We start from the raw sequence: 72,089 nt of genomic DNA, 5'->3' as shown, positions 1-72,089 counted from the left end.
CTTACAACCATTTGTTTATCAACCATCTGAAGTTGCAATAGCACTAAAAAAAAGTGACTTACGACTGGTCCTCACATTTATGACTGTTGCAGCATCCCTATGCTCATGTGATCAAAATTTGTGTACTTGGCAACTGACATGAAACTTATGAAAATTTCAGCATTCCAGGTAATGTGATCTCCATTTGCGATGTTCCCAGCTGGCTGCTGACCAACAAAGTCAATGGGGGAAGCTGAATTAATGACTTAATGACTATGTGATACACTTAACAACCATAGTGATTTGCTTAACAACTGTGGCAAAAAGATCATAAAAGTGGATACTACTCACTTCACAATCACCTTGCTTAGCAATGGAAATTCATTTCCAAATTGTGGTCATAAGTCTAGACTCTAGGATTACCGGTTTCTGTTTATTTTCTTGTGTTTTGCAACTATATTATTACATTTCCACCTTTTCTGAAACATTATTTGTATTATTTATGTGGGAAAACAAGCCTTGCAGCAGCAGGCCATCCAGCACTAATTATGTTTAAAGATTTCTTCTCAGATGTTTTGCTACTTAAATAATTGAAGCAAGAATGCAACTACTTCTGGAAACTCTAGTGGCTGTTAGAGTGGGGAACTGAAATATAATTTACTTTGTTATTTGCAATACTCTTGATTTTAGAAATATTTTCACTAAATAATTCTTAATAGTAACCCTCCCAAAGAGATGTAGCAATCAGGAACATTAAAAATGTGACACATGAGAGAGTGAGTTAAGCCCGATTCAAAACAATTATTTCTTCCTATCCTCAAATACAAGCATGCCTATTTATATACTTTCTTAAAAATAAATTTGGAGATACTATTCCTCAGAGGAAGTCCCTTTTGCAGAAAACACACCTTTACAAGTTTGATTCTATTTCATAAAATACACCTAGAAAAATATACTGTTTAAGCCTTCTGTCCTATATACTCAATGTATTCTTCATATAACCTACCCCAGAGGCACGGATTAGAAAAAATACCAAAATGTAAAATAAGTTGATAAGTCCATATTAGTTTTGCTTTTCCTTGTCCCCAAAAATAATAAACTAGCAGCTCTATATGCTACTAAATGTCAACCATCCCACTCAGTAATCTAGCAAAGAAAGACTCCTGGCCATTTGTTTTGCCAAAAGTATACTTTTTAGTGAAACTTAAATGGTTACAGAAGTAGCATAAGCTGAATCTTAGGTTTTCCCATGCAAACAACACAAAGGAAAGTTCCCTCTTCCCAACCCACCCCCTCAGCCATCCCTTGGTTATCTGCAAATGTCCAATCAGGTGCTTGTATATTGTTTAGAAAACAGGTGCTCAGTTCCCAGCTCTGCGTATGGTTACTTGACCTTGGCTGGCTGTAGCTTCTCACATGGCTCAATTGGGCTTCCATTCCCCCCCACACCCCCACCCCCACCCCCGTCTTCCTTACATTCCAATCTTTCCCTCCCCCTCTCCCCATGCTAATGTCAGGCTATCAGCTCATGATAGGTGAGATGCAGTCATGACACTAATATTTTCATTAACGTGTCCTGTAATTGGTGCCTTAAATGGGCTAAATTAGAGAATATGTCCATAATCCAGGATTCATGGCCCCTATGGGATTGAAATTTTACAAATTTATAGTTTTACAAATTTGTAGTTGCACTACCACCCAGAAATTCAATAGAGTGTTTCTGCCTAGACTGGTCCCTCTTTCAATAGACCAGTCCTGCCCTAGCATGTCAGCTGCTACTGAAATTGACATTTTTGTGAATAGATTTATTTCATCTAAAATTTAATCAGTGAACATAACTGATAAAATAATCTCTTTAAAGAAACTCTTAGTTGTCTTTCTTATATCATCATCAGCAGCATTTTAGCCATTGTCTATCCACTGCAGGATGTAGGCCTCTTCTGCTTGTTTCCAACCGCTACTGTCCTGAGCTTTCTTTTGCCAATGGGGCCTGCAAAACTTGCAGATGTCATCAATCCATCTCATTTTGGGTCTCTTTCATGGACACTTTTTATCAAGTGGGATCCATTCTGTGACTGCCTTGGTCCACCTGCCATCAGTCCTTCTTGCTATGTGACCAGCCTATTTCCGTTTCAATTCTTTACTCTCTTGACGATATTGTATACTTTCATTTGTTCTCTAATCCATGTGCAGGTCTTTCTATCTTGTCTTGTAATGCTGAGCATGTATCTTTCCATGGCTCTTTGCGTCACTCGTAGCTTTTGTGTCCATTGTGAGGTTAGTGTCCATGTTTCACTGGGATATGTTAGAGAAGGTAGCGCACACTGATTGAAAGGGATAGGGGGAGGTTGTTCTTGAAAACTATGCTAAGCTTGCTGAATGCCTGCCAACCACATTTAACATGCCATTCAATTTCCTTTAGTGTATCACCTTTGATTAAGATCCATTGGCCAAGATATATGTAGTGGTCTACTACGTCTAGTTCTTCTCCATATATATATATAATTTTTCTTTCTTTGGTGAATTTATTAAACATAATCTGGCTCTTTTTCAAGTTTACTTTTAAGCCAAATGGTTTTCCTGCTTTGTGCAGCTCTTGTATGTGTTTCTGCAGATTTCCTGGGTCTTATGAGAAGAGAACATCATTTGCAAATCTTAAGTGATTTAAACAAGTGCCATTGATTTTTATTACATCTTTTGTCCAGTCTAGTTTGCGAAATACTTCTTCAAGGTAGGCTGAGAAAAGGATAGGTGACATTGTATCACCTTGTTGTATGCCTCGTTCTACGTTGATTTCCACTTTAAGATCATTGAGGCAAATTGTTGCCATTGTTTTTCATATAATCTTTTTATATAATTTTTATATATTTTTATATAATCTTTCTCATATGTATATGATTTTCATTGATACTTCAATTATAAGGAAAAATAAAATATGAATTTTCTATTTGCCTGGACGCTCAAACACACAATGTGAACATTATGGGAGAGACTAATGCTTCTCTTTGCTGGAATTAGTATGACCACAAAATATGCAGTCATCAGCTGAACATGCCTGCAAAATGAATGCTAAAAATGAATGCAGTTAGAGTCTTGGATGTGCATTGCATACGTTAGCATGATTTGGGGCAAATTATCTGAGACAGTTCACATGATTCCTTGAAACTGTTGTGGACATGTGGAAAATGTTTGATTTGAAGATAGTTTGCTAGAGGTCATATGAAGACCTTCAGGTTAGAAAAAGTCCTGTTTATTTGAAAGATCCAATAGAAAAAGATCCTTCCAACATTGTCCTTTGAATACAAATTTAATGAATGGAACATTATTTTTTTAGTATTAACAGGAGAGACAGGTATAATGGTTTAGGTGCTAGCCCAGAAAGCAGGAGATGGTGAGTTCTGTCCAACCTGAGGCATGAAAGCAAGCTGAATGACTTTAGGCTAGTCACACTCTCTCAGCCCATCCAAACTCACAAGGTTGTTGTTGTGGGAAAAATAAGGGGAAGGAGTTTTAGATATGTTAGCTGCCTTGAGTTACTTGTTGTTGTTGTTGTTAGTTGCGAAGTTGTGTCCGACTCATCGCGACCCTATGGACAATGTTCCTCCAGGCCTTACTGTCCTCTACCATCTTCTGGAGTCCATTTAAGCTCACGCCTACTGCTTCAGTGACTCCATCCAGCCACCTCATTCTCTGTCGTCCCCTTCTTCTATTGCCCTCAATCTTTCCCAGCATTAGGCTCTTCTCCAGTGAGTCCTTCCTTCTCATTAGATGGCCAAAGTATTTGAGTTTTAGCTTCAGGATCTGGCCTTCTAAAGAGCAGTCAGGGTTGATCTCCTCTAGGATTGACCGGTTTGATTGCCTTGCAGTCCAAGGGACTCGCAGGAGTCTTCTCCAGCACCATAGTTCAAAGGCTTCAATTCTTTGGTGCTCAGCCTTTCTTATGGTCCAACTTTCACTGCCATACATTGCAACTGGGAAGACCATAGCCTTGACTATACGCACTTTTGTTGACAGGGTGATGTCTCTGCTTTTTAGTGTGCTGTCTAGATTTGCCATGGCTTTCCTCCCCAGGAGCAAGCGTCTTTTAATTTCTTGGCTACAGTCCCCATCTACAGTGATCTTGGAGCCCAGGAAAATAAAATCTGTCACTACCTCCATTTCTTCCCCATCTACAGGTATTTGCCAGGAATTGAGAGGGCCAGATGCCATGATCTTGGTTTTCTTAATGTTTAGTTTCAACCCAAGCTTTGCACTCTCCTTCTTCACTCGCAACAAGAGGCTCTTTAGTTCCTCTTCACTTTCTGCCATTAGAGTGGTATCATCTGCATATCTTAGGTTGTTGATGTTTCTTCCGGCAATCTTAATTCCAACTTTTGATTCATCTAGCCCTGCCTTTCTCATGATGTGCTCTGCATATAAGTTAAATAGGCAGGGCCACAGTATACAGCCTTGCCGGACTCCTTTCCCAATTTTGAACCAATCAGTGGTTCCGTGTCCAGTTCTCACTGTTGCTTCTTGGCCTGCATATAGGTTTCTCAAGAGACAAATAAGATGGTCTGGTATGCCCATCTCTTTAAGGACTTGCCAGAGTTTGTTATGATCCACACAATCAAAGGCTTTAGCATAGTCAATGAAGCAGAAGTAGATGTTTTTCTGGAACTCTCTAGCTTTCTCCATGATCCAGCGTATGTTAGCAATTTGATCTCTAGTTCCTCTGCCTCTTCGAAATCCTGCCTGTACTTCTGGTAGTTCTCGATCCACATACTGCTGGAGTCTAGCTTGTAGAATTTTAAGCATAACTTTACTAGCATGAGAAATGAGTGCAATGGTGCGATAGTTTGAACATTCTTTGGCACTGCCTTTCTTTGGAATTGGAATGTAAACTGATCTTTTCCAATCCTGTGGCCACTGTTGAGTTTTCCAAATTTGCTGGCAAATTGAGTGTAGCACTTTTACTGCATCGTCTTTTAAGATTTTGAATAGCTCAGCTGGAATACTGTCACCTCCACTAGCTTTGTTGTTGCTCAGCTTTTCTAAGGCCCACTTCACTTCACATTCTAGGATGTCTGGCTCGAGCTCAGTGACCACCTCATTGTGATTATCAGGGATGTGAAGCTCATTCTTGTATAGTTCTTCTGTGTAATTTTGCCACCTCTTCTTAATCTCTTTTGCCTCTGTTAGGTCCCTGCCATTTTGGTCCTTTATCATGCCCATTTTTGCATGAAACGTTCCCTTCATCTTTCCAATTTTCTTGAAAAGATCTCTGGTCCTCCCTATTCTATTGTTTTTTTCTATTTCTTTGCATTGTTCATTTAAGAAGGCATTCTTATCTCTTCTAGCTATTCTTTGGAATTCTGCATTTAATTGGGCATATCTTTCTTTTTCCCCCTTGCCTTTCGCTTCCCTCCTTTCCTCAGCTATTTGCAAAGCTTTCTCAGACAGCCATTTTGTTTTCTTGCATTTCTTTTTCTTTGGGATGGTTTTGGTTGCTACCTGTTGTACAATGTTGCGAACCTCTGTCCATAGTTCTTCAGGCATTCTGTCTATCATATCTAATTCCTTAAATCTATTTGTCACCTCTATTGTATATTCAACAGGGATATGATTTAATTCATACCTGAGTGGCCTAGTGCTTTTCCCTACTTTCTTCAGTTTAAGCCTCAACTTTGCAACAAGAAGCTCCTGGTCTTGTTTTTACTGACTGTATAGAGCTTCTCCATCTTTGGCTGCAGAGCATATAGTCAATCTGATTTCTGTGTTGACTGTCTGGTGATGTCCATGTGTAAAGCCGTCTCTTGGGTTGTTGGAAAAGAGTGTTTGCTATGACCATCGTATTCTCTTGACAAAATTCTATCAGCCTGTGCCCTGCTTCATTTTGTACTCCAAGGCCAAACTTGCCTGTTATTCCAGTTATCTTTTGGCTTCCTACTTTAGCATTCCAATCTCCCATGATGATAAGGACATCATTTTTTGGTGTTAGTTCTATAAGGTGCTGTAGGGCTTCATAGAACTGGTCAATTTCATCCTCTTCAGCACTGGTGGTTGGGGCATAGACTTGGACTACTGTGAGTTAGTCTACTGTTGAGTTACTTATAAAGTAATAAAGGTGGGATAAAAACCTAATGAATAAATTAGTAAAGGGGCTTGGGCATCTCTCTAGAGCATAATAAGCTGTTTCGCTGTGTAGGCAAATGACGGAAGAGTGATTAGTGAATGTGATCATTGGAAGAAGAAGTAGCAAGCCATTCAAGTATTCTTCCAGGAATGTAAACTGGTGTTCACAACCAGGAGAATGTCACCCTGACCCCAAAAGGTGACTGGGAGACAGAAGAACACAAGTTCATGTTGCCAATATGTTGGAAATAGTTTGAGAAAGGTGAGAAACAAAAGAGGCAGAAAAATTGTCCTGTTAAATGTTGATCTGAATAAGAATGATAAAGGAGTGCTGCAGCTTGCTATTTGCATCAAGAGAGTTTTAATTGTGTTAAAATGCTAATTGTGAACCACTCTCTGTTTTGCATGTGAATAAGAAATGTCTGAAGGAAAAAATGGGGTTCTGAGCACCAAAAGATGTCAACATACCCAGTGAGTCAACTAATTCTATGATCAGTAGAAATAAAACAGGCAGGATAATACACAACAGCTGAAATTAAGTTAAATGAAATGCAATCCTTTTGATTAGGCACTAATATGTGATTGAGGATGAACACAGATGCATACACAGCATTAGCATGGTGACAATAAAAATACTCTGATTGCCTTTTCATTCTTTTCACAATTCATGCTTCAAGGCAAACACTGCAAGATGCATTTGTACTAATCAGCTATGAAGAACTCTGACGCTGTTTGCATACTGCCTGTCATCACACTCCATCATGCTACAGGGTTGGCTTTCATCTTTACAAGCCATTGTTGGCCCCGAATTTTAAGAGGCAATTTCTCAATAGCTTTTTGCAACCCATTTAGTGAAATATAAAGGTAAGAACATTGGAAATAATACCCTCTGCAAGCAAGATTTTCAAGTAGTCTGTTTTGGAAAAATGGATGGATCAATGAGCTTTCTTCTGGACAGTTCTCTTTTTGAAAAGCTGCAGAAAATAAAAAATGAACATGTACAGGTAGTCCTCGACTTATGACCACAATTGAGCCCAAAATTTATGTTGTTAAGTGAGACAATTGTTAAGTGAGTTTTGCCCCATTTTATGACCTTTCTTGCCACAGTTGTTAAGTGAATCACTGCAGTTGTTAAGTTAGTTGCCAGAAAGAAGAGGGGGTCAGCCTATTCTCCAACGCATCAGAGGGCAGGACAAGAAGCAATGGATGGAAACTACTCAAGGAGAGAACTAACGTAGAACTAAGGAGAAATTTCCTAAAAGTTGTAACAATTAATCAGTGGAACAATTTGCCTTCAGAGGTTGTGGGTGCTCCAACACCAGAGGTTTTGAAGAAGAGATTAGACAACATTTGTCTGAAATAGTATAGGGTTTCCTGCCTGAACAGGGGGTTGGACTAGAAGACCTCCAAGGTCCCTTCCAACTCTGTTATTCTCTTATTCTGTTCTGTTATTCTGTTATTTTGATAGTAACATGGTTGTTAAGTGAATCTGGTTTCCTCATTGATTTTGCTTGTCAGCAGCTCACAAAAGCTATTCAATGACCCAGGGACATTGCAACCATCATAAATATGAGACAGTTGCCAAGCATCCAAATTTTGATCATGTGACTATGGGGATGCTGCAAATGTCATAAGTGTGAAAAATGGTCATAAATCCCTTTTTTCAATGCCACTGTAACTTTGAATGCTCATTAAATGAATTGTTACTCAAGGACTAATTGTATAAGACAGGCATGTCAAACTGCCAGCTCATGGGCCGGATGCATCATACTAAAACTGCGCCCACCCCATTGCCGGCAATGGGGAAAAAGTCATGATACGTCATGCGATGTCATGTGACGTCACGAGTTTGACATGCCTGGTATAAGATGTGCAGTCAGGAGAGGGAATCAGGAAGAAAAATTCTGGAGCAGACAGCACATAAAGAAACACAAGGCACCTCAGTGATATTCTCTTCAATATTAGCAACAATACAGTACTAACTTTAAAAAGTATTATTTATGAATTACTATAATCATTTCCCGTTCTGGAAAGCCTGCGTACAGAGGCATCTATTCTCAGATGTCCATGTTAACTGATGAATGAGTGGACTAGAGTAAGCTGCACATCCTAGAAAAAACGTATTCCCTTCACATGTTAGATCAGCTTTAGTACTGATTATACCATATTCATTTGTATTTTGCATTGGCAAAAAAAGATATTTGTATTAACTGAAGGGCGGAGGTACCAGTGTAAATTCCAAATTACAGCTACTATCCAAAATATCTGGATTTGGACTCCTGGGAGATGGAAACGTTATCCCACCTTTATGCCAGGACACCAGTCCACAGGAGGTTGATGGGAGCAAGAACATTTTTGGGTAACATGTTTGGGTAACATTTTCAATAACAAAGAGGCCTTTGATTAATGTTTCCAGTTTCTTTGAAGTAAGAAACAGATTTTTCATGTGGAATGTAGAGTTCTGATAAGAGCTAGTTTAGGACAGAATTGTGAACTCTAGTAATTCAAAAACTCATTATTAATGTAAAAACCATAATTTAATATTGAAGACGTGTAAAAACTATACTTCATGAATATTCAATTAGTCATAAACAAGATCATGTTAAGATTAGTTACTGAGCATGCCCACTAGATGCTTAACAATTCAAATTATGCTAGCCAATGAGAGAACACATTCCAAACCCAATGTGTTTGAACTGTATATAAGGGAGACTTATCACCTTTACTTATGCATAAATACAAGATATTAATCTACCTTTCTAGCTCTGATGCTATTTTAGCCAGGGACACACCGAGCTAAGAACCTTACCATGATTTACAGCTATCAAGGTTAACTAAACTGGTCAATCAAAACCTGACCTTTGCAGAAAATATAATTTACTCTATAGTGTGCTCCCCAAAATAAAACTCCTAATTGAGTAATGCATATGATCTGTGCAGATTGGAACACAATTGATTCTGAAAAATTCCAAATAAGTTTTCTGATGCAACATACTGTAGAATATTAGATTTCCAAAACCATTTCACATTTGTTTTTGCAAAGAAGATAACCAAAATAAGACATTGTAATAACTGAAGAATTTGTTGCCAGATATTGAGAAATATATAGACAATTCAGGGTGAATACACTGTATATCTCAGCTCCTTATGTTTTGTTTCCTTCATAAATAGTAATGACTAATGCTAAAAAAAACTACAAATGACAGATACAGACATCTCCTAAGGCCTACAGTTCAACATCCTTCTGAGAATGAGCAATGACTTCTAGCATGCCTTCTGGCTAGTTTGGTGGACTTTTTGCCCGAGCTGGAGTCAAGATAAAGTTGAAAAATGAGAAATGCTTTCAATTTCTCTTCACAACACCACTACTCTGATCTGTGGCTTCCCAACTCTGCCTGAAGGCACTCTTTTTGTCAGTTCCCCAAAGGCTGTCAAAACTCTTTCTCTTTCCATAAATGTGACACACCATCCAGACTCTGCACAAAGCCAGCTTTTGAGGAATGTTTCTGTTTTACTTTATTCTTAATAAGCAAAGCTATATTACCAAGACACTGAAGCCAGCATTTATCTGAAATGAAACAGAAGCTAAATCAAATACCTCTTGAAATACAGATATTCCTTCTAATCACCTGTAAACAAAATTGTCTCAGCTATAACAGTACCCAACATTTTGCCTTCCAAGGTTTTATTTTGGTGTATAGTAAAAAGTCAGTTTGACTAATTAGGTACCATTATTTCCACTGAGTTCACAGTTCCTGTAACACTTGGAAGATATGTGTTTTTTCATAATGGCAACTGATATTAGTTAATAGGGCTGTGAAAAATCATTCAGTAAGACACTTTCTGGATCTCCTTCACAGCTGTGAAGCAGTTGCAACTACTTTATAGCTTAGCACAGTTGTCTGGAGACCTCCATAAAATCTTCTGAGCAAGTGACTGTTTGCCAGCTTTGAAGAGTGGATCCTTCACTGACTGATTGACCAAGCCCTAATTAGCCAATAGCACAGTAATGTCCAGTTAATTTTAGAATAGAGATTAAATGGAAGATGCATCAAAACTTGAGTAGCTAGAAATTGCTATGGATTTCAATATAATTACCTTAATAGTGGTCTTTCTATATATCTCTGGTTTGGAATTTCAATATAAATTCTTGGCCTGCAGCTGGAATAACTTCCACCCTATATTCTGAAAAATAATAATGCATTTTTTCCTTCTTCAAAAATTGTCTTATTGATATTCTTGGATGCTGAAAAAGCTTTTGATCAGTTGAATTGGCAATCTTTATTGAAAGTTGTGGATAAGGTGAATTTTGGGGGTAAATTTTTGCAATCTATTAAGGCCATATATCAACAACAATCGGCGCAAATTATAATTAATGGGGGTTTAACAGATGCATTTAAAATTGAAAAGGGTACAAGACAGGGGTGTCCCCTGTCACCATTATTGTTTGTTTTAACATTGGAGATCTTATTGATTAAAATTCGGGAATCAACTAAAATAAAGGGAATAAAAATAAAGCAGAATGATTATAGGTTAAGAGCATTTGCGGATGACTTGGTTGTTACATTATGTCAACCGATTCAATCGGTTATAGATTTGATGGAAATCATAACACAATATGGGAAAGTTTCGGGTTTTAAGGTAAATAATAATAAGACTAAAATATTATCTAAAAATATGACTATGAATGAAAAGGATATGTTAGTAAAACTGACAGGTTATGAAATTGTGAAAAAGGTTAAATATTTGGGGGTATATATTACAGCTTCTAATGTGAAATTATATAAGAACAATTATGAGATGTTATGGCTAATGTACAAAAGGATTTAAATAATTGGAAAAAATTACAATTATCTTTGTTGGGAAAAATTGCAGCTGTTAAAATGAATGTTTTACCAAAGTTTCTCTTTTTGTTTCAAATGATACCTATTTTGAAAAAAGACACTAATTTGGATGAATGGCAGAAGGGTATTAACAAATTTATTTGGGCGGGGAAAAAACCAAGAGTTAAACTTAAGATTTTACAAAATGCTCGGGAAGGAGGAGGACTTAAGGTGCCTAACTTGAAATTATATTATGATGCAGTGGTTTTAACACTGGTTAGTGATTGGCTTAATTTAACTAATAAAAGTATACTTTATCTTGAGGGATGGGATTTATTATATGGGTGGCATGCATATTTGATTTATGATAAAAATTTGATAAGGCTTTTAAATCTCTTATTTTAAGAAGTGCTTTATTGCGTGTTTGGAGAAAGTATTATTATAAGCTGAATTATAAAATACCAATTTGGGAGATTCCTGGACACGCAATAGAGGGGGTATCTATGGGTGTGAATTTGGATATGATTTCTTATAAGCAATTACTTAGATTGGTAGGGAACGATTGGCAACTAAGGTCGGTAGCTGAGTTAAAGCAAGAAAATATCGTACAGTCTTGGTTTCAGTATACTCAATTGCAAGCTAGGTGGAAGTTAGATCAGAAGGTTGGTTTGACACTGATGGATGAAAATTTGGTAAAACAGATCAAAGATCAAACTCGAGGGCATATAAACAGAATTTATAATGCTTTAGTAGAATTGGACTCGGAAACGGAATTGGTAAAAGATTGCATGGTAAAGTGGGCTCAAAATATTCAAGAACCGATTCCATTGGATGTGTGGGAGGTAATTTGGGTTAGAAATGTAAAATTTACTCAAGCCCAAAATTTAAGAGAAAATTTTTATAAAATGTTTTATAGGTGGCATTTGGATCCTAAAAAGCTGTCTTGTGTGTATTCCAATTTACAGCCCAAATGTTGGAGATGCCGTAGTTTGGATGCTACTTATTTTCATATTTGGTGGACTTGTAGAAATATAAAAGCTTTTTGGATTAAAATTTGGTGGAACATTCAAAAGATTTTTAAGAGAAAGATAAAGTTTACTCCACAATTATTTTTATTGGGTGTTATTACAGATTGTGATACTAAAGAAATTAACTTGATGTTGAATTTGATAACAGCTGTGAGGTTATTGGTAGGGCAATATTGGAAGAAGGACTGTCTGCCTACTATAGAGGAGTGGACGCTTAAAGTGTCAAATTTAGCAGAAATGGCTAAGATTTCTGCTTACTTGAAGGATCATTCACAAGAAAGATACATTTCGGTTTAGAGAAGATGGATAGATTATATTCAGAAAAAATATGGGATTAAAAAGTTCCATTTAGCTTATGAGTAAATTTTAGATTGTTATTGTTATAATTTAAATTTTTCTAGAATTTGGGTATTTTAGAGTGTTGGTAATTATGTTAAAGGCGGGTTAAAGTGTATTATGTATTTGGTTTTTTATATAGTTGATTAATGTTAGTTAGATTATGATTATTATATATTTGTAACCCTGTAATCAGCTTTGGGAAGTGGGGGAGGGGGGGTTAGGGGGGGTTTGGGAATGGGATAATATTGTAACCTTTTATAAAACTTTTCAATAAAAAAAACAAAAAACAAAAACAAAATTGGAAGGCTGGCGGTCGATCCTGACCGTCCACGCCGCTGAAGCACCACCCAGAAGTCCCAATTGCTCAAAATCTTAATTGAAGATTTTTTATATTTTTAGAGAGTTTGTAATTATGTTATAGGCGGGTTAAAGTGTATTATGCATTTGGTTATTTACATAGTTGATTAATGTTAGTTAGATTATGATTACTATATGTTTGTAACCCTGTAACCAGCTTTGGAAAGTGGGGGAGGGGGAGGGGGGGTTGGGGGGGTTGGGGTTGGGATAATATTGTAACTTTTATAAAACTTTTCAATAAAAAAATGTCTTAGTAGCTTAGTAACTTATTAAATTCATCTTGTCCAGAACAAAAAGACAATGGAAAAGATTTTTAAAAATCTATGGAGTCTAACATAAATTCCCAATCCAGCTGTTATTTTAATTTAATATAAATATATCCCAACTTGCTAATGCGATTGAAACAGAATTTTGGTTAAAATTAGTTTTGCATCAGGTTTCAGCTTGCTTCAAATCAAGACCTATCTTAAGCAATGACATAAAAGTTCTGAAGTTTCATTTGATAGTGTGACAAAATAATACAAAATTACAACCTTTTGACAGGTTCTGTTAGTTCCTCTCCACTTGTCAAATAATAATAATAAACACCCCAAAACAAAATCCCAAGTAAATCCTGAGTTTGCTACAAAACGATTGCCTTTGATACAAATGGGACCTTAATTTCTGTTTGTGTCACATATGATAATTTAAAGTTACTTTGGTTCTTAAACCATTTTTAATTGCACAATATACCCTACTGAAAATTATTTCCATTAGCCCCAATTTCATGTTTTCTTTGACAGAAGCAAATATTGGAACAGTAGATAATTTCAATTCACATCTGAAGTTTGACTTGCCACATAATTCGAGAAGGAGAACATTAGAAACCATAAAGACTGAGCAGAAAGGGTGCAATAATACATTTGCTGATTTCCTGACATTTTTTTGAACATATATTTTCAAGGAAAGCTGTTCAACATCCATTTATATTAACAGGACTAATGATGGTGACACAGATATAATTCAGGTCCTGCAGCTCAAAAAACATTGAATCCTTGTCCACTTTAATTGTTTTGGTTTTTTTATTCAAGTGTTATGGGTTTTTCAGTATTTACATATACATATATTTGTGAAGCAATATGGTGGTTGGGTAATGAAAAGTAACAAATAACAAGTTGTTTGTAAATAGCTCAGGTTGCATCAATAAAGATTCCCTCTCTGATTCCCTTAGTTTTCACATAGTCAAAGTGATCAAGTTAGTACATTTCTAGATATGACCTAATCAATTAAGAAAGTTTTCAATGTAATTAGACTAATACATATAAAAATCCTGTATTTAAGTTTTACCTAATTGCAATAAAATACTCTAAAGTGGCCTATAATATACAGAAGAAAGCTTACTTTTTGGGTAACCTACAATTCCCTATTTCAGTAAAGAATAATTCTCTTGTCTACAAAACTTACATTGTTCATTACAAATCATTCTTATGATTTAACAGTAAATTCTAGTTTTCATCTTAACAAATCACCAATTGTTAGAAAAGATTTTTTGTCTTAAGCATTCAACACTTATTAAAATACTATCTTATAAGATTCTAAATTCTATAGTATAATTCAAAGTTTTATTCTAAAAGCTTAATTTTGTTTTCCTTTAAAAATCTAAAACCTAAATATGAAATCAGTTTATTTTTTTAAGATTCCCCTTAGTCCATCAAAAAAGATGTTTTAAGTTCTGTCCTTACAAATCCCCCCAAAAAGACAAGTCTAAATCTTTAAATCTAATTCTCGCCTTCCTTTTGTACCAATCAGGCTTCCATCTTAGTGTCTTTAAATTCTCAAATGTGTCTCCCTTTCTTCCTCCACCTCTTATTTGAATCCACGGAGACCATCCAAATGACAGTTTTGCCAAGCTGATGTCCCCTTTATAATCATTGAAATATTGCTTTAATAGCTCAGTTTTTGATGTTTGATGTAATTCTTGTTCCATTTCCATCTGGGTTAGGTAGAACATAGTAGCTAATGTTGTTATCGTTTGATTAGCTGAATCCCCAACATACTGTATTTGAAGGCCTTTGATATCTTCGCTCTTAATGTTGCTTTTTTCGGGTGTTGTTTTTTTGAACTGTAAGTTTTGTAGTTAAAGTTGGAGTTTGGACTTCAAAGTTCTCTGTAGGCTGCGTTTGTTGCTCTTTGAAGTCTCCTATTTTAGTGTTAATTTCCAGTTCTTCTATTTATTATTTATTATTTGGATTTATATACCACCCCTCTCCCAAGGGACGCGGGGCGGTGTACAGGGCAATTAAACACTATAAACAACACATAATATACAAAAATTAAAATGAAATTAAACCAATAGCCCTAAACAATAAAACACATTATAAAATTTAAAATTTTTAAAATTTAAGATCTAAAATCCCAGTCCCTCAGTCCAGGCCGGCAAGTTCAAATAGCCAAGTCTTTGTTTTTGGGTTGTCAGTTCTTCATTTAAGGTCACAGTTTGGTCTGGTGGCTTTGAGTTGTCAGGTTTATCATGCAATTTGGCTTTAATTTGCTCAGTTATAGCCAAGATTGTGTCCAATATCAATTTGTAGTTAAGTGGTGGGATATAGTCATCCATTTTGTTAGTGTTTACAGCTAAGTCTTCCATGGAGGCTATTTTAATAGAAGTCAGGAATTTTCCACCTCCAATGCTCCTAAAAGTTGTTTTCAGTGCCAGGTGTTCCCACACTTATCTTTGAAGATAATATCAAGGACAACTCTGTTATTCAGTCAGCTGTCAGAATAAGTAAAAGGTTTCCTTGCAATTCCAAGTTTAGCCACAGGATGTCATCAGTAGCATATAGAATAAGTTGTAAAATTCTCCCCCCCCCCAAATTAATATAAAGCTTTTATATAATTAGTCCATTCTTTTTTCCTTAGTTCACATCTTAAGCAGAAAATAGGGTAGTAGGTCCCCACAAAAACATGAGCTTTTTAATAGGTAGGAATGAGATTGCTTAGTTTCTTTCCTTAATCAGATGGTGTGTTTTTTTTTCTTCGCTTTAAGGCTTAAAATGTTATTCCCCAAGTATACAAAAGCTGTTTTTCCAAAAAAGGGGGGGAAATTTTTTTCCAGAAAGGCAGTCAGTTAGGGGGATAAGAAAGGAAAGGTCTCACCCAAGTCCTCCAGATTACTTCGTTGTGCTAGATGGTGCTTTTGGCTTTCGGCAGGGAACGGCTTAATGATCAGCCATGTTGATAGCTGGTCTCTTCTTCGGGCCAATAGGAGCTGCTCCGGATTCAAGAGGAGGGCTGCTGCCCTTCCATGATCACAGGAGGGCCTCCTTATGGTGGTCGCCCCTCCAGGGTGACTTTTGACCCTTTTCAGGGTCCTCCAATGAAGAAAGATCGGATGGCAGGGAGGGAGCTCTCTCTGCGCATCCGAAAGCACCGTGCGTGCAAACCGGAAGCCCACTTTAAATTGTTGATGGAGTTTACATGATTAACTCTCTGGCCATTAAAAGCTAGATGTCTGTCTCATTTGATAAGAATGCTTTTGAAAAGTTTGCTAAATATATTACCATGCAAATGGATGTTGATGTAAACTGTTGTATGAATATGGCAAAACAAGCTACAAATGTTGTGATATGCATGCTAATTAACGTTTTGTTCTAAGGTACAGACAGACAAAATATATCCTACTGGTTGAGATTGATTCTGTTATTCAAATAAAATAGTAGTTGTGTCAAGTAGTTGTGCCTATATTTTCTATAGATTAAGTGAATTAGGGATTGCTGGGAGGGTACCATTTTAATTCTTTTCCTCATCCATTAACCATTCATTCAATTAGTTTCTTAAACTAAAGGTTATGATGAGAATTTAGGGCAATTCCCAGAACTTTACATGGAAGTATAAGAAAGTCAAAGAGTGGATAAAGAAAATAATTAGCTATTCTTTCTTTCCCAATTTTCTTTTACTTTGGAAAATATGGTCAAATTTACAGTAGCAATTTCTGAAATGTTTCAAAATTCTGCTACCTGGAAATAGACTGGTTTAAGTCAGTCATTTAATTAGATTAAGCTAAAATCTCATGAAAATATTGTGAAATTTTTCATATTGTTGTCCCAAATTTGAGTCTGAGCCTGGTGCTGAAGCCAATGAAGAGGTGCAGGTTTTGTTTCCTTTTATTGAAAGGCTTCAGCAAAAAGGGCCACAGCCAGCAAAATGCCAGGACCCAGAACAAAGGATTAAGAAAGCTTTATACAATTTCACTAAAGCAAAGGCAGGACAAGGCAAGATATATAAGAAATATCTTCTAATAAACATTTTAGTAATGATCTAACAATTTGTCCTATTGGTCTCTAGACATCTCTATTCCTAAGCCTAATGAAAGCCCCAAGAGTTATCTAATACACATTCTGTTTGCTCCACGCCATCTCTATTCTTAACTTCTAGCAGAGCTATGCAGAATTTCTAACTCTTTGTTACCAGCTCTGTAACCATCTAGAACCACCTAGATGTAAACACTTTGTTCTTGGCAGACAGACTCCACAATTACAGGGATCCCAGTTTTCTCTCAAGTGTGTGTCATAGGCTTGCTTTTTTTAGCAGACAGCCCATCAGTATTATGTGGCCTTTTGAAATGGATATCCATAGTGCACCATGAATTCTTCTGTATTAGGAGATAACAATACTGAACTCAAAAGCTACATTCTCCCTGAGATACGAAGTGATCATATTGGAACTTCAAATTAGAAGCTGATTTTATTTATTTATTTATTTATTTATTTATTTATTAGTTTTTATAAACCGCCCTTCTCCCGAGGGACTCGGGGCGGTGTACAGAGGAAGGAAGGTATACAGATGAACAATAAAAAGTAATAAAAACAATAGTGAAAACAAACTGGGACCCCAATTAACGCTATCATGCCAGGCCGGACTGCTGGAACAGGAAAGTTTTTAAGTCGCGACGGAAGGTACGGAGGTCGGGGGCCATCCGGATTTCGGTTGGTAAACTGTTCCAGAGGGCCGGCGCACCCACTGAGAATGCCCTCCCCCTGGGGGCCACCAGCCGACATTCCTTGAGCGGTGGCACCCTGAGGAGGCCCTCTCTGTGGGAGCGCACAGGACGGTGGGGTGCTGACATCGGCAGAAGGTGCTCCCGTAGGTAGTCCGGACCCATGCCATGTAGGGCTTTGTATGTCATTGTTAGCACCTTGAACTTCACTCGGAAGGCAACCGGAAGCCAGTGCAGCGCACTGCTTTCCAACAATGAAAAAATTTACCAGCACAGAACTGATGCTACTGAACTGAATGTTAATTTCCATTATTATTATTATTATTATTATTATTATTATTATTATTATTATTATTATTATTATTATTATTATTATTCATAAAACATGTAACTCAGTCAACTGAACACTCAAATTGACTGACACTAATGGTTGACACGGGCTGCTGCCAACATCCTAGGTATCAACCAGGTATCTCCTTAAAATGTAAGATGTTCCAAGTAGAGCAGGTTTTTGTAGCTTTGCTGGAGTTATTACAAGAAGTTGCAATTTCTTGATGTGTTTTGTAAAATTTTTGGACATAGTTCCCAGTGCCCCGATGACAATGGGTATCACTGTTATGTGTTTCATCCATAATCGTGCAGTTTCGATGGCCAGGTCACGGTATTTTGTAATTTGTTTCCAATTCTTTTTCTTTGACTCTGGCATCTCCTGGTACAGCGATATCAATCAGCTGTACCCTTCGGTTCTCTACAACTGTCATATCTGGTGTGTTGTGTTCCAAATGGTGATCTGTCTGTATTCGGAAGTCTCACAAGATCTTCACCCTCTCATTCTCAACAACTTTTTCCACCCTATGTTCCCATGGCTTTTTGGACACAGGCAAGTCATATTTTTTACACAATGCCCAGTGGATTAGTTTAGCAATTCGGTCATGTCTAGCTTTATAATCAGTTTGCGTGATTTTGCTGCACTCACATATTAAATGTGAAACAGTTTCAGCTTTGTTGTTGCAAAGGACCAAGATTGTTGGGGGCAATAAGCTGACTTTGTAATAATGCCGCTGGGTGGGGGGGCAAAAGCCCTAACAAGCAGGCATATACATAGAATGAAGGCTACTGCTAAGCTTGTAAGCTGCCCTGAGTATTTGGAGAAGGGCGGGATATAAATGTAATAAAAATAAAAATAAATAAATAAATAAAGTCAGCAATTTGGATTGTCAGTAGATTTTTGTATCTTTGCTTTCATGGCATTAGTTTGTAGTGCTTGTTCTTGAGCAGCCAGTATTAAGCCTTCTGTTTCTTTCTTGATGGTTCCCATCTTAAGCATGCCCATGTCAAGTTGTTATCACATTTTCCGTCAATGTTTTTCAAATGTCCATGCAAAGCTTTGGTTTTCCATCTATTTAATCTATCATCCAGCCGTTTTTCCTTATATTCTGCCTTTGTTTCTGTTATTTTGATAATGCTCTCTGTTTTCACAGCCTGCAGCAATTTTTCTGTAGTTTGATTCACATAGTCATTCAAACTTCATTTTTCTTCTTCTACAGTTTGGTGGATTTGCAGTAGACCTCTGCCCCCTATTTTTCTTGGCAGGTACAATCTGTCGATGTCACTTCGTGGGTGTAGAGCATGGTGCATGTTCAAAAGTTTATGCGTTTTCTGGTCTAGGTGTTCCAATTCAGCCAAAGTCCAGTTCATAATTCCAGCTGGGTAGCGTATCACGTGGACTGCCTATGTATTAATGGCTTTAATTATATTTCCACCATTCAGCTTTGATTTTAGTATTTTGCAGACTCTTCTGATGTATTCCTTTTGTGTTGACTCTTTGACTTTTCCATTCAAGATGTTATCTGCTCCCAATATGCCTAGGTATTTGTAACCATCATCCTTTGCTAGTGCTCTCATAATACTTCCATTTCCCAGTTCTATTCCTTCTATTTTTCCCACTTTTCCTCATTGCATGGATAATATAGCACATTTTACAAGTCCAAAGTCCATTCTGATGTTGCTGCTAAACTGCGCTGAGTATTGATTCAAGTTCAGTGTGTGTTTTCACATACAGTTTTAAGTCATCCATGTATAGTAGATGGTTTATCTTGCCATGCTGGCTTGAGATGTGGTATCCCAGTTTTGTGTTTCATAATATTATTGCCAATGGAATTAATGCGATGTTGAACAGTAGTGGTGAAAGTGAGTCCCCTTGGAAGATTTGTTGTTTGATGTTGATTTCACCAATGTTCTCCCCATTTGCTGTTAGAACTGTTTTCCATTTTTGCATATTTGCTTTCAAAAATGTACAGATGTTTTTGCTGATTCCAAAGTTTTCCAGACATGCATTAATCCAACTGTGGGGTAATGAGTCAAATGTTTTCTTGTAATCAATCCATGCCATATTTAAATTTGTTTTTCGTCGTTTTGCATTTTTAAGTACCATTTTGTCAATGAGCAGCTGATCTTTTGTTCCTCTTGATTTTTTATAATTTCCTTTTTGTTCTGCTGGATACAAATTGTTTTCCATCAGATGATTGAATACTGAATTTGCCAGTATTCTTGTAAAAAGTTTGAATGTTGTTGGCAGACAAGTAATTGGGCGGTAGTTGCTTGGTTCTGTGCTCTTTTCAGGGTCTTTCATTATTAAATATGTTCGACCAGCTGTTAACCATTCTTCATTTGTGGCATTTTGAAGCATTTCATCAAACTGAGTGGCCATGCGGTGATGGAGGCTGGTGAGGTGTTTCAACCAGCATCCATGCAGCTCATCCAGGCCAGGTGCAATCCAGTTCTTGACCTTCTTCATCTGTTTTGCAACCATATCAGTGGTTATTACAATATTCTCCATTTTGTTTTGTGTTGCTTGTTTTTGGATATCTTTGATCCAGGAGGCAGTTTTATTATGTTCCACTGGGTTTTCCCACAGTTCTTTCCAAAAGTTTAAGGTTTTTTCTTTACATGGTAGAACAGTAGTTTAGACTTTATTTTCATCAAGTGACCGATAGAAGAGGTGCTGGTTTCTTCTGAACTGAACGTTTTCACGATATTGTTTTATTCATCCTTTATATCTTTCAATTTTCTTTGCTGTTGCTATTACACTGTTTTAGGTTTTCCATGATTTCTATTATTGTTGTTTCCTCCAGGTAATATTTTTTGTATAAACTATTTTTCAGCTTTTCATTCTTTAGTTTTCCTTCTTTCAAGTATTTCAATTTGCTGACATCTCCTTGTAGTTTTTTTGTTTTATTTTCAAGTTGAATTTTCCAATTGGTGTTCCAGTGGGTTTCTTTTTTGGCATTTTATAACCCAATTCTGCAGTTACAACAGCGGCTGTAGTGTACATTAGTTGGTTTGTTTCATACAGTGTGCTGGATGGGATGGAAGTTAAAATGTTGTTCACAGCATTTAGTAGATCTTTCACTCGTTTGCTATACACTTCACGGATGGCAGGCAGTCTTTTTCTTTCTGTGTTTTCTTTGATGTGGTTTTCAATCTTTTCTTTCAGCATTTTTGCTAGATTACTTAGCTCTACACTTTTGAGTTGTTGCACAGGGGAATCTTCATCCTGTGTGGTGGCTTCTTCTGCTGGTTGGTCAGTTTGCTGGTCAGTTTGTTCAGGTATTGGAACAATTTCTTCAACCTGTTCTTCATCATTGCTTGTTGTTTTCTTTTTAGCCAATGTTCCTAGATGTTGAATTTCCTCATCTGTAAAAACTTTATTACGGATGATGAAATGTCTTTGATCCATCAATCGTTGTTTGGTCACGTTACTTTCTGGATGCTTTTCCTTCCACAGTTGCATCATTCTTTTTTGAAATCCCCTGGCTGTTGGTTCTGCCTGGTAGTAGCATTGGATGATTTCTCGATTTTCTTCAGTTGTCCAGGTTTTGTGCTTTTGTTCCAGTCACTTTACAGTTGTTTTACTGCTTTGGTTCCCCAGCAGTAGCAACTGAGCCCTGTGGCCCATTTTTTGACAGATGTCCAGGAGCCATAGCATCTGACGCGATCCTTGTTGACCCGGGCGACAACCGATCTGGTATGGACTTTTTTTATTTCTTCTCATCATTGGTGATGGGAGGTGCCTGGGTTGGTTCACAGTGGCTAAGCCACTACCAATCAGAAGACCGGTATCCCATAACCATAGGGACCACACCCGATAGCTGTCTGGGATCAGCCATGGGATTATTATTTTTATTATTATTATTATTATTATTATTATTACTATTATTATTATTATTATTATTATTATTATTATTATTATTATTATTATTATTATTCATCGCAGTCAGCCAGATGTTCAGACTGGATTTGGCATTTTTGTCTACCTATATTATTATTATTATTATTATTATTATTATTATTATTATTATTATTATTATTATTATTATTATTATTATTATTATTATTATTATTATTATTAGCAGTCAGCCAGATGTTCAGACTGGGTTAGGCATTTTTGTCTACCTATTGAATCCTTTCCAAGGATCTGGGATAGGCAGATCTGGATGTTTGATGGTGTTACAGATATCATCACAGGATAGAAATTCTCCTCCTCCTCCTCCTCCTCCTCCTCCTCCTCCATTACAATAGCCAGAAGACCTCAATGTTTTTTGTAGAGTGGTAGTTTGGCTTGCCAAGATTATTCATATACTCTTATAGAAAATGCTTGTATGCTTCTCAAGGTGTGCCACAGGAGAGTAAGCTGGCTTTGGATCAGAGAAAAAGATGAGTGGCTCTTTCTGCAGTGTTACCTAAGGCCCCCTCCCTTCCCAGAGCTGTCTTGCAAGCAGATGCCACTACTGGGAAAGTTCAGAGCCTTCAAGAATCTGGCTGCCTGTATAGAGCACAGCTCATCAACCCACCAAAATAGTACTTATTTTATCTACTCACGTACAACATGCTTTCGAACTATAAAGTGGGCAGAAGCTGAAGCAAGTGGTGGAAACTCACCCCACCATGCAGAACTAGGGCTTGAACCACCAGAGCTGAGAACATCTCCAGAGTCATTAAGCCACTGAACCATTGCAACCTCCTCCTGAAATATCAAATATTTTGAAGGAAAGTAACGTTACTGAAGCTTCCATTTTTAAAAAATGTGTATATGTGCGAGTGTAAATATAGTATATTTTTCAAATTGCATTTGAATTCTAATCGCTATAAAATAAAAGTTGGGAACGTAACAGAGAGACTTGGAAATTTTATCTTTCATATTTACAATAGATATGTACTATGAACTGCAGAATGAGAAAGAGAGAAAAAAGACAAAACATGCTTCATGACATTATAATGAAGTTCATCCTTTTGTACTTCTTTCCTGATATAGATGAGGTACAGCAATGCATCTGCGATTCTCTGGTATTTTCTTTTGACAAAAATGAGTTCCAACTTTATTTTCATCAATTACCTGTCACTGATTTCTGTTCATTTTAAAATAATCTGACAACCAAGGTTTAGTTATAGCTGACATCTGATTGGTTTCATATCATACTCCAAAAAATTACTAATTGTATAACACTTTAAAAATATTGTTTTAATACATGAAGTATGTTGCCAGCAGGGTGTTTATTTTCTGTTCTCCTAAAATAATCTGTTTCATTGCTAAAAGAAGGTAAAAAGTCACTGATTGATTGATTTTTTTATATTACCTCTTATCCTTGGTGGAGCAGTGGGTTAATGCCTCCTTAAGTAACACCAGCTGCCTGCAATTAGTGCAGGTTCGCATCCCACCAGGCTCAAGGTTGACTCAGCCTTCCATCCTTCCGAGGTAGGTAAAATGAGGACCCAGATTGTTGGGGGCAATTAAGCTGACTTTGTAATAATGCCGCTTGCGGGGGTGTGTGAAAGCCCTAATAAGCAGGCATATACATAGAATGAAGGCTACTGCTAAGCTTGTAAGCCGCCCTGAGTCTTCGGAGAAGGGCGGGATATAAATGGAATTAAAATAAATAAATAAATAAATCCTTCAAGCTAAAGATGGAATTTGTCAATCTTCCTGCTTTTTTCCTCCCTTATATATAAACAGAATTTAAATGAATCTCTAATAATACACCATGCAATCAGAAAATACAAAAGGACCAATAGCTTTTTACAAATCTGATATAGGAACAGAGTTAGCAACATTGCTCTATAAGGGAGATGGGCAGTTCCTAAATATGATAAATAAATCAAATAAATAAAACATGATGCCTATAAACTTTGTTCAGTTTAAAAATGAACTTTATGTACTTTATGTGGGTTAGACAGCATCACCAGCAGATGGATTTGTAGCTGGCTGACTGGCCATACTCAGTGTGTGGTCCTCAATGGAACTGCATCTACATGGAGGGAAGTGTGTAGTGGGATACCCCAGGGCTCTGTTATGGGCCCAGTGCTCTTCAGCATCTTCATCAATTATTTGGATAAGGGGATAGATGGGGAACTCATCAAATTTGCAGACGAGACCAAGCTGGCAGGAATAGCCAACACCCTAGAAGACAGGCTTAAGATAGAGAAGGAACTTGACAGACTTGAACATTGGGCGCAATCTAACAAAATGTAATTCAATGGTGTAAAAAGTAAGGTTCTACATTTAGGCAAGAAAAACCAAATGCACAGGTATAGTATAGGTCCGTGGTGGTGAACCTATGGCACGCGTGCCACAGGTGGAACGCAGAGCCCTCTCTGTGGGCACGCGCACTGTCGCCCTAGTCCTAGGCCTTCAGCTGGGTTTTATAAAATCTTTTCACTTTTGGCCTTTGCTGCTGTGTGCAAAAAAAAAGGTTCAATCAATCAATCAATTTCAACTTCTTGTGGGGAAAAAAGAAGATCTTGCAAAGTTGGAATTGATTGAACTTTTTAGTCCCACCCAATCTGCCATTACCACCGCAGCCATGCCTGCCCAATTGGCCACACCCACCCAATGGGCCACATCTACCTGGCACCCGGTTGCAGTTTGGGCACTCGGTCTCTAAAGGTTTTGCCATCACTGGTATAGGTGGTAACTTGCTCAATAGTAGCAACTGTGAGAGGGATCTTGGAGTTCTAGTGGACAATCACTTAAATATGAGCCAGCAGTGTGTTGCAGCTGCCAAAAAAGCCAACACAGTGTAGGCTGCATTAAGAGAGGAATAGAATCAAGATCACATGAAGTATTAATACCACTTTACAATGCCTTGGTAAGGCCACACTTGGAATACTGCATCCAGTTTTGGTCACCACAATGTAAAAAAAAATGTTGAGACTCTAGAAAGAGTACAGAGAAGAGCAACAAAGATGATTAGGGGACTGGAGGCTAAAACATATAAGAAACAGTTGCTGAAATTGGGTATGTCTAGTTTAATGAAGAGAAGGACAAAGGTTGACATGAGAGCAGTGTTCCAATATCTCAGGGGCTGCCACATAGAATAGGAAGTCAAGCTATTCTCCAAAGCACCTGAAGGCAGGACACGAAGGATGGAAACTAACCAAAGACAGAAGCAACCTAGAACTAAGGAGAAATTTCCTGACAGTTAGAACAATTAACCAGTGGAACAACCTGCCTCCAGAAGCTGTGAATGCTCCAACACTGGAAGTTTTTAAGAAAAGACTGGACAGCCATGTGTCTGAAATGGTATACGATTTCCTGTCTGTTGTGCTGTTAAAATTTGTTTTTATTGTTCTTCTGTAACTTGTTCTAGCCAGAATAATTTGGTGGTGATAGCTTCCAAGAAAAACTTTCTTCATGAATATCCGTGTTAACACATTTTGTTTATTTTATTTATTTTATTTTTTATTTTAATTCCATTTATATCCCGCCCTTCTCCGAAGACTCAGGGCGGCTTACAAGCTTAGCAGTAGCCTTCATTCTATGTATATGCCTGCTTGTTAGGGCTTTCACACACACACCAAGCGGCATTATTACAAAGTCAGCTTAATTGCCCCCAACAATCTGGGTCCTCATTTTACCTACATCGGAAGGATGGAAGGCTGAGTCAACCTTTAGATCCTAAAGGGAATAATTATTTATCACATTAATTGATATTCTGCTATTCAGAGTAACAATTGTCTCAAAATGGCTTACAAGGAATATAAACAAAATAAAAATACAGTAAATAAAAAATTGAAATGCATCTCTAGGATCCCTGGGCATTGGTAATGATGAAACTGTCCAATTGAGCAGATTTCTAGGATGGTTGTTGGTTACCTTCTCCCCCTTTTCTTCAGCACTTCGTGATAATGGCATGGGGGAAAGGAATTCATAGGACTAATCAGAATGCAAGCTTTTCACATATTGTTTTTCTCAATTATTCATTTTTTTATTGAAAAGTTTTACAGTACATTTTAAAAAAACAAAACCCCTCCCAACCCCCTCCCCTCTCCCCAAACCTCCCCAACTCTCCCCTCCCCCTCCCCCCTCCCCGACTTCCCAGAGCTAAATACAGGGTATAAAAATACAAACAAACATAATCTACAATATGAAAACGACAATAAAATTTTTACTTTAACTCTTAATAAAATAACTACAAGCAATTTATATATCACATAAATCCACTACTTATTCAAATGCTAGGTGAAACTTTTTAGTCCCATATTTATTCTGGATATAATCAATCCATCTTCTCTACTCCACAATATATCTCTGTTGCGATTGGTCTTTCAAATACGCTGAAATCTTTGCCATATCCGCCAAATTGGAAACCTTTAAAGTCCATTCTTCTATAGTCGGCAGTTCTTCCTTCTTCCAATATTGCGCTACTAAAAGTCTCGCTGCCATAATTAAGTTCAACATCAACTTAGTGTCCACAACAGTAGTATCTGTGATAATGCCCAGTAAAAACAATTGCGGACAAAACTTTATCCTTTTCTTGAATATTTTTTGCATATTCCACCAAATTTTAATCCAAAAAGCTTTAACCCTTTTACAAGTCCACCATATATGAAAATACATTGCATCCTCACAACCACACCTCCAACATTTGGGCTGGCAGTTCAGATACATACTTGCTAATTTTTTAGGATCTAAGTGCCACCTATAAAACATTTTATAAAAGTTCTCTCTTAAATTTTGGGCCTGTGTAAATTTTACATTTCTCACCCAGATCTTTTCCCAAGTATCCATTGTGATAACTTCTTGAAAATTCTGAGCCCACTTTATCATACAGTCTTTAACAAGTTCCATCTCTGAATCAATTTCTATCAATGCAAGATATATCCTTTTGATATGTGCTTGACCTTGATCTCTAATTTGCTTTACGAAATTTCCATCAATCATTGAGAAACCAGTTTATTCATTTTTAACAACAGTGCAAAAGAGGAGTAAATCAAATATATAACTCAAGGCAAACAGTTTCACCCAGATATAATATCATCATAATAGTACAGTATTATGCATAAAAATAACTCAACATTTGGAGTGCATTTTGCAACATAGCAGAAAGCTTTAATTTACTGTTCTTCATAAATAAACTAATATCTGCTGGTTCAATAAGAATACAAATATACAAACATTGAGTTCACTATACTTACTATTACTGATCCACAGTGCTCATATTAATAGGATAAAAATCCCAAAGCCAAATTTAAAGAAAAAAATGTGGATATATATATATATACATATATATTGAAAGTAATCACCCCACAACCCATAAGGCCAGCTGTATCAGAACCCTCTTTAGACGTATAGATACGCATTGCAGCACAAATAAGGCAAAAAGGGAAGAAAGACGCCACCTTTATAATGTCTGCAGAAACAACGGGTACCCGTCTAACTTCATCAGACAATACAGCAGGCCAAGTGAACCTACCCGCCATGAATGTGACAATGCCTTAACATCACGGATAACACTGCCTTATATCCACGGTGTATTCGAGGCCACAGTGCGCATACTAACCCCTCACAAAGTCGGAGTTGCCCACAGACCTGACCGGACCTTACGAGCTTGTGTCATGCGCCCTAAAGATCCACTCCCCAATGAAGAAAAAGCCTCGGTCGTATACAAGATATCATGCCAGAATTGCAATTGCAATTACATTGGGGAGACAGCAAAACGACTGAGGACTAGGGTGCATGAACACAAGCTTGCTATTAGAAGACAAGAACAACGTTCACATGGCTACACGCAACCATGCCTTTAATCTAGCAGGGACTGAGGCAATTGCCAGCGACAACACTAAAGGCGGCCGCTTGTTTAAGAAAGCTTGGTTTTCAAACCACTGCTCCATCAACCGGCATATAGACCTCCCCCCTGCATACCAGGCACTAAGAAATTGGGAAGAACAACGACATGCGCGACATGAAGACAAACAGCGCAAGAATTCACAAATTACCTCATTGCATCAAATCCAAGATTGCACCAGCACACAACCACTCTGCAATGTCGAACACAGGGAAGAAGAGCAACAACCATTTAAGATCCCTGGCATGAGAACACGGACAATGACCAGAGTTATGGCTACAACACATGGAGCTATAAACAATTCACTTTTAACAACAGATACCCAGAGACAAATACATCCCAAAAACAGATGCGCGACAACTCAAAGAAATACGGCAGACCTCAACAAACAGATCTGAGCATGCTCCATGAGCAGAGTGCAGACACCAACAGTATAAATGGAATCTCCCCACCCCAGCATCTCCATCCTGACGACGTTGGCAGTTGGCCAACGAAAGCTTGATTTTTCAGCAATAAAAACTGTTTTAGTTTTTAATTCTATCCCAGTGTTCATTTGTTTGTTAATTTTAACATGCCTTGGATTCGTATATATATATAAAATATCTTAAGGAAATTTGACCAAATCTCTTGACTGTCCTTTTACCTGTTCTTCTATCAAAAGCAAGTAAGAAAGTAAGCACTAATTCAACAAAGCATTTAAATCTTATTATCGTATTGAATATCTGTGATTCCAACAGCAATCGCAGCATCAAGACAGGATGAACCCTGGAAGTCTCTTCTAAGTCCAGTTCTTGCTTCGGTTACCCCATGAATGAGTGGTGCTCTATTGAGTTACTAAGCCTGTGTCATTTTTTTTAACCCTTTGAAGGGAATCTGAAAAATGCTAGCTTAACAACCTCAAAATAGGGTCATAGGATTGCCCCAATTTAATCATCTAAAAATGAATCAACAGTTTTTAACACAGAGCTGAAGACAGACATTTTTTTCCTACATGCTGGAATACGTAATTGCAATATTTCAGAAGGACATACAGTATGGACTGTCATGTATGAAAGAACTAGATCTGAGACACATCCTGCTACTATATGCAGCCAATGTTTCATTGCTGAAATCATAGGGATATGAATGATACGACGTATGAATGGATTTCACTAGCTGTAATGAATGAAATGTTTCAGAACATGGGTCTCAGTGCTCTACATGCTATATACATTATTTAGGGAGATTGAAACAACGTATTATTCTGAAAGGATGGATGAGAGTACCGATAGCATAGATTTTCATTTTTTTTTTCTTGTTTAACCTTCTTCTGAATAGGCACTGCAGCCAATGTTGCTGTGTATCTGAATGGATTACAGAAAATTATGCCCTAAGTGAAACAATTGATTTGAACATCTTGGTCAGAACTTCACCAAAATGTATTGCCTGGCTTGAAGAATTTCAGCAAGGACAAGATAATAGAAAATCTGAAACTATTTTGATTTACAAGGTAGACTTCAAATGTTCCCTATAGTCAGTGGCTTGAAAATGCAAGAGCTGATTTAGTTCCTTACAAATCTTAAAAATTCTTAAAGATCTGTCTTTTAAGGACAACAGAAATTCTGAGGCAAAAGCAGATGGACGTGCCCAGAACATGCAGAAATTTGCTACCTATTTTATATTGTAGTAATGCTGTTTCTGTTAGACTCCCAAAACACAACTCTGTCCAAAGATAATATGAGTTATACAAAACAGAACTCATTTTAGTTTATGTTTCAGGAGAGCAAGAAGCAACAATAGAACAGTTTTGAATCATTCTGGGCAAAGACTACAATACAAACACAATAACTGCAATTACAGAGTCCAAGTCTGTCTAGGTAGGAGAAGAGAAGTGAGTTTATTAAGGACTTTAATTGAAAAATATTTTATAACATTACTAATAATATTAGCAAAAGTTTCCACCAATTTTTTTCCCTTCTGAAGCAGGCCAACCCAAGCAATATTGAAAAGTTTACGGCAGGTAAAGACTTTGCACATTTTTACAGAACCGATTGGATACTTCTTGACTAGACCTTCATCATAATATGCTAATGGACATTGCATAGGACAGAATTTAAAATTTTCAGCTTCTCAAGGATGTAATTGATCTTTTTTGAGTTGGTAAAAGGAAACCATCTACTACAGTAACTACCAGAATCGACAGAGCTGATAAAAGCAAACTTGACCCTTTTTTGTAATATCATCTACATTAAAAAGGTTATTCTTATACTTCATAAAATAAAGACATTTCTGTGATCAAGAGCATTCCAGATTTGATCATAGAATTGTTCTATAGGGACATAAACAAGTCTCATGGAAGATTGATCTCTGTATTATAGTCCTCACATTTATTCAAAGAGTACTGTGTGACAATGCACAGAGAGGCTAAAATACCCTACTTTTCATTCTGGTGCTGTTTTCTCCAATTTTTCATTTCTATTGTTGCATATTTTCATCTGATATACGAGTGAGCTTTTTTGGACATATCCTGTATTTCCACCAATTGGTGCAACTTTTCTGGTGCAACTTCCCTCGCACCAGAAAATTGACAAGGAGTCCCCTCTGCCTCTTGTAATGCTTGGAATGCTACTCTAGCAAATATTTGAATTTCTGAACATCCTCTATGGTTTTTTTTTCTATCAATGCTTCATATTTACCATTTTTCAGTGGATGATGATGATGATATATGATAATGATGATGATGATGACCATGATGATGATGATGATGATGATGATGATGATTTGATTAGATTTAAACATTGCTCCAATCAGGGACCTATTGTTGATATCAGAACAATATATTACAATTTTACAATAGACATTAGATGGCAAAGCAGTCTATCTTATACTGTGATTTTCAACGCTTGTTTCCCCAGAGTTCCTTCTTGTAGATTGATGTCCATATATGTTTTCTAGCTGGCTATATGCATACATAAATGTAATTTGAATTAAAACAAGAGCCACAATCAATTTATTACACATAACATGCATAAATAGTACTTTACAACTGTAGAAGTGGTAGTGTCATTCAGAAAGTTAGGTCTTGGAAATACAAGTGTTTTACCACTGACATTTAAAATTTATAATGTGCAATGTACTTGAAACCTCAGTAACAAACAAAATGGTGCGGAAAGCATCAAATGAAAGCACTAAAGAGGCAAAGGCAACTGAATTTCCAAAGCATCAGTGATACTATTTGGAAGCAATATGCTGTTTGTACATATTATGCCATTAAAGAATGCAATCCTTACACATTTATGCATATTTTAGCCAACTTTACCTATCAAGGCAGTACCGTGAATGAAGTTTGCCAAGATATACACAATTCAATTTTTGTATCTTCCATAAAGTATTTCATCTAAAAAGTTATTTGTCATTTGTATCCTTTTGCAATCTTACATAAATTATATTTTCATTGGGATTTCAATCTATAAATATCTATTTGTCTTGGTACTCATAATTCCGATAACATGGCATTTTTGGAAGTACTAATTGGGCTGTGAAAGAAAATAAGTGTCTTTCTGCATTTCAATATCCTTGAATACATTCTTTTTCGCTCTTAAAGCTGAAGCAGCAGCTCATTTTAATGAGCTTCACATTATCTGAAGTTATTTTCAGGAACAGTCTATGCCTTCTAAATGGGATGAGAAAATAGCCACTAAATTAGTTCAAAAACTGCTGACATGATATGCAAATAGCTTTGTGCACTTTTGTTCCTCAGTTTGTGCATGAAAAAGAAATCTGCATATGCTGAGTAAAATGCTATTGTTCAACTAGGTGGATGTTATATTAAGAACATACAAGTATTTAATAAGTGTTAATTTATCACTGAGTTACACAAGGCCAGATGAGTGGACTTTCTCTTAGTTTGAGGATGAATGCAGTGGCAAATCACTTCTAAAAAATATTGCCAAGAAAAAAAATTTGACTGGTCCATGCAACTGCTAGGAGTCAGGACTGGCTCAGATGATGATGATGATAATTATAACAACAACAGCAGCAGCAATCATGATGCAAGTTGAGCTGCATGCACAAATGCATGTGTACTGGCCTGTCACTTGTATACCCCAGTTCCCCTCCCCCCCTCCCTCAGGCCACCAAGCCACAAAGGTTGGGGACCGCTGCTATATGTCAATATGTCAAGTTAATATTGATTCCGAGCTGTCCACTTCCTAATAAATATTGTACCCTTCTATTTGACAAAATAAACACTAAAGAAAAGTTTCATTGTAACATTTATTATTCCTACTTATCTGGTCAATGGAATATTTTGTATAGCAAGCAATTTCCCAAATAGATCTGATTTTTTTCATGTAAATTCTACTAGTTAACAACCCATCTTTATTTGCTGGGAAAGGAATTAATTAAAAAAAAAATAACTGCAGTTGATATCTTTGCCCGAAAGATACACTTCACTACAAATCACTACATAATAAGTCCTATGCATCACTCATTCCAACAGAATGACAAATGGATTTCAGCCTAAATGCTCAGCATGTAGATATAAATAATTGAAACAGATTTTACTGTAATTGCAAATATTGCAAATGCCTTTAAATCAAATCCTTTGCATTTAAAACAGCCCCCAACCTTTTTGGCACCAAGGACTAGTTGCATGGAAGACAATTTTTCCACAGACTGGGTGGGGGGGAGAGGGGATTTTGGTTTTGCTTGCTAATCCACTGCTCACCTCCAGCCATGTTATCCAGTTCCTAACAGGCCACAGACCGGTACCAGTCCATGGCCTGGGGATTAGAGACCTCTGATTCAGACAAGCAGAAGACTAGGCAAACGTTACTCTGGGGAGGGGAGAAAGGAAAGTGTTGAATAGCAAAGTGAGACTATTTTCAAGGTCCCTTTCAACTCTGTTTTTCTGTTATTTGAGAATGTTTTCTTTCTACGTTTTAAAATTTCCAGTGTAAAATACTGTTTCTCCACTTTACTAAAATGGTTTTCAAAAAGAAAAACAGTTCACATAAACGCAAACACAGTCTGTTCACATTTTCCCTAATTTAGTCATAAAAAGGTAAAGGTAAAGGTTCCCCCGCACATGCGTGCTAGTCATTTCCAACTCTAGGGGCCGGTGCTCATCTCCGTTTCAAAGCCGAAGAGCCAGCGCTTGTCCGAGGACGTCTCCATGGTCATGTGGCCGGCATGACTAGACGCCAAAGGCGCACAGAACACTGTTACCTTCCCACCGTAGTGGTTCCTATTTTTCTATTTGCATTTTTACGTGCTTTCGAACTGCTAGGTTGGCAGAAGCTGGGACGAGTAACAGGCGCTCACTCTGTTACACGGCACTCGGGATTTGACCCGCTAAACTGCCAACCTTCTGATCGACAAGCTCAGCGTCCTAACCCACTGAGCCACTGCGTCCCTATTAATATAGTCATACTTATACATAATTTTACATACTTGCAGTTTTGTAAACAAATTTCTTTAATATGTTGTTTTCTCTTATATATGTTGTTTGGCCTTTCAGGTGGAAGAGATAACATTTCAGAAACAGTTTCTTAGAATCTTGGCTTTCATCTACACAGCTCCCTAAATTTAATGTCCAAAATTTCACACTACATGTCCCCATGCCACTGGAAACAATGTGTAACATGATTGCCAATTATTGAAATAACATGAGTCTTCTACTGTTTGCCACTGAATTCAACATGCATTCCAATTTTCTGTTAAAACTAAATTTAATGCTTCTCTAATCACGCAGTCATGAGTTCCCTTGCTCAGTTTCACCTTGAAAGTTTAAGAGTATCTCCTATGATTTTCCACATTTCCTATACAAAAGGCATTATGACCTTATTAGTGGAATTATAATCAAAGGAGAAGAAATAAAATTAACCAAGTAGCATATCTGAATTATCTACTCTAGTGAATATGGTCACCATGCATCATTTTTTAAAAAATAACCTAAAGGTTTGGTTTGATACTATTTTATGCAATATTAAATTTATTAAAACAATTTTTATACAGCCTGAACTGTATCTTACAATTTATAACACTGTGTGTTCCTTACATAAACATTATGCCTATTAGTTACATAACCAGAAACATATTTTTGTATTCACTTATCATGTAAACCTTTTATTCACTAAGGCTGATAATAAAGTAGTAGTGTAGATTTAGTCCAAAAACGAGTTTCTTCAGATAAAAAAACAACCAACCAATGTTAGGAATGGACAGGCGAGCCCTCAACTCCCTTCCAATGGTAACTGGCTTCCTATATTAATGGTCTGCTTGGATCTTTCTATTTTTATAATGGAAGCTCCTTTTAAGTTGTGGTCTGTGATTTGAACTTCTCTTTATTTTTATTTCCTTTGTCATTTATTGCTTACTTGTGATTATTGAAAGCTGAAAACGGATATTTATATTCTCTTTTCTTTTTTTCTGTTTATAGTTTGATTTTGTGAAATCAGTCTTTTGTTCTAAAGAATGGGGGAAGAGCCACTGATTCTCCCAATGAATTGCCTCAATGCTGCAGAGTCAGGAGACCACACTACAGAATTATGTTATGATTTTTTTCTTCCTTGCTTTTTTAATTGCTTATGGGAATATTGTTTATGGAGTGTCCTAGCAGACAGCTTGTAGAAACAAGAGCTGCCAAGCTGCAAACTAAGGCAGAAAGTGGAAGAAGGATGTGTAGACCCAGAGGGCTTCTTGGAGAGGAAGTGTGCAATCTCCAGCATTTCATCCTATTGGCCCAGTCTTGGTTCAATGATTATGGGACACTGCAACTGGTTTAAAAATGAGCTGGTTGCCAAGCACCTAAAATGTGGGTTTATGTCTGTGTGGGAGCATAGAATTTTAAGATGGCCAGAAGTGCTTTATGGGCCATAAAGCATTCATTCTCAGGCCATCATAGGTCCAACTATCGTAAGTCAAGGACTGTCTGTATTTTTCTACATTTTTATTAACGTAGCAGAAGAATGGAGCATTAAATTATTTAATGGGACCACTGAATAAAGTTTTATGTTAAGTTACTCCAGCAGCCAAACAAAGCATTATTCCTTACTATATATTCTAAAGCATCTTCTATATTATTAAGCTTAATCTGAAAGCTGTTATTCAAAATATTTCAGTATCATTCTCTTTCAGGTATTTTATCAGAGCAATTCTATGTTTCCAACATATTGGGTTGAAGAAGCACTGTCTCAAAATTAACACAGCAGTTTGTAAGTCCAATGAATCTACCCAGTTCAAAAGCTAAATAGAAAGGCATGCAACAAGGAAATAATTCTTTAAAATAGGAGTAAGGTAATATTTATTCATAAAGTGAGATCAATAAGATCTGATACAGCTAGTTTGCTTTCTAGGCAAGGCTCTTATTTTTAAAAAATCCTCATCACCTTTATTTTGAAACACATGTGACCAAAAAATGGAGAAAAACCACAATATTGCATCTATTCAGATACTTTCACAGATTCTTGCAGATAACACAGATCTTCCTAGTGAAAGGGCATTTTATATATAGTAGCTTAAAACTATACAAAAATAATATCAACCAATAGGAGAGGAAAGCCATATTTCAAATGGTCCAATCAATGTTTCTTGATTAATCCAAAATTAGCTGGGCTCATTCACTGAACTAAGCTAAAACCAAACAAAAACATGTTGTATCAACAGCATCAAAATTCAAAACCAAATTATAGTAACTCGCATAAGGTAATTCTTTATCATGCCTAAGGGTCTTTATAAAATATTCATAGCAATGATGTGATTTAATACATATACATATAATTTGAATTTAATTTCCTAAATATGCTCTTTATTTTTAATATTTGGTAGTTCCTTTTCCATCATGGATCCTGATCCACAAGTTGGGAGCATTCTATAACAGGAAGTTCTTGTTCTCCACAAGGAACTAGCGGAAGTACTTAAGTAACTTTAATATTGTGTTCTATGATTAGCCTTGGTTTATTCCTCACAGGAGGAAAACCAGCATCTACTGATTTTTCAAAATCAGACAAGGTATCATTAAACTGAGCTGATGTTAACTGAAAATTAAGAATGTTTACTAATAATACTCAATGCAATCAATAACATATATAGGATGGCTATAATATCTATCTATTTTATACCTCATGAGCAAGAATCAACAGGCCAAAGGAGATCTGATAGGGAAACATTCCACTTTTCTGTTTCATTCATATAAGATTTTTGAAGAAGGAAGCAAAGGGTTGTACCATGCATATTCCTTGGTCCTTTTTCAGATTGGTTCTATCACTGAAAGAATTGGGAGAAAAACAATGGTGTGTAACAAGGCAAGGCTACTCTTCATGCAAAGAAGAGTTGTAAAAGAGTGAACATACTCAGTACTATCATATCACCACCCTACACACTTCAACAGAATGTAAAGAGGAAAAATACACACACATATGTACGTGTGTGTGTGTGTGTGTGTGTGCATAGGTGTGCGTGTGTGTCTGCCATACTTCTTTCAAACATCCCCCTTGCTTCAGTTGCAATTCGCAGTTGATCCGATTTCTCAGCTTCACATTCAAATTGATACAGTTTTTGTGGAAAAACTGAATCTGCATTTTGATTTTAAGGTAGGCCAGTGCAGTGGTATTTTCAACCCATTTTCTGAACTCCCACAAAACAGATGCTTTGTATTCTTCCTCCCCGCCCCCCACTTCTGAAGCTGAAAGAATGCATGTGAGAAGCTCAGCAACCAATTACAGAATATACCGATCCCTGGATCAGACATAGCAGCTGTTGTGTAGTGAGTTCTTTGCTGGCAATAAGCGAGACGAGAGGGTGCAAACAGGAACATTGCTTTATTGAGGCAAACAGGAACAGAATTGAAACAGAGGCTTCTGCGCAGCTACTTATATGGTTGGCCACTAGGCAGCGGCCAATAGGTTTAAAGGAACCCATTCCCGCTCCAAATCATCCAATGATCTTCTTGGAGACAGCAAGTTTGGCTAGTCAGTGACCGTTACACAGACACACCAATTGAGCGACCTTAAGCAGCATTCAAACAGACACGTGAAACAGCTTAAGTAAAATCCCAATACATTACAGCAGGAAAGAGCAGACTTGACTTCTACCCCTTTTCTTTAGAGAGGCAACCCATACAAAAGTGCATGAATCTATAATATCAGAGGAGGCAGCTTCTAGTTTTTCAGTGTGCAAAATTATATATGTTTCTGAATAAAATTGAACTTGCTTTAATATGCAAAATATTCTAAGAATGTTGCCAGAGGTCATTTTATTTATTGAATATTATGCTTTCTCATGGCTCCAGTAACTGATTTTTATGCGCAAGTTTTTGAAGATACAAATGCATTATATTATTCTTATCTTTTTTATTAAAAATGCAAGTCACTATGGTGATTGTTTAAAGCTTCCAGTAGCTATGTAAATATCAGTGCATTTTGCCTGAAAATAGTTCCAGTACTTTGTCTCACAATCCATAAAATGAACTAATACTGAAATGCAAGAACAGTGAAGTAAGACTCCTTAAAGTGCCTAGCCATAATGAAAAATGAAAACGATTTGCTTCGCTAAATTGGAACTTGACAATCTCATAAATTGTTCTACATCTTAGTAGGTGATGGAAAATCATTGTCATAATGAGCTAACAGAATATTTTAAGAAAAGCATGGAACTTGATACTAATGATATAGAATTCATGGTGAGACTGAGACATATACCAAACAGAATAAGGTGTAAGCTCTTCCATGAAGAACTCTTGCCTGAATTATACTGCATACAGTATACCGATTTAAAAGCATACATTTGTTAAAATATAGATTTTCATATCATGTGTGCCTTTTCTCTGGATCTCATGACCTTTATCTAAAGAACCTTAATTGTATGCTGAATTGTCTTTCCTGAAAAAGGAAAGAGACTGGACAGCCACTTGTCTCAAATGGTATAGGACAGTGGTGTGATTCAAATATGTGAACAACTGGTTCTCTGTGTCGATGCTGCTTCCAGAGGTCCATTCTGGGTCTGGGCAACAAAAAATTAGTTACCGGTTCTGCCAAACTGGTGCGAACTGGCTGAATCTCACCACTGGTCTAGGGTCTCCTGCTTGAACAGAGGGTTGGACTAGAAGACCTCCAAGGTCCCTTCCAACTCTATTGATTCTGTAATTATGAAATGACAGACCGAGTGCCATCCTCATGTATCATGTGGTAGCATGGTGATATCACCAGAGAAGATTTAGTGCTCTCTCCCAAAAAAATTACCCATCTGCAGTCTAGAACCTCATTATCTTGGGCAAAGTTTAATTTTTCTTTGCTTAATCAGCACCTGGGAATGCCTAGAAATGGAATCTATGAATTCTAACATGAACTGAACTATTGATTTGGATTGCTCTACTAAAATGTGAATTGAAATCTTGTTAATAATCATACATCTTATTTATCTGCCAATTGTGAAAAGGTTTAAATGCAATAATGTATAAAACACATTTTAAAATACAATTAATACATGGGAATTTTCATGCAGATTGAACAGGCCTACATATATGGATAAATGCAAATCTTTTGTTCATAAATCTATCCCATGTTAAAGTCAATCTTTCTTCTTTCTATTTTACACTTGTTTCCATTTTCAAGGAACAGTAAAAATACATACCATGTGCCATTTTGAAGACAAAGACCAAAACAGTAAATCAGTAAATTCACAGGAAGATAACTAATCAAAACCTCCAGCACATTTAATTTAATTTGTTTTAATTGTTTTTATTTTTTGTATTCATGGTTTTAACTGCCCTGTAAACCGCCCTGAGTCCTATGGGAATAGGGCGGTATACAAATCCAATAAAATAAATAAATAAATAAATTTCTGATCCTCCCTCTCCCCCACTGTTTATTATGAGCTTTGCTTACTCATTGCACAATCTGCTCCATCTTGAAATGGAAGCAGCTTGGAACTGGAAGCAACTTTTTCTGTGTTAATAAAATTCTGTCTATGGAAGAGACGCCAGCCGGAGTACGTGTTCAGCTCTTTATTGGAGGGGGGTAGCATACTGGGGAATGAGGGTTACCTGGCCTCCTTAAATACCTAGCCAGGTAAGCGGACAGCCAATGGGGTTGGCCCTAGGTTTCCCGCCGAAACTGGGTTTCCCGCCAAAACCGTTCAGGCCAACGCCCCCTGGTGGCTGTTGCTATGCAGATGCCTGCATACATAACACTGTCTGTGGAGGAAACTAATAAAGTTTCAAAGCACAAACTCTAAGTACTTTTCCTTTGCTGACATGATATAGAACTCCCTGGCCAGGGAAAATATTGGGGCATTGGTTTTGGAATTGCTCACCAAAGACCTCCATTAGGAGATCTGGAAATGTCTCACAGTGAAATAAAATCCTTTTGTGGATCATACTGTACATTCTTCCAGTTTAAAACTGGCAGTAATTAATTGACTGAAACTTATATCTATGATCTAGGCCTATTATCAAAGGAGAGTCAAAGATGTTAAAGAAATATAGTATATCAATATTTCTCCAAAGTGTTTACTTAAAAACACAAACGTTTTTTTTAAAATAGCAAAATGGGATGAAATAACACTTTGCCAAAGTGTAGATGGTAGAAAAGACTTATAAAAGTCATTCCAAAGTTTGGAAAGTTACACAAAAATCAACCTTCTACTGGTATAGAGAATTAAACCACACATTTTAGGAAAACTGTATAGAAAACATTTTACCAAAAGCTTAGGGGAACCCCTCCCCCCCCCAAAAAAAACCCAGAAACATAAGTGGCATCCATATGCTTCCAATCTGCAGATTCACTGAAAAAAATGCATGGAATTTTATAAAGCTAATAATGATTCTGTATTCACCATTTGCAAATGAAACATTACAGTCTTGGTTATTCTTTTCTTCTCTATGTTTCTTGGGTCTAAGTGTTCACTGATACTAAGCAATTCCTTTTGTAAATTGCTCTATTAGTGGGTCACACCTCATTATTTAGTTATTTTTAGCCTCTTCATTACACCTGGCAAACTTTGCAGTAAAAGTACCGCCATCTGGAATAGTTAATGACATGCTGATAGAGGTGTAATCACTGGATAACTTTGCTCAGTTTTTCCCCAGGGCAAGGAAATTGTTATACACATTTAATTTATGTTATATTGCACTCATTGTCAGTTGTCATTATAGTAAATCAGGATGAATCAGAATAGAGCAGGAAGGGACCTTAGAGGTCTTCTAGTCTAACCCCCTGCTCACGCAGAAGACTATATATCATTTCAGACAAGTGGCTGTCTAGTCTCTTGTTAAAAACCTCCAGTGATGAAGCACCCACAACTTCTGATGGCAAGCTGTTCCACTGGTTAATTGTCCACACTGTTAAGAAGTCTTTCCTTAATTTCCAGATTGCTTCTCTCTTTGATTAATTTCCATTCATTTTTCTTGTCCTGCAATCTAGAAAATAAGTTGACCCCCTCCTCTTTGTGACAACCTCTCAAATACTGGAATACTGCTATCATGTCCCCCCCTAGTCCTTCTTTTCTCTAAACTAGCCAAGCCCAATCCTCAGGTAATTCCCCAGTGTTCCATGATTTTTGAAAGATATAGTACAATGGTTCTGTAATCCATCAGTCCCGGTGATTCATATTTATCAAGATCAGATAGGTGTTCTCTAACCATTTTCTTGCTTATTTTAATTTTTATTTCTAGCTTGTCTTTCACAGTTGGGTTTTGGGTAGGTTGGTCTATAATTTCTTTTTGCATGAAGACTGATGCAAAGAATGAGTTAAGCAGCTTTGCTTTCTCTCTACTGCCTATTACTTCCTTACCGTCTTCTCTCTCAAGTGGACCTACTGTTTCCTTGACTTTTTTCTTGTTATTTATATGTTGAAAGAAACCTTTTATTATTATCTTTGACTTTTGTTGCAAGTCTTTATTCATTCTGAGCTTTTGCTTTTCTGACTTCATCTTTCTAGATTCGGGCTATCTGCTGATACTCTGCCTTAGTTATGTGTCCCTCTTTCCATTTTCTGTACTTATCCTTTTTATCTTTCAGTTTATCAGAGAGATCTTTGTGCAACTATGCTGATATCTTCTTGGATTTCTTTTTCAGTGGTATTGTGCTGGACTGGGCTTTTGTGATCATGTTTTTCAAAGTTTCCCATGCTTCTTGAGTTGTTTTCCCCTTTAGGATTTTCATCCATTGAATTTTTCTTAGGGTCTCTGAGAGTTTGTTAAAATTAGCTTTTTTAAAGTTTAAGACACTGGCTGGATTATTTACTGTCACTTATGTTTGCATTATATTGAATTCAAATATGACATGGTCATTCTCACCCAAAGTTACAGCAACTACAACTCCATTTATTAATTCTTCTCTGTTAGTAAGAATTAGGTCCAGTATAGCTTTTCCTCTAGTTCCCTTCTCTACCTTTTGGATGACAAAATTGTCAGTTAAGTTGATTAGGAATCTGTTTGATCTCCCACTTGCTGTAGAGTTTGTCTCCCAGTTGATATCAGGGTAGTTAAAGTCTCCCATTACTACTGAGGTATATTTCCTACATACATTTGTTAGTTGATTAGCAAAGAGTTCATCTATTTCTTCTGCTTGGTTTGCTGGCCTGTAGTATACGCCTATAGCAATGTCATTCTTTTTTCCTTTTATATTGACCCATATGGATTCTAGGAGGTTTACATCCTTGGTTTTGTGGATTTCTGTAGAGAGGTAGTGATCCCTTATAAATAATGCAACCCCACCTCCTCTTTTTTTTTTAAAAAAAGTATTTTATTAATTTTATGTTATTACAATTCATTAGTGCTTAATGAACAATGTGTTGTCTATGTTGATTTTTTTGCTTAGTTATAAAAGTTAAGTTCTTACTCTCTATCTCCTTTTTCCAGCCATTGATAAAATAGGTTCTGTGTTTGAAAGTATTCTGTGTCTTCTTTTTCTTTGATTCTCAATGTAAGTCTATCCATTTCAGCACAGTCCAGATTTTTCTTGATGATACCTTCAGCCAATGGTGTTACCTCATTTTTCCAGTGCTGAGCAAATACAATTCTCGCTGCTGTTAATACATGTAATGTTAAATATACATTTTGTTTGTCATGTTTTTCTGAAATTATACCTAATTAAAAAAATTCAGGTTTAAAATCTACATGTATCCCTAACATCTTTTCTAACCATATATGTATTTTTGTCCAAATTTTTTTGGCTTTAACACATGTCCACTACAGATGATAATATATACCAGGATTTTGATTTCATCTTCAGCATTTACTTTTTTGTTAGGTCTGGGGTTTTTTTAATAGTTTGTATTCTTCCATCAGTACATTCCAGTCATGAGTTTCATCTCACTAAGTTTCAGTAATGGCAACCATATAATATTTACCTTCATCTACTAGTATTTCAAGTTCACCCTGTTTGTTCCCTAAACTTTGAGCATTTCTGTATAGGCATTTGAGTCCTTTATAGGTCTTGAGTATGTTTCTTATATCTTCTACTTTGTAACTAGAATTTCCATCCTTTCCATCACTCTCTACTTCATTGTATTTTTTTCCTTTTTTCTTCTTTCTCTTTACTCCTTACCTCCTTATATGATTGATTATCTAGTGGTTTTTGCTTGGAATCAGGTTCTAAAGGTCTTGAAGATTGTTCCCCCTCCCCCCTTGATTTTAATTTAAAGCCCTTCTGATAAAATGAGCCAGTCATTTTTTGAATAAATTCTTTCCAGTTCTTGTGAAGGTTCACTCCATCCCTTGCCAGTAGACCTTCATGTAGGTAATGGAGACCATGGTCTAGGAAACCAAAGTTCTCTTGATGACACCACTTTTTAAGCCAGTGATTCATTTCTAAAATCTTTTGCTTCCTCGTTGGATGTTGGCCTTTTGTTGGAAGTATAGCTGAAAACACCACTTGAGCTCCTAATTGTTTAATTTTCTTCCCTAGCTGATCGTAATCTCTTGTTACTGTTTTTAGATTCACTGTTGTGTCATTGGTCCCCACGTGTAGGAGAAGAAAGGGTTAGTAATCCTGGGGGTTGATTATTTTAGTAAGTTTCTCAGCTATATCTTTGGTTTTTGCTGCAGGGAGATAACATACCTTCCTAGATTGACTGCTCTGTCTGCAGACTATAGTTTCTGTTCCCCAAAGAATTGAATCTCCTATCACCAATATTTGCCCTTTTTTCCCTAGGGAAGTCTGGGATACTATTCTTTCTGTCACAGGAATGCTGGGTTGTGTCTCCTTTTTAGAAACTATTGATGACTGCTCTTTTATAGGTGTCTGTTTATTTTGTTCCAGGGGTCAGGCTATGAAAGCAATCACTGGAGTGGGCTAGGGTAAATAGTAGGGGCTTTGCTGTTGGTTGCTGTTTTCTTCTAAAAGTGACATGTTTCCATTGGTCTTCCTCTTTAGTTTCATATATAGCAGACATGTCAAACACGCAACATCACGTGACTTTTGAGACGTATCAGGACTATTTTGCCATTGCCGTCAATAGGGTGGGCATGGCTTCTAGATGATGCATCCAGCCCATGGCCCAGCAGTTTGATACCCCTGATATATAGGATCATTTTTTTCCAGAAGCTGCTTGTTCCCTATTGCGTTCAGTTTGGCTGGGATCATTATTTTAGAAGGTGTTTGCTCCCTATTGTGTTTAATTTTGGTGTAGTCTTCTTGTTTAGGTTGGAGATTCTCACTTTGTTCATTGAGTTTCAGAGTGGCTAGAGTTGCTTCTAGACCTTTTACTTTTTCTTCTAATAATTCATATGATTTACATTTGATACATACATAGTTTAGTTCTTCTGTGGGCATTAAGTCAAACATATGACATATTTTGCAAGTCATTGTAATGTCAGTCTCTATGTCCATGATTTTTTTTGTTTGTTAAAAAACTAAAAAATTCTTTAAAAATCATTTTCCATGTTGCCAAATGTCAGTTTACAATAATTTACAAAAGTTCTTGACCCTTTCTTCTCGTCTTGAAAAATTCATCACTATTTTCCCTGTTGTGCCTCTCTTTTTCCATGATTTTTTAAGATCATTAATACTTTAAAATTTTCTAAAGAATTAAAAAAGTAAGCTATTTTAAAAAATATTTAGTTAAAAAAAGAAATTGAAAAATTGAAAACAATGGGAAAAATAATTTTATAAAAACAATTGAAAACAGAATTTTAAAATGGAAAAAGCTTTAAAAATTGAAAATGGAATTTAAAATTTAAAATAAATTTAAAAGTTGAAAAAGATTAAAAAAAATTGGAAAAAGAATTTAAAAATTTAGCAAAAAAGATTTTTTTAAAAATTCAGAAATTTTAAAAATTTAAGAATTTACAAATTCTTGGCCCTTTATGAAGTGCTATGCATTTCTTTATGTTGGAAATCTCAGGCTTTTTTCTAGGAGATGCTTAGCTCTTAATCCTCTATACCAGGGGTGTCAAACTCAATTTCATTGAGGGCCGCATCAGCATTGTGTTTGCCCTCAAGGGGCCGGGTGTGTATGGCCAGGGTGGGCGTGGCCTACTGGGTAGGCGTGGCTAGAGTGCGTATGGCCTACTGGGTGGGCATGGCCAGCTCTACATCGTTCGCATCAAGGGTGCCTATGGGGGCCTGGGCAGGAGTGGGACAGATCTGAGGGTCTCTGGCAGAAGGAGGGTCTCTGGGCCGGGGCCAAGGCAGTGGGGGCCGTTCCCTCACTGTTTCCAGGATGGCTTCGGGGGCCACATGAAACCACTTCGCGGGCCGGATCCGGCCCCCGGGTCTTGTGTTTGACATGTCTGCTCTATAACCTGACTTGAAAGTTTTTCCCTTTCCTCTCTGTCCACAAGTGTCAGATACTTATCCTTTTCTTTCCTGTCTTCTTGTCCTTTGGTTGCTTGGCTACTGTTGGAGATTTCCGGTATGATGTGCTGATCTGGACGCTTAGCCACAGCTGAGCTGCTCTCAGCTGCTGCTGGTCCACCGTGCTGCTCTCAGTCACTGCTATGAGCACTCCGCTCCTCAGCTCAGTGGCCTCCATTTGCATCTCACATCCTCTGCTCAGCTGCCAGACTGGGTCACTGGGCTTCCTCTCTGTTTCTCAACTGGACTGCTGGGCTGTTTCTCAGTTGGGACACTGGGCATCACACATCTGGGTCACCTCTCAGCTGTGCCATCTCTCAGTTGGAACACCAGGCCAACTTGTTAAAGGATTTTCCCCCCAATATTTTAAAAATTCTTGAAGTTTATTTTCATAATTCCTAAACCTTAGAAGATTTTTGAAAAAGAAAATTTAAACTGAAATTTCTATTCTTAGTTGTTAGTCTTCTAGAATAATAGAGTAACCAAGTGAAGGGACCTACACTATTTTGGACAAATGGCTGTCCAATATCCTCTCAAGAACCTGCAGTGATAGGGCACCTACACCTCTGAAGTCAAGCCATTAATTGTTTACACTGTCAGGAGTTCTGGGAGTTCTGAGTTCTCCTTTTGGTCCCTTCTGTGGCTAATGTTGATGTTGCCCTCTTGATATAGTTTGTAATCCACAGATGTATTAAAAAATGGCAGATCAACAAAATTTAAAAAGGAAAACAAAATCCCAGATGAAATTTTAAAAAAGTGTCTCAGTTGAAAGTAAAAAATGAAATGTCAGCTTGTTGTTAGTGTAAAAAAGATTGCATACATACATACAGTGGTGGGATTCAAATAATTTAACTGGTTCTCTGCAGGGGGGAGGCAGGGGGGCTGCTGCCGTGAGGCAGGTGGAGGGAGCTGCCCCATGCACCCCGCAACCACTTACAATGCCGAAGGGCCCACGCAGCCAAGCCTACCATGCTCCAACACGCATCATGCCTCATCTGTTCAGTAATGAATTCACCCACTTTCTCCTTCTTTCTCCTCCTTTGAACAGCCCTTCACTCCCATTGCTGCTTTTTCAGTCCTGGCGTTTTGTCCGGAGCATGTGCAGAGGGTCTTTGGAAATGAAACCCTGCAGTGATCAAGTGGGGTGGGAATGATTCCCTTCAGTTTTGGACCAGCTCTGAAATGGCCAGACTAGCATGCATTCACATGCCTCCAATCCCTTGCTTGCTTCAATCTGGCTTTGCAGCAAGCAAGTGGGTTGGAGGCACTTGAATACACACTAGTCTGGCATTTTAAAAAAACTGGGTTTTTTCCCCTGCTTGTGGATTTTTACTGCCAGACAGTTTAACTTTCTTTAAAGTTTACTTGATGCAGAATGGAAAGGATCTGCATTCTGCATCAAGTAAACTTTAAAGAAAGTTAAATAGTCTGGTAGCAAAAATCCAGGAGCAGGGGGAAAACCCAAAGGTGGCCATTTACTAAAAGAGGCTTGGTTGTCCGGTTGCCATTCAATCAACTGACACATACCAAACATTGAGGAGGCATGAACAATGACGCAGGTTAGCTGAACGAGTTAATCTTTTATCATTTTCATGCTGGATGAATAAAAATATGAAAGAGCTGACTCACCCATTCAACAACATGATGGCATGACAGGTGGAGTGATGAAAATACAAGTGGAGCCCACTGTTGAGCCGAAGGAAGGACAGCGGACTAATATGACCAGGATGAGAAGCATGATGAGGAGATCAACAGCTGACGTGCTTATGCAGCAGACCAATGCCACAATTAACCATGATGGCAAGAACAATGATCCATCCACAGCGCCAAACGACTGCACGCAACAGCATAAACACATCCGGCAACTGTTGAAGGAGAGAGTATCAAGATCACAATGAGGTCTAGCTTATACAGCAGAGCCTCAGTTGGTGTGGCCGAACATAGGAGAGCGGGGGGCAGGCAAGCCGATTGCACGTTCTATGAGGACATTGACAGCTGACATGCCTAAGCGGCAGACCAATGCCATGATCGAACAAGACAGCATGAGTGATGGTCCAGTGATGCTGCTGAGCAGCCGCGCGCAACAGGATGGACAGCTGGGGGGAGGGAAGATGTCAAGATCTAAATGGAAGCCGGCTTGTACCGCTGAGCCGGAATTAGTGCAGCTGAATGCATGAGAGCGGGGGGCAGGCGGGCCGATTACACGTTCTATGACCTGACAGTTAAACTGTCACACAGGTATATATGTAAGTTCTTCCCACCTTTAGCCCTTACTCTGATGATGTCAACAGGAGGTTGACGAAAGCTCAGTGATTAAAAGGCTCTTTTGTATCCTGGAGTTCAGTAGCTTTACTGGCTTTCTAAATGTTTACACCTGGAATTTGAGTATTTAAAATGATTAAAAATACATATACATATACATATATACACACATGTATGTATACGGTGTAAGGATTATATAATGGTAGTCATCAGCATATTCTGGCATTTTGTTCTAGTGCATAGTGATGTATATTTATTACACATCAATGGCAAGCACCAAGAAGAATTTTGCCATTGCTGAAAGCAAGCAATTAAAGACAAAAAAATTCTATTTACTCCAACTCTCTCCGGTCTAATAAGATTCACACATCAACATACATTCCTATTTAAGTTTCATGTATGCTGGTTTTGACTCTTCAACCTATAGAAAGTTAAGCTACATCATCTCTGAATTACCACTGGAAGACCATAGGATGGATTTCCTAATGTGCTTAGAAGTACAGTAATTTATATATCAGGACTGAAAGGTCCAGATTTCAAAAAGGGGATGTATTTATTCATTTGCCTAGGCAATAAAAATACTGAGAGGTGACTTGACAATCTCGCTGTTCAATTGCCAAAATCATTTTAACAAGTAGCAACAAATGCATTCTCCTGCTCCTTTCCAGACAAAGATCTGTGTCTTAGAAAAATGGGTCTACAGCTAATGACAAGTAAGTGCTTGAACATGCCAGCTGCTTGATGTACTTACAGTGAATAGCCTCTTTCAGCTTTTCAGGGACTGATAAAAACAGTCAGAACCAAGATGATATTTCTTTCTTGTGTTAACAGGGTTCTAACTCAAGCGGAAAGCAAATTCCTATCTTTGTATATTTATTTTAGCTTACAGATGCAGGTACTAAGGATTCCATGAGCACATTATCATTCTTGGAGCAGATGTCTACTCGCAAGGAGAAAATGCTTTTATCTGCACTCCTTTTTAACCTCCACAATTTTAAGTCATTGGGCAAATATACAGAATCTGAACAAGTAAAATGAAAATGCTGCCTAGAAAGTCAGAATTGTGAATTTTGATTTTGTACTTTTTCTCCTACTTGTTCCTAAAGGAGAAGAATAAGAGGAAATCTATACATTATATTTATATATATAAATATATAGCTATTTCTCATATATAAACATTAATCGTTTTCTACTAGAAATTCTGCACAAGTAGGAACCATTTTGTTGAAGAAGATGTAAGTTATCAGAACATTGAACATATCAGAACAAAACTGTATAATGAATCCCATTCCCAACCTGAAAAAGCTCATTTGCATAAAACATTTTGTGTATACTAGAAGAAGAAGGAAAACAAAAGCGTATTCTATGGAGAACAGAATTACCTTTGACAGGTTGATACAAATTGTCAGGACAATAATTTAGTAGCTAAACAGCTTATGTAATGATGTAATACAATGTAAGGTGGATGATGCAACAATAGGAATGATTCAGCAGGTGTGCGTATCCCTTTAAGAGTCCGATTATAAAAAGGGAAGGCTTTGCTGGAGTCTTTCTCTCTTGTCGGTTTCCTGCTGTAATTGCTGTGTATTGGAGTTTGCTGAATTATCACCACATGTATGCATTTTGTTTTTAGTATATTTTTAGATATTGTATTATAAATCACCATTTAATACAAACCACTGTTTACTGTATTTTCTCCTGGGTTACCTCAGCTCTGACAGGTTATGGGCCCAGAGTGAGGAGAAACCCAGTGAGAGTTTGACCCAGAGCCAGAGGAGTTAAGGCTTGTGATTTGTGGTGGTTTGTGGTGGTTTAAAGAAGCAGGCAACATAGCTTCCATCAGCATAATGGAAGGAGGTTTTGCAGTGTCTCAGCTGAATGAGACAAACTACCTCTCCTGGAGTTTGAAAATGGAGATGTACCTGCAAAGGGAGGAGTTGTGGGTGATAGTTGCTGATCCACCTGCAGCCCTGTATGATGGGGACCAGATAAAGAATGAGAAAGCATTGGCCAGTATAATCCTGTATTTAGAGGATAGCCAGCTGATACATGTGAGAGGTCTCCAATCTGCTAAAGAGTGCTGGGAAGCTTTGCACAGTGTGTACGTGAGGGAGACTGCAAGCAGCAAAGTAATACTGACAAGAAAGCTTGTAAAGCACAGCTGAAGCTGGGAGAGAGCATGTCTACACATTTGCAGTCCATGAGAAAGACATTCCTAGAATTAGAGGAAAGAGGGATGACTTTCACTGAATCACATAAGGTGTATGTGGTGCTCAGTTCATTGGACAATTCTTGGGACATCCTAGTGACCAGTTTAGAGTCTATGCAGGAGAAGAACTTAACCATGAGTTATTGGAATGGCCGGTTGCTGGAGGAGGAATGGAAATGTCTGTAAAAGCAGCAGAGAGGAAGTGATGACAATGCACCGACCAAGCCTAGAACTGCTATGTCCCAGGATGCCAGCAAAGTAGCTGAGAATGTTTGCATGGTAAAATGCTGCTTCAAGTGTGGTTCTACAAAGCATCTCCAGAGATGCTGCCCTGAGAGGAGAAACAGAGTAGCAGCAAGACAAGATCATAGAGCTATACAACCGACATTTTCCTTGGCAGTGACATTAACAGGAAAAAAACCACTTGGTTGTTGGACAGTGGGGCCAGTCAGCATTATTGCAAATGACCCACAAATGTTTTCCAATTTGAGGCCAGCTAAGCAAGCATTTGTTAGCTTGGCTAATGGACAACAGTCTGCTGTTAAAGGGGAAGGTAAAATTTATGTACCTGGTATTGGAGAAATGGATAATGTATTATAAGTGCTAGAGTTAGACCATAATTTACTTAGTATTTCAAACTTGGATAAAATGGGGTATGAAGTACTGTTTGTAAAGGGTCAATATACCATAAGGAAAGGTGCACCTCAGTGCAATAAGACTGTGCATGCTCTGACACAAATTTGACACTGAGCTTCTTCTTCCTGCCCCCAAAATTGAAGTCAAAGACCTTTAGTATGGTCATTTACCAATTTTATCTAACATAAGACATGGACATAAAAATAAAATAACTAAAACATATAAGATAAAAAATTTAAAAGATTAGCTGAATACAGCCAGCACATGTGAAACAGTCTTACTGCTCTGAACACTAATAACACTAAGGCTTCAGTTAAAATAAAATTCTAAATGTAGCTAGAAACAGATAAACAGGAAAGTTAACAGTTATTGTTATTACTAAACTTGGAATAAGTCAAACTGTGCATAGAAAGGACCTGCTGATAATTTTTTTAAAAATCCATTGGTAAATAGCTGATATAATAATCTGTAATCAGGCAAATTTATTTTTGCCCTTGATTTATTTTTCCACATATAAAAACTATGAAGACATATGATGTGGCAGCTGAAAGGAACATAAATGATTTAGCATATAGATCTGAGTCATGCAGAAGTATTTAGCCTAGAGGTTAAAATAAATTCGGCAGTTTAGAAAAATCAAGGTTAAGAGGGCAGCTAATAAAGAGATGATATGTCTGGAAAAGAGGATAAAGAACCAATCTATGCCTTAGATATACAATCCCTTCTCACGCCTACAATGACAACAAAATTGACAATGTATTAAAAACAATTCAGTATGTTCTATCTAAACACTGATACAGAAAAGAGGAAAGTACTGATTTAGGAAAATGGTATTTAATTGCAGAAAGAAAAATGATCATACGAATGAAGGAAGCAATGTAAAATGTTCAGTTCTTGATAGTATTGATACTTTATTGCATTTAGTTTTGAGTTTGGATTTTCAATCCAAATGGATTGAAAAAGATTTGGAGCACTATATCTATAATTCCTCCTCCAAAGTTTCTTCATATTATGAAAATCAATTCCCAGAAAATAGACAAAGGAGACCTTCTCCTAAAGTGAGAAAGCAATTTCTTATACCTGTATTAATCTTAGTGAAAAGGAAGAATGTGATAACAATAGGCTACAAAACCACTTCTGAGATTATTCTCTATCTCCCTTCACTTTCTTATTCATAAAAAAATTAATTGGTCACATTAGCAACTGAACTGGAACCACCTTTACAACATATAATTTCCAGTTTAAAGAAATTATCTCTCCTTCATTTTTATTCTGAAGCAATACATCCAAAACATAGGTAAACTAGGCATTAGTCATACAAGTGAAATAGCAAAGTGATTTGGTCCCATATTGATCAGACTGGTATAATGGCTAATTTTATATTTTGATAACAAGCACATCCTTAATATAAGCAAACAGAAAGAAAATAACAAGCTGGAGATACAAAGCAGGATAATCTTTTTTTGGGCGGGTGGAATTTTCTAAATGGAACTATTTTTTCAATGTTTATAAGCACACACACATGCAAAAGCAACAAGTAAATAAGAATGGAATTAATTCAAAAATATTTACAAAACAAGTTACAAGCTTATTATAAGGTGGCAATCTAGGGGACTCACAAATCTGAAACTACCCAATGTTCTGGGAGAATAATGAAGTTTTTAAGGCCTTCTAGAATGCCAGTGGGCTGAGAATCGTCTGGACCTCAGGGAACTTCATTCTAGAAGGCAAGTGCCACTACAGAGAAGACATGCTTCCTGGGTCCCAGTACATGACACCGTTTAATCAAGGGGATTCAGAGCACACCCACTGTAAAAGATTATATTGGCTAGACAGGAACCATGAGAGACAGGCAATCTCTCAAACAAAAGGCTCTTAAGCCATGTAGGGCTATATTGGTGAGAGCCAGCATTCTGTATCAACCTTACCTTAGTTGGAATAAAAAGACCAATAAAACACTAACAACCAGCATCTTAAAGTACATTGATAATCACTGCAGCTTGCACATAAAAGATGTCACATGAACATGCTGAGCAAGCCCATCAATGCTCAAGCTGCTGCATTCAGGGTAGTCAATGCTTCCAAGTAGTTTCAAGGGCAACCCCAAGCAACTGTCGAGATGCAAGAGATCAGAAAGAGGAGAGGAAAGAACATGAAGAGAAAGATAATGATATATAAATGTGGTACTTGTGTATTCTATTCTAAGCTTCTAAGTCGTGTTTCTGTAACTGATTTGATGTTTTCCAACCAATTAACTTGGCTGATAAAGCAGTGCACTTTAAGGAAAACATCTGAAATAACTACATTGTGCTCAGCTGGGACCATTTACAAAATGTACTAACAAAATTTTTGCAATTATCAGATGAGAGTAAGGTTGATAGCAAATCTACTGATTCCATACACAGCATCATTCTATTTTTCAGGGCAGAGGTTAATTGAAAAACAATTTAAGTGCACTGTTGTCTGATTCTGGAAGTAAATGCTTTGTTGTTAAAAGGTGAAGCACTGGGATTTGTTGATTTAAGCAGGATATGGATTGACAGAAATCCTCTCTCTTCAGATTTGGGATTGCTTTTAAACAAGCAATTAGTTTTCTTCTTCTAAGCACAAAATCAAATAGCTGTCTTTTTAAGAATATGTTTACATAAACCCCTGGTATACTTTACATTTTCTGCACATCTGTGTGTCTGAAAAGAAAGGAGTATCAGTTGTATTAGAAAAGAGTTTTTACTAACTGGCATTCCCATTCTTCCTCCTAAAGAATGGCATTCCACTGTCAACATCCAGCTCGAGAATCCAAATAAAACTCCAGGTTCATTTCATTTCCAAAAAGCTTACTATTTATTCATAGACTTAAACAATAATTCTCCCAGACAATATCTTACATAATACATATCAACAAGTTCACTTTGTTATGGGAATCGTCTGCTTCAAATCCACACAAGTTATGGTGTCCTTGACAGGCTTCAGTCTCTCACGGTCTCCAGCTGAATCAAAAGGTTTCATTTCTCCATTTAACCCACTTGAAAATAACATCCCCCCCCACCTTAATCTAAAGGCAAGATGAAATGCAGAGGCATGTAGCTGCCAAAGTTTCATCCCTGACATGCTGACCTCCCAAAAGAATGGATCTGGAAAGACATAAAACCAACATATGTATATATAGAGACATTGCTTAAAATTCTTAATACCTACTCACCCTCCTCACTGTGACTGATCAGGGATCTAGAATGGAATTTCTTTATTAGCTTAATGGCTCTAACATTATCCACAACTATCCATTGTGTCTCCACAAGGGGGTATCGTTTCCATCTTACCCGATATTGCAGCTTTCCTCTACGTTATCTAGCATCCAAAATTTCACCAATCTTATAACGCCTTTTCACCTTAACCAGAATTGGGAGGGGAGATGGTTTCTCAATTGGTCTCATTCTTGAACAAACCCAGTTAAAACCCCTAGGCAATTGCAATTTTACAGTAACTGGGTTGATTATTTTTATGACAGTAAAAGTACCTATATATTTAGGACCTAGTTTTTTACAAGGTATTTTAAGGTTCAAGTATCTCGTGGACAAAGATATGTTATCGCCCACTTTAAATTCCTTTTGAGTAGCTCTTTTCTCATCCACCTGCCTTTTTTATTTTTTTGTTTTTTTCCAATGCTTTGAGTAGTCCAGGCCATGTGCTGTTTATTTTATCCATCCACTCTGTTAATGTTGCTGAAGAAATGGTGTCTTGAGGGATTTCAGGCATAAATACATATTCGATCCACTTTAAAAGGTGTAAATCCGGTGCTGCTATGAACTGCATTATTGCATGTTACTTCAGCAAACAGTAATAATTCAGCCCAATTATTTTGTTGATAATTTACATCACATCTTATATATTGTTCTATCATTGCATTTGTATGTCCCACCACTCCATTGGCACATGGATGAAATCCATAACTGAGTCTTTGGGATGATCCTATTGATTGAAAGAACACTCTCCAAAAGTTTGCGATGAACTGCAATCCCCTATCTGAGATGATTCTTCTAGGAATTCCATGCAGCCTGTAAATATGCTGTATAATCATTTTAGCCAAACTCTTAGCTGAGGGAGCTTTGGACAGGCTACAAAATGTGCTTGTTTTGAGAATAAGTCACCTATGGTCCATGTTACAGTATTTCCACCACTTTAAGGCAATTCCACAATGAAATCCATGGCTATTTCTTCCCATGTTCTGCTAGGGTTAGCCACTAGTTGTAATAACCCCAGAGTTTTCCTAGGCAATTGCTTCACGGAAGCGCAAACTAAACAACTAGCAATTAAATCTTTTATGTCTCTTTTCATTTTTGGCCAACCAAGTTTGTCTTTTCACAAGATGAAGGGTTTCCATGCATCATGTGCTCTTTCTAACACTATCATCCTTTGACTATCTGGGATGTACACTTTGGTCCCTTTCCATGCAATATCATGTTTTATCATTAGAGCATCTTTATGATTCTGGAACCAAGTATCTTGTTCCAAAACCTCCTCAAACTTTTGCCTCAGTGAATCTAATGCTAACCTGGGGGGATTTCCCTTGTGTGGAACCCCTTGAGCTGGTGCTGCAAGCCAGCTGGAAGGGATTATGGAATTTACTACTTCTTTCCTGGTACTTTTGAGTTGAGGCATACATGATGAGCATCGGCCAAAAAATCCTCCCCAGTATATAACGGAGATTGAAATTAAATAGATTGAAATATTGAGCCCACTTTACCTGTTTAGGGGACAATTTTCTTGGGGTTTTTAATGCTTCTAAGTTCTTATGATCCATCCACATTTCAAATGGGATTTTACTACCCTCTAAAAACTGTTGTCATGTTAGGAGAGCCCAGCAGAGAGCAAATGCCTCCTTTTCCCACACAGCCCACCTCTTCTCAGTGTCTGATAACTTTCAAGAGGTATAAGCATGTGGTTGTAGCTCTCCTTTCTCATTTTTTTATAGCAACACCGCCCCCATTGCCACATCATTTGCATCCACTTGAATTACAAATGGTTTTTCTGGGTCTGGGTGTTTTAATAGTGGTTCTGCAGCAAAAAGCTTTTTAAGGTTTTCAAATGCTCTTTGACATTCGAGGGGGCCAATCTAATGGCTGATTTGGTTTGGGCTTAATCCCTTTTCCCACTTTTAATAAATTTGTTATGGGTAAAGCAATCAGCACAAATGTAGGAATAAACTGTCTACAAAAGTTTGCAAATCTCCAAAAACTTTGCAATTGCTTTCTTGTCCAGGGAACTTCCCATTCCAATATTGTCTTTACTTTCCCAAGATCTATTTCTATGCCTCCTGCAGAAACACAATATCCTAAGTAATCTAATCTTGTTTTGTGAAAATCATATTTTGACAGTTTGGCATACAGCTGGTTTTCTAATAACTTTTTTAACACTGCTCATACTAGCTTTACATGTTTGTCCAGCATTTCAGTGTAAATTAAATATCATCTAAATACACTAACACCCCCTTATACAAATATTCATGTAGCACCTCGTTTATCAACTGCATGAGTACTGCAGGTGCCCCTTGTAGCTCAAACAGCATCACTGTGAATTGATAACACCCTAAAGGGCAATTAAAGGAAGTTTTCCACTTCTTTAATCCATACTCTACAATAGGCTTCTCTCAGGTCCAATTTTTTTTTTAAATTTTCCCCTTAGACAGGTACCCTAACACGATTTTCAAAAGGGGGAGGGGATATATATTTTCCACTAATATAGCATTGGGAATTTTATAATCCACACACATTCTAAGCCCCCCTTTTTCCCCTCTGAATAATATAGGGGCAGTCATTTTTGATTTTACAGGTTGAATGAACCCCCAAGCCAGGTTTTTATCTAAAAACCCTTTAAGTTCTTCCATTTCTTTAGGTGTCATAACATATATCTTGGGTTTAGAAAATGTAGCCCCTGGGACTATCTCTATAGCACAGTTCATTGGTCAGTGAGGTAGGAATACATCCAATTCCTTTTCACTGAATACTTCAATTAAGTCTCTGTATTCTGCCAAGATGCTGTTCACTAACTGCCTGTCTGCTTTTAGGGTATTCGCTGCCAACACTTTAAATTTTTGAGCCAATGGCTTATGGCAAGTATTTGGAGTCTCCTGAGGCTTTTGTGGATTGATTACTCTTTTCCTCATTCGCCACATGTAGCTATTCCAATCCACTGAGGGATTCCATTTCTTCATCCAAGCTAATCCTAAAATCATATTTTCAGTCATCCCAGGGCTACAATGAAACAAATGATTTCAGTATGGTTCCCAAGCTTTATAGTCACTGGCTCAGTAAGACAGGTTGCAGGTTCTCCCCCCATGAGGGACCTATCTAGCTTTTCAAACCCCATGGGTTGTCTCAACTTTCTGAGTCTTAATCCCACTTTTACTAATGCTTGTGAGCTGATGTGCACTTCTAGTCCAGTAGTGCAGTGAATGTCTCCCTTCCTCCCGAAGAAGGTACTAAAGTTCTACCCTCTCATCAGGGAAATAAGACCATTGGCTCATCCTCCCCTTCACTGTCACTCTCACAGAAAACAAGTCCAGGCTTCTCAGGGGTCAGAGTTGTTTCCTCCTTGCTGGATGGGGAAGAGACCTCTATGACTGTTGAGCAACTTTTGTTTGTTCTTTGGACTTTGGCACTGGCTTCTTTGCCTTAGTCTTGCTTGGAGCTCAATATGTTGACATTGGGTGTGGTGCAGGTCAAATTGCAGCTTATTGTCCCTCTTTTCCACAACAGAAGCATGCTCCCCTACCAAGAGGGAGGCCTCTCCCTTCTGGTCTCTGGAACATTTTCCTTGCTTCCTCAGCCAGCCAGGCATCTCTCAGCTGCACGACAAAGTCAGGTGTCTTGACTGATATGATGACAGTAATCTAGTAAATCTAATTCCACGTTGGTAGCCAACTGGTACCAATGCCTGAGGAGATTGGGGACTCCTTTGGGTAGGCAATTGTAATACAGCTCCCTGCTAAATCCATCTTGGGATTGGTAGATCAACATATGTTCAGACCACCCTCATGTTTGTTTCAATTTAAAACAGCACCACTTTTCATTTTGCACATAAATAACCCATGCAGACTTATATCTAAAGTGCAGCATGAGAAGAATTATCTTCAGGACTCAGACTCTTGCTATGCACAAAACTTATTTTTGCTGGAATGAGAGGAGGAAAGTGAACAAAGTAGCTATGAAGTTAAAATTGGTTCAAATGTTTACTGGTGTTAAAAGGGGATGGGTGTCTGTAGCAAGGTTAAAAATGCCATAGGCTTTTCTCTAGTGTTAGAATTCAGTTATCCATTCCACATTTGCTGCCTCTGGAACTATCAGAGTATTGTCATCAAGGCACGCATCTGACAGCTGCTTTCTGCCCTGCCCCCTCCCCCTTCATTGCTTAGGCTCCTTTACAGGATGGACCAAATTTCAACCAGTGTTGTGAACCTCTTGGTATTGCACAAAGTCCTATGTTCAGAAGAAAGGAAATCATGCCCACCCACAAGAGTGGTTCAACAAACTGTCTACAGGATTGTACAACATCTGGCATCCCAGGAAAGTGAAAAAGTCAAAGCCTACTTTTCTTTAAACCATTGTTTGAAATATTTATTTTTTAGTTGCAGCAGGAGAGTTTGTGATTTAGCATGGCAGGATGTTTGAATACACTCTGCTGTGCAATTTAGAGGTTGCTGTGTGGTCCTTTCTTTATCCCTACTATATCTAATAGGATTGCAGGAAGAATACGTATTTGAGCCTTTGCCTATCATATATATTTATATGATAGGCAAAGGCTCAAATACATATTCTTCCTGCAATCCTTTTAGATAAATATAAAATTAGGGAGAGGGAGAGGGAGAGAGAGAGAGAGTGCTTGCACAAACCATACACAGATGAGACAGCAGTAGGTGGAACTGATGGAGTGCTACTACAACAGTAGACCTAATGAAGTGTATGAGGGAACTATGGATGGACAGAAGACCTGCTTTCATATTTAAAAAACAGCTAGTTACCCTATGCTTCAACATAGTGGCCCAGACATGATCTACACCTATTGATTAAAGAAACTAACAGCAGTGCATGAATGCCTAGCAGCACAGATGGACCAGCTGCTACCAGCAGGCTCCCATCCAGACTGGCTAACCCGAGGAAAGACAATGTGGATCATGAAAGAGCCTCACAAAGGAACAATATCATCCAATTACCAGCTAATAACCTGCCTCCCCACAACATGGAAAGTCCTTTCAAACAATATAGCCACCAAACTATAACAACATATGGGCCAGTACACAAATACAGCTCTGAAGGGCATTGGGAACAACACCAGAGAAAACACCAGTTGCTCATAGATAGAGTAGTCACCCAAGATCAAGATCTAGACAGATCAATCAGAGCACACTGTGGATTGACAACAGGAAAACCTATGATTTATTGCCACACACATGGATTTGTGAATGTCTGGTGCTATACAAAGTCAATAGGACACTATGAACCTTCCTTAAGAACTCAATGGCACTGTGGAAGACAACATTAGAAGTCAACTCAAAATAGCTCACACAACTGGCCATCAAATGTAGCATATGACAAGATGGTGTACTATCTCCACTGCTGTTCTGCAAAGATTTGAACTCCCTAGGTCAGATAATCATGAATACTGGTTAAAGAGGGAAACTACTGTCAGCTGTCTCCTCTACATGGATGAAATCAAGTTGTATGCAAAGAATAAAAGTGGCATTACTTGCTAATCCACCTGACATGGATCTACACTGAGGCCCTTGGGATGTCATTCAGACTAGAGAAGTGTAGCCAGTCAAGAGAGGGAAAGTAGTCAAGACTGATGGGGTGGAATTACCAGCAAGTCACACAGCAGACATACAGAATAGTTACCTGTATCTCGGTATCCCACAGTCACATGGGAACCATGATGTGGAGGCAAAGAAGACAGCAACGTCCTAGTACCATTGAAGGATCAGACAGGTTCTAAAGAGCAAGCTCAATGGGAAGAAGAAGATCTATGCCATCAACATGTATGTCTGCCAGTCATCAGATATTTTGCTGGTGTAGTGAGCTGGCCAAAGAAGGACATGGAAGCTGCCAATGTGAAGATCTGGAAGCTACTCACAATGTACAGAGGTTTCCAGCCAAGGTCCACACCAGAGATTGTATACCAGCTGGAAAGAGGGTAGTTAGTGTCTGGTGAATGTCAAAACCACTGTCATGGATGAAACCCAGAGCATCCAGGTGTACATCTGTAATATGGCAGCTAAAGATGCACAGCTGAGAGAATGCCTGAAGGAAGAAGATCAAACAGAGGAACATCCCAAAAGATCTTGGGATGTTCCATTAACAGATAGATGAGGTGGCAGACATTGGAAAATCCTAGCAGTGCCTGGAAAGGGAGGAACAAAAAGACAGCATTGAAACTGATCATAGCAGCGTCAAAACAAGCACTAAGCCATAGAAGCAGGAATCTACTACACTAGGCAGGACTTAAGGTGCAGACTATGCAGAGACACCTTAGAGACAGTCCAATGCATAGTGGCAGGATGCAAAATGCCAACAGGAAGAGCATAAACTGAACAGCACAACTGAGTAGCTGGCATTGTGCACAAGATCATTTGTACAGAATATGGGCTAAACCCTCCTATGTCTAGAGGGGAGATCCCACAGAAGATTGTGGAGAAAGAGAAAGCTAAGATCCTGTGGGGCTTCTGGATCCAGATAGACAGGCAGGTAGATACTGGCCAATCACCTAGACATTGTGGTAGTAGATAAGGACCAGAAGACAGCAGTGTTGATAGTTGTAGCAGTGACAAGTGACAGCAATATCAGGAAGGTGTATGAGAAACTGAAGAAAAATACCAGGGCCTGAAGGTACAACTAGAGAAGATGGGGAAAGTAAAGGCCAACATAATTCCAGTTGTGGTAGAAGCACTCAGGGCTCCAACTCCAAAGTTGGGAGAGTGGCTCCAACAGATCCCAGGAATGACATCAGAGATTTCTGGCCAGAAGTGTGCAGTGCTAACAGCTAATAAATAAATTTTAATAAATAAATAATATCCTGTGCAGAACCCTCAAACTCCCAGTCTCTGGTACAGGACCCAAATTTGATGAAGACACAGATCACCCAAAGAGTGAGTAGGGAATTTATTTATATAATTTCTTATTGAAGGCCTATTATCCCTATTATTTTCCTGTCATTTTACCTAAATATAACGAAATAGCAGGTTTTTTGACAGTTGCTCATTATAGGCTATGAATACATCTTATTTTCAAAGTGAAACTCCAAGTAACTCAAATGAAATAGCAACTTCAAGTTATGTGTCTTTGAATCTTGAATTTGAATCAAATCAAAGGTGAATCACATCTTAATTACTGGAATAGTAAAATGACTAAGAAAACTGGCAGAGCCAAGAAACAAAACAAAAAGATTTGGACAGACTTATGTGGTAGCTAACGGCTTCCAGCTCCTCAGACAACCAATCTCCAGTGCTGCTATTGGTTGCCCCCAGGCGGCAATGGGTTGCTTCAAACCTATTGGCCACTGCCTAGGGGCCAGGGTATAAATTGCTGCATCTGCAGCCCTGTTCTCCAGTTCAGATCCTGCAAGCAATAAACCATGATCTTTGCTGAACTCACTCGCCTCGTCTTCATTCCTGCGCAACGAACCCAGTACACAACATATACTTCCATAAAAAATGTATCTTTTTGAAAACACTGGGATGCAAAATTCATAACATCATATTTGTTAGGACAAATACATATACAATTGATAAAATTCAGAAAAGTAGGTACCATATTGCAATTTCCAATAGTAAAGAGACTCAAAAGAGGATATAAGAAAAAAAAATCTTATGTTGCACATTAAACATGTGTATGCTTTTTGCAGTATTCAAAAGTGATGCAACCTGAATACGTTGTACCCATTTAAAGAGGAACACAAAGAATACTATATTGCAGTCCCTATTTTAGAAAAGATGCTACTTATAGACAAAGTAAAGTTGCAGTAGTGTCCAACATTTAGATTTCTCAGAAACCTTCTTGAAATCCTCTTGAGAAATGAAGATGGTGGGCAAATGGCAGCTTGTTCAGTAGCTTGTCTGACCTTGATACTGCTACCTGGGAAGTTGAAGAAGAACAAGAGCAAGAGAGAGAACAAGGAAACTAAGGAAATAGTAGATATCAAACACTGAAATTTTTTCAGGGAGGAAGGATGCCTATGTGTGTGTTTTGGTATGCATACTATAGAGATACATACCTAGATACACATGCTGGTGCACTTTTGAGAACTGATGCAAGGTCATATCTGCTACCTAGTGCCCAAGATCCAATATATTGTTGTCTATATGCAAGGATTCATGTTTGCTGGTTTTTTCAATAGCATAACAATTGGATAGAAGGAATAAATAATATTTTAAGAATATCAAGAATGCCTGATAATCACCTTCAGGATGCAGTCTTAATTTAAGTGGGTGCTTGGCATGTTCTGCTCAAACCTGCCTAGAATTGCCTTCCATTGCATGCTGTAGGGCAAGATCTGTATCTGTGGGAAAGGTGACAGGAAATGGAGTACTGATCTAAAGCAAGAGAACTTTTAACATAGCAATCTGCTACAATGTAGAAACATTTCATCACTTGGTTTTAGGTCTCCTCTGATTTGAGAAAGTTCCCCCTTAATTTTAAGGATGCTCTTCAATAATATGATTGCATGGGCATCACCTTAATATTTGGTGTTGTTTTTTTTCAATAATTCTATTAATGTTTATATTAAACAAGTAAGAATACAAAAACCTAATACATTTTTAAAACTATATATCCTTAAAAAGAACATAAAAAACCAAACTAGATAAAAAATTAGAAGAAACTTCCCACTTCATCTCCAACACTAGTCAATATTAACATCTTATTGCTAACTCTAAGATATAACTAAATATTTCTTCATTCCATACCTCATCCCCTTTTCTATAAGCCCATCTCTAAATCTTGTTCTCTTTATTAATCAATAAAAGTAAAATAAAGGTTACAGAAGTAACAACTTAAATATTTATATCTGCAATTCCATTTAAACAGAACTTTTGTCTTCAAGTAACCAAAGTTCAATCCCAATTAACAAGCATTATTGAAAACTTTATAAATTAATCATTACACTCCATTAGGCATTACCAAAAATAACTGTTACCATTCAATCCCAGTCACAAAAACCGTTAGACATCACCAGAAATAACAAACCATTATTTTAACTATGATCAAATTAACCCATTTTTTCTGCTAATGATCTTAAGTCCCACAAATAAAGTTCCAACATTTGCTTTTCTACACAGTCTCTTTATCTCTTCTCTCATACTGTAGTTCTTGTCCTCCAAGTAATCCCAGTGAATCCCTTATAGTCCACAATAAGTAAATAACCCATATCACTATTTTGGTTTATTGTTTGCCTTTTTTAATTTTTTAACTCATAATTCAATTCTACTTGTAAATCCAGTAGATTCATTTCTTTCTAATTAACTTTTAAGCCCACATTAAATTCCACCCCAGGCCTTGAGTTTGACATGTCTGCTCTAAAGGGATTAAAAAGATGAGGTTTAATCAAACTTTGAGTCTCACCAAAGAAGGCTACAGTAACAACTTAGAGCACAATGGAAACTTATGACTCCCAGTCCACCCCTGAAAGGCCTGTTTCTGTTGTCTACTGATCAAAACCAGCTGTCCAGGTTATCTCAAGATCTCTCCTTCATCCAAAGAGAAGTTTCAGTTGTTCAGATCCAATATCAACTGCCATGTTGACCGTAATATCTCCTGCAGACCACAGAAAGACAGTCTGCCATTGCCCACTGCAAATGACTCCTGCACCATCTTAATCTTTCTGGAATGGTAGCTGCTGCTATTAGTAATGCAGCAGGAGATGACAGCATGCTGCACCTGCTGAAAATACTACCTGAAAATGAAAAAATAGATGTATACATATATGTTATTAAAATGACATTAACATTTAAAATTCAGTGGATATTTTTAAAGCAAATTTATCATATGGAGGAGAAGGAGATCTAATCTGCATGTCTTTCTTAAAGTATCTGACTGTTGATGATATCTAAAGTTTAAAGAACAGAGGTGAACGTAATAGCATGATATCTGAATGGACTACATGAGTCAGAGCCTCTCTAAAAGCAACTACTGTAATAGCGGTCATTATTAAACAACTACTACTAATTATTATTATTATTTAAATGTATATATCATGTCCCTACTTGCAATCCAATTATAATTATATATAATACATTCTATATAATAAATTATAATTTATATAATATACAAAACTATCCCTTCTGATCTGATTCAGCTGATATGCATTGTTGCATAGCTGTCCTAATTTTTATTTTAGTTTGGATCAAAAATCTAAAAAAATAACCCTCTCAATCTCTGAAATGGGAAATATACCTTTGTATGATGATGTTATCTGCTTTTGTTTTCATTAGAATAGCACAAGATTTTCAGGAAATTTAGTTCATTATTCATTTTTATAGAAATAAGTGGAGATTATTACATCATTTCCATGTTGTTCTCAAACCCTTTGCCTGCACATATTCTCTCTCTCTCTCTCTCTCTCTCTCTCTCTCTCTCTCTCTCTCTCTCTCTCTCTCTCTCTCTCTCTCTCTCTCACACACACACACACACACACACACACACACACACACACAGTATATACATTCACACATATGGAGTATAGTCTAATAATGCTGATGCTGAATTAATGAATTATTTTATAAATTAACCATGCCAGCCACATGACCATGGAGTACAAAAATAGGGACCACTACGGTGGGAAGGTAACAGCGTTCCGTGCGCCTTTGGTGTCTAGTCATGCTGGCCACATGACCACGGAGACGTCCTCAGACAAGCGCTGGGTCTTCGGCTTTGAAACGGAGATGAGCACTGGCCCCTAGAGTCGGAAACGACGAGCACGCATGTGCGGGGGAACCTTTACCTTTACTTTAGAAATAAGTAAAAATTAACATATTGAAAATTATTATTTTAAGTGGAACAAACACATGGTATATATAATAACTAAAAGGGTGGAAGGAAAAAGGACATAAAAGGATAGGACTGGAAAATTTGATAAATTAATTGAAGAAGAGTAAGCGAAAAGATTTAACTGAGAAAGGAAATGTTAATTAATTAGAAAACATGTTTTATTTGTTGCAATAAAATATGCCATTATGTAGAGAAGCATGCAAAAAAGATGTGCTATGATCATATTGAAAGTGGAAACACACATAAACATATCCCTCTTTGTGATATTATCAGTCACCCAAAAGGCTGATATTAAGAATGGATCTGTTGATCCCTGAACCCAGGTCTTCCTTTTTTAATTCCTCTCCCTCCTTGGCCTGCACAGGCTTTTTAAAAAGTAAGCAGCAGAATTCCCCAAAATATTGTTTTCCTTTTTGGAGCATGGCACTGCCAGCATACTGAACTCTTAAACTATTTATTGGTAATGAAGTACCCACAGAAAATGGGGAGAAGGTAAATTAGATATTTTGTCTTTAAGTTAAAATTACCCCAGATAATTCCTTACAAAGTCAGGTTGGAATTTCATGCCACTTGGAACTTAGGCCTAATTTTTAATCTGTCAGAAGAGGACATATATCACATATATGGGATCTGGTCATGTTGACTGTGTTAAAATTTAAATTCTTCCCTTGCTTTAGCCGTTTTTGGAGCTTACAGTGCTTGGCTCTTGAATTGCTCAGCAGATATACAATTGACTCAGACATTAACATGAGATCTTATAAGTGAGTAGGAGATGAACTACTTGGCTTTATATAGCAGAACATTTTAAGTAAAACAGTTGGTAAGCAACAATCCTCAGTGGTCTATGAAACTCAGTAAATGGTTGCAGTTTTCAGGTCAGCCTCCCAAGAGGGACAACAAAATCTCCTAAAGTTTCCTAAGTTTGCTGTGAGTTATTCAGCTTCCAAATAAGGACATTAAAGACTAAAACAGTGAGTGGTGCTATAGCACATTGTTAGAAATGGGAAAGATTATAACAAAAGGGTTATGTGAAAGAATTTATACAATGTTAATAAGTGTTTTAGCATGGAACTCCCAAGCATAGTCAAGAGTATAAACTGTAGTAGTAAATATTTAGCTAGCAAGTAGGCTTCAAGAGGAAGTTGTTTTTTCACTGTATTAGACAGAGCAAGATGCAAGTTGAAGTGGCTTGGCTGTTAGAGCCAGTGGAAAGTTTTGTGCAGCATACATCAGACCCATTACCTTTGTTTTTGGAGTTTTCTTTGTAACCAATCATATTCCTACACATCTGTGGCCTTTTTTGTTCTGTTATAAATATAGCTTACTTCCTTTGTTTTAGAGTTCTGCCCATAGAATGATGCTGAACATGTCCATGTATGCTTCACCTGGTTTTGCAAGCCCATCAAAAATAAGTGTTTGGAGGCTGAATTAATTTTGTTTCCTCCTTGAGTAGACAAAAGAAACCTCATCTTGAGAAGGAAGAGAAAACTTGTAAGTGGAGAAGTTCCCCTTTACAGATTTTTTTCTAATAATTATTGTTTCTTTTAACTTGTGATTGGACCCAGACTTATTTAAGGTTAGAGAAGTCTCTGTGAAATCAGTAGTGATTTGATTCTTTTTCTTGTCTGAGCTAAAAAATGGATCCCACATTTTGAAATATCAATTTCATTCAGTCTTGAAAGAATCACTGAACACAGGTAAAATGAACAAGGGCTTCTAGTTGGACTTGTGGCGTTATGGTGTAATTACTTTGAATGGCTTATTTTATTTATCATTTCATAACATACTGACCTTTCCTAATTTGGAAACCATTGTTTTTCTGCAGATATGGTATTCTGATCATCCTCTCTACAGGGGCAAGTGAATAATCTCATTTCAGAAACATAAAATTGCTTTCCACATGTAAGGAATCCATAATCACAAAGTTAATGTGTACCTCCTCTAAATATACCAAAATGCAATCTGTTCCACATTATGGAAAAAAAGAAATAGCCTATGGAGACTAGAAAATAAAGATTGGAACATAGGAACATGGAGAAGTGATAGGAGAATAACTGTCTCTCATAGCTGAGAAGACAGCCTACTGGAATCTGTAAACTGGACTACTGAATAAGTATGCACAGAATAGGTACTTTAAGTCTAATATACTAAAAGTAATGCTATTTTTTATTTCACTTGTAAGTATCCCTGGAAAGAAAAGTTTGGAAATCCCTTATTATTTATGAATAATAATTATGAATTTTTCTTTAGAATACCATTAAGATTTACTTGTTCCATTCAGCATAGGAATAAGACATGTTGTAAATGAAAGTTGGAATCTGCCCAGTGTGTGATTTTGCATATTTACAGTTTATAATTTTGATGTCCATTTTATTTTTATTGGAGGTGGAGGTGAAAGGATTGCTTTTTATTTTATACTGAACTTCATTTTTAGCTACCCAGAGTTTCCAGGAACTGGTGTCATACAAGTGCAGTAAATAATATAAATAAGTAAATAAAATGCTTATTATAAATGTAAAATGTATTCATGTATTCTTTTCAGGGTTTTCTCTATCATTTTCTGGAAAATATAAATATTTCTTTTAGTCTGTGGTCAACTATTTGGATGAAACCAGCAAAGGACACACAGGGCATGCAGTCTATTAAAATAGAGGACATTTTATAATTGCCATAATTCATATATGTATTTATGTATATTCATGTAATGTTAAGATTAGTATTCAAAAGTTCAGCTACTTTAAAATAAAAAGAGTATTCTTAAAATGTCCTGCCTTAGATTTTGGAATAAGACCACTAATTCATACTGACCAAATGGTATTGGAAGAAGCACAGGGTATTTGCCAGTGGAATATTTTGGAATATATTTGCCTTTTTACTGGCCACACCAATAATCTAGATTAAGCTCCACTTTATTTGCCTGAATACAATATATTTTGTTGCTAACCATGAATTCTATTTGAAAGTTTCCTTGGATTTTGTCTGAATTGGGATTCTAACCACAGGTGAAAATATATTTCATGGAATTCAGGTCTGTCCACACACAGCTACACCCAGAGGCATTTTGCATTACTATGCACTCATTCTCATGTCCTCCTACCTGTGGTGTAAAGATGTCTCCCTAACCATTTTAAAGGACATAGCCTCATTAATTCTCATCCCCAAACAACTGCAGAGACAGCCTTCAGATGCTCTAGTTTTAAATTGGTGTTTTCTCTTGATACAAGCCTATACCATTTAGATATTCTATGATGCTTCATTAATTATGTTGAAAGTGTGGTCAGATGCAAGGCTCATACCATTAACTGATCACTAAATGGGTGATCACTAAATAGCATCACTGTTTGAGGACTCAACTCAAGCCACTCTGTTGCAGCCCCACTGGAGCTGAGCGATCGATTTCATAGACTCCCCCTGGAAGAAGACATGCAGACATCTAGAAAAGAAGTGTCATCAAATGTCCCTAAAAAGTAGTATCAACAAATGCTTCTGTGACAGGTAGACAAATACCCCAAGCCTTCCTATGAAAAAAAGGCATTGGTGATAGGAGATTCAATACTCAAGGGAATAGAACCAGACATCTGTAGAACAGACAGTCAATTGAGAGAGGTATGTTGTCTCCCTGGAGCTAAAATCAAACATGCGGCTGAGAAATAAAATAATGAAACCCACAGATTACTATATTTATATTTATTAAATTTTTATACCACCCTTCTCCCGAAGGACTCAGGGCGGTGTATAGGGCAATAAATATCAAAATATACATACAAAAGTTAAAAAAGATTAAATAATTATGCCCAATATAATACAATAATTAAAACAATGTTAAAACCAAATCCAAACCCCAAACCCATCAGACCAGGCTGGATTGTTCAAATAGATAGGTTTTTAAATCGGGTCGGGGGCCGTCCGGAGCTCAACCGGCAAGCGGTTCCATAGGTCTGGCGCGCCCACAGAGAACGCCCTCCCCCTGGGGGCCACCAATCGACATTCTCTGATCGGAGGCACCCTGAGGAGGCCCACTCTGTGGGAGTGCACTGGACGGAGGGAGGTTGACGCCGGCAGCAAGTGCTGCCGTAGGTAATCCGGACCCAAGCCATGTAGGGCTTTATAGGTCATTACCAGCACCTTGAATCTCACCCGGAGGGCAACTGGCAGCCAATGCAGCTCGCGGAGCAGAGGTGTAACATGGGAGTATCGGGAGACCCCCAACACCCCCCCTTGTAAGAGATGGAATAATCTGCATTTCCCGAGATGCTGGCACGCACAGCCACTCAGTCTTGTCAGGGTTGAGCTGAAGCCTGTTCCTCCCCATCCAGACCCGGACCGCCTCCAGGCAATGGGACATCACGTCGAGGGCATCACTGGGGTGGTTTTGGGTTGAAATAAAAAGTTGGGTATCATCAGCATACTGATGATAACCAACTCCAAAACCATGAATGATCTCACCCAGAGGCTTCATATAGATGTTGAACAGGAGAGGCGAGAGGACCGATCCCTGAGGAACTCCACAAATGAGAGGCCTCAAGGTCGACCTCTGCCCCCCTGCCAACACCGACTGCGAACGCCCCAGAAGGTAGGAGGAGAACCACTGAAGAACTGTGCCTCCCACTCCCAACCCCCTGAGACGCCGCAGCAAGATACCATGGTCGATGGTATCAAAAGCTGCTGAGAGGTCTAACAGGACTAGGACAGAGGAACAACCCCTGTCCCGAGCCCGCCAGAGATCATTCACCAGCGCGACCAATGCCGTCTCCATGCTGTACCCGGGCCTGAAACCCGATTGGTACGGATCCAGATAGTCAGCTTCCTCCAAGAACAAAGGGAGCTGATGCGCCACCACGCTCTCACCAACCTTCGTGAGAAAGCGAAGGTTGGAGACCGGACGAAAGTTATTTAATACAGCTGGGTCCAGGGCAGGTTTCTTGAGGAGGGGTCTCACTACCGCCTCCTTCAAGGCGGCAGGAAAACTACCCTCGCCCAAAGAAGCAGTTATCACTGCCTGGAGCCAGCCTCGTGTCCCATCCCGGGCTGCATAGACCAGCCAGGAGGAGCACGGATCCAATAAACACGTGGTGGAGCTCAGCTTCCCCATGATCCTGTCCACATCTTCAGGAGTCACAGGATCAAACTCCTCCCAGATAATATCGACAAGACTGCCCTCATCCTCATCGTCAGACCCTGCCCAGTCGGAGTCCAAACCGGTCCGAATCTGAGCAATTTTGTCCAACAGATGTTGACTAAACTCCTCGGCACGACCCTGCAAGGGCTCCTCTCTCACCTCCTGATTAAGGAGGGAGCGGGTCACCCTAAACAGGGCGGCTGGGCGATTATCTGCGGATGTGATGAGGGCGGCAAAGTGATTAGACCTCGCCGTCCTCATCGCCGCGAGATAAGATCTCAGATAAGATACTACCCTTTTCTACTACTACACCTAGGGACGAATGACACAAAAATGAACCTGAGAACAATACTGAGTGATTGCAAACAGTTAGGCAAGAAAGTTAAGGAATTAGGTGCATAAGTAGTTTTTTTCATCTGTACTACTAACAAAAGGTCAACATCCAGTAAGAGAATAAAGGATTCTAGAAATAAACTACTGGGTAAAGGGTTGGTGTCAGCAAGAGAACTTTGGATTCCTGGACCATGGTCTGCACTGCCTCCATGATCGGCTTTTGGCAAGGGATGGGCTGCACCTCACAAAAACCAGGAAGAATGTTTTCAGAAAAAGACTGGCTCAACTTATCAGGAGGGCTTTACACTAAAATTGAGGGGGGAAGGTGATCAGTCTCTAAGATCTCCAGGACCTAATTCCAAGCAAAATCCCCAAGAACACAAATCAAATAATGAGATAAGGAGAGTTGGGAAGGAAGACAAACTCAAACACCAAATAGGAGATATAGGAAGCATACCTAGAGTCAGACATAAAGATCTCAAATGCCTATATACAAATGCTCAGTTTGGGGAACAAACAGGGTGAACATGAATTATTAGTACATGAGGGCAGATACGATATAGTTGTAACTGCCGAAACTTGGTGTGATGAAACTCACAACTGGAATGTACTGATAAAAGGATACAAACTGTTCAAAAGAAATAGACCCCATAAAAGAGGTGGAGTTGCATTATATGTAAAAGACTTTTGCTACAGAAATGCATGAAAAAATAGATGTACCTTTTGATAATCAACTAACAAATATATGTGGGAAACACAGTACAATAGTAATGGGGACTTTAATTACCCTGACATTAAATGGAAGACTAATTCTGCATCAAGTGAGAGATTGAACCGTTTCCTAACCAACCTAGCTGAACTTCATTGTCCAAAAGGTAGAGGAGGGAACTAGAGGGACAGCCATACAGGACTTAATTCTTACTAACAGAGTAGAAGTGAGTGATAGAAGGAGTTGAAATTACAGGAACCTTGGGTGAGAGTGACCATGTCATATTGGAATTGTTTTCCAAAGCACCTGAAGGTCAGACAAGGAACAATGGATGGAAACTAATCAAGGAGACATTTAACCTAGAAATAAAGAAAAAATTTCTGACAGTGAGATCAATCAACAATGGAACAGCTTGCATTCAGAAGTTGTGAGTGCTTCATCACTGGAGGCTTTCAAGAAGAAACCGGACAGCCACTTGTCAGAAATGGTATAGGGCAGGGGTAGGCAACTTTGGCTCTTTTATGACTCATGGAATTCAATTCCCAGAATTCCTGAGCATGGCTGGCTCAGGAATTCTGGGAGTTGAAGTCCATGAGTCATAAAAGAGCCAAGGTTGCCTACCCCTGGTATAGGGTCTCCTGCTTGAGCAGGGTTTGGACTAGATGACCTACAAAGTCTCTTCAAACTCTGTTATTCTAAAGATACTCCAGAATCCTGTAGTTCCTATGCTATTCTAGCACTATTCCTAAATAGTGCTAAAGCTAGGCAAGATCTAACAGTATTCTCCCTGTTTTCCAAAATTTATTTTCTCTCTTCCCCAGCACAGCCTCACCAAAGCTTGAGAGAAGAAATAATTGAACATAAGTGCCCTCAGGAAATTCAAAACAGGCAAGTCAGTGTAGTCACAAGCATCAAGATCCAAGTCCTGATCTTTTGTAATAGGTGTTGATGTCACGCACATGTACCTAGAAATTCAGTCAAGAGGTTGTGACTGCTATTTTGTCAGTTTAGACACAGATGCTTTGGTGATAGAGGTTTTTACCTTTTCTGGTAGCCTTGGGTGAGAAGGGCAAAGATGTCAGGGCAAACCACCAATAGTTTTTCTAACATTCTTCTGCACTGTAACTGTAATGAGAGCCCTGCTTCCTAGCTTCATCAACAGAGCATAACTGCAGAGCATGCCAGGTTACTTTTCTGCTTTTTCAAGACTTTAGGATGCCATTTTAACTTGGCTATGAGAAAGAGCCTTATGGATCCACATTTACAATTATATGTTACACTGTAGTTAGAAAAAAATGTCAATACCCATGAACTTATCTCTGTGTCTTGCCAAGACAAGTCATTGAGCACCAACCAGTAACCATTCCTCTGTATTGACAATGTAATTTAAAAGTATAGATGCAGGTTTGCCTTTATCATTGACTAGGAACGCTTTTCAAAAGAATAGTTGCGGGAAAGTTAGGACAAGCAAAGTAGCTGACGACATTTGGGGAAGAAAGTCATCTCTAATGTCCAGGAAGCAGAACTCTACTCTTTTATTTGGGGAAGAGAAAATTATCAGTCAGGATCCTCTAGTCTAGGCAAATCCGAAAGCAGCTGTTTATTTTCAATGCAAGATTGCTCTTTAGTCTTTGTTCTACCAGAGAAACCACACAACAACTTTAATAACTCATAAGACCTGGCCATTAAAAGGTTTATAGCAAGGACACTTTCAAGTGGTGCCCCAAGTTTTCTCATCTAAAATTCTCCACATGTCTTTCTTAACTCTTGTATTGATACTGGAGGATCAACTAGCAGTACTGCTTAAAGAGCAGTATTTGTCTTTGGAAAGGGAAATGTGCTTGTTGATACCTCTGCTAGCTGTAATTACTCTTGTACTGTTTCTAATCAAACACTTCACAAGTCCATAAAATAAGGAAATGTGCCAATGATTCAGATCTTCTTGATTAAGCATGGCATAAAAGTGTTTTAATACTGCATTTATTAACATCATGGGTACTTTATGTTTAAAACTGCAGTTCTCATTGAACAGTACAAACTTATCAGGAAGGCAAATTTTGAAAGCAGTAAATCTTTTTGATAAATATAGTATCTAACAGTCCTAATAATTGCAGACTGTACTAATTACTTTAAGGAGCTACACTCCAATAATATACTGAGGAGACAACAACTCTCCTAGCTTTAGGGCTTTGTTCATTAAGTTAAATTAGTATGATGAATTGAGAAGGTTATTTGGTTACATCCACAGTTGACAAAGCTTATTTATCACAGTGT

Source organism: Vipera berus, assembly GCF_964194415.1.
Source record: "Vipera berus genome assembly, chromosome: 4".
NCBI classification, from domain to species: Eukaryota; Metazoa; Chordata; class Lepidosauria; order Squamata; family Viperidae; genus Vipera; species Vipera berus.
This window is presented reverse-complemented; position numbering follows the sequence as displayed.